Source organism: Rosa rugosa, chromosome 1 (genome assembly GCF_958449725.1).
Source record: "Rosa rugosa chromosome 1, drRosRugo1.1, whole genome shotgun sequence".
NCBI lineage: Eukaryota > Viridiplantae > Streptophyta > Magnoliopsida > Rosales > Rosaceae > Rosa > Rosa rugosa.
Window position 1 is genome coordinate 10,171,959 of NC_084820.1, and position 53,684 is coordinate 10,225,642.

The window sequence follows — 53,684 nt, forward strand, 5'->3', positions numbered from 1 at the left end:
CAAGGGCCATATGATGAGGCCTACCAGGAGTTGAGGATGGTGTTTGATATTAGAAGTGTAAGGGCCCGTTCGGTAGAGAAAATAAGAGCCCTTTTTCATTTTTAAAAACAAAAACAACAAGAACTTGTGTTCGGTAGAATATTTTTGAAAACATTAAAAATGAAAATTGAAAATATTTTCTAACTTTACTCTAACAATCTGAAAACGTCATATTAATGTTTTCAATATTTTCTCACACTTTATTTTCATCTCACAAACCTCCAAACCCTAAACTTCATTTGAATCACCAACAGTCGGAAACTCAAAGATATGACATTGCCTAAACTCTTTTATACTCATCGGGTTCCAGATCCGACAAACTCACCGTCATCAGACTTGTGTCCTCATCGGATTCCAGCCAAACCAATAAAGAACAAATCAAACCAGTTAGTTTTGACATCAATCATTGATTAGACCATCAGATGCATGCTAATTTCTTTGAAAGCATTTAAATCTTTGCTTTTGTCTTTCCAATATTGATCTTAATTAAGCTCTCTCAGGTTATAAGTGGATCTTACATTCTTGGATTTGAACTCATAGTAACTGGGAAGAAGAAGAAAGATAGAATGCACTTGTATAATTAATGGCAGACGAGAATTGAGTTAATTGAATGGGAATTGAAATATTCTGAGATTGATTATGGTCTCAGATTAGCAATTGAAACATGTTGGATGATTATTGGTGCTCTTGGTATAAAAGTCTCTTTGAAGTCTGCATAAGAAACTTGAAAGAATACTGCACATATCTTCTTTGTTTGTGAAGATGCGCTTTGATGTTATGAAAAAAAAAAAAGGTTTTTTAAGATTTAATTACCAAACACTTTTTTGATTTGGAAAATGCATTCTCTATTTCTCTTTTTCATTTTCAAAAAACAATTCTGAAAATATGTTTTTGAAAACATTACCGAACGGGCCCTAAATGTCTTTTTACAAGTTTTGGGTAGTCCACTTTTAGGGGAAGTTCCGCCAAATTTTTGATATAATTTCTTCTAAGGTGAGCCCCGCAGGGCCGCTTCCGATTTCATAGTGAAATCCGGGGCTAGTCCTGTCACAAATGAGGCCTTAGTATTATCCTTCCTCCCTGGGCTGGCCTTGGGGTGGCTTTTAATCCCCTATTTCAAAAAAAAAAAAAAAAAAAAAACAACTTATTATTTTTATTATAGCACTTTTTAGTTTCAAGTTAAGTATTTTACTTGCCATTATTTTTAGTACTATAAACACTTTTTAAAATCTAGTTTATGTTAACGAAAAAAAAAAATTGTTGAAGGATGTCGACATAATGTGTGCCTCTACAAACTAGGGTTTAGAGTTGTAATAGGAATGTGTTCTAGGTATTCAATTGTAATCGGATTCTATTACCTTTTTGGTACCTTGTAACTCCCTATTTAAAGGGCTCCTATTATCAATAGTAAACATAATTGCATTCTCCTACAACACGTTATCAGCACGAGTTCTAACCCTACCTTCAGAAAAAGAAAAAAACCCTTAAAGAAAAACCTTTTTTCTTCTCTGCCGCCAACCCAAAAAAAGAAGAAGAAAAAAACTCCATTCTGGCCTCAGCCATCACCTCACCGGCCTCAGTCTCAGCCTTGCCTCACCTCACCTCTCCAGCAGTACCTGCAAACCCAGCAGCCCAGCCCGGCCGGCCTCCTCCCCAGCGCCCCCGCGCCCAGACGCCCAGCAGCCCAGGCCGCGATTTGCGATCACACCAGCACGTCGAACTGCAGCAGCAGCCCAGGCCTCCGATCTGCAGCACCTCCGATCAGCCTCCCTCTGCACTCCGCAACACCGGCGAACTGCAGGGAGAAGAACCAGAGGAAGAAGGAAGTCGCGAAAGAAAAAAAAAAAAAGGGAGGAAGACCGAAAGAAAAAGAAGAGAAAAAAAAAGAGAAGGGCTGGGCCCGAAAAAAAAAAAAAAAAAAGGGCTGGGCCCGGAAAGAAAAAAAAAAGGAAAGAAAGAAAAGGTAGGGAGAAGGCAGCCCACCAACTGCCAATTTCCGACCAGATTCCAGCGATCTTAATTTAGCTACACGCCTGCATCAACACGCGCGTGTCTTCAAGCCAAGAACAATCACGTAAGTTTTTATAATTAAGGTTGCTGCTTTCTTGTATTTAAATTCCTTTTATTTTCTGCAAATATTGGAATACATGTTGCCAAATGATTTTGATATTTAACAAAGCGGAATTGTGGAGATTCACGCTTAACGAACTAAGAGTGTTCATAATTAAACGAACTAAGAGTGTTCGTGTGAACTAAGAGCGTTCACAATGCTTGGACTAAGAGCGTCCATAAGCATCAAATTGTGACCATATTAAAACATTATTGTTTGGTCTAATCCAAAAGAGATTCTTGGAAATTCATTTCTTGGTAGCATAGCTCGGAAATCTTATTGTTTTAGTTTTCGTGGAAGTTTAACTCCGAAACTAATATATCTTCTCTTCTTATTTTCAGGATGTCGAATGAACCTAGACTCGACTTTCCCATGCTTGACTCAACAGGCTCGGATTACCACAGTTGGGTAACCGATGTTGAGAACCATCTCACTTCAAATGGAATATTACCCATAATCTAGGCACCTAACCCGGATCTTGTGTTCATACGAACACCTACAAAGCATGCTCAAGCAGTTATCTTGATGCGACGCCATATGGACAAGGCACTCAGATTGGAGTATATGTCGATCAAGAATGCAAGAGAGCTATGGGTAGCGCTAGAAGAGCGCTTTGGCAATGTCCAAGATTCCCTCCTCCCTGACTTGAAGGTTCAATGGAACAACCTGCGCTTTGCTGATTTCAAGTTTGTTGCTGAATATAATTCAGAAGCTCTTCGCATACAGTCCATGTTGAGGTTTTGTGGACAACCTGTCATAGAGCAAGAGCTAATTGAGAAGACTCTCTCCACCTTCCCCGTTTCATCCATTGTGATGTCAAAGCAATATCGTACTGAAGTCAATGCTGGACGGATCACGAGGTTTCATCAGCTTATCAATATCATATCTGTAGCTGAGAAACATGATAACATACTCGTGAGAAATTATAATTCAAGGCCCATTGGAACTAAGAGTGTTCATGAGGTGAATTATAATGCACCCAAAGGAGGGCGCAAGGAGCGGAACCCTAAGAATGGGGGATATGAGGGACGTATGGGCCCATATAACCGCCCTAACCAGGAAGGAAACCGCAAGTTTGGTGTGGATACACGTGGTGGTAATGCCACACGTGGGAGAGGAGGTCGTGGTATCCCTAGCCGTAATGGTGGCGCCATGGGTTGTGGTGGTGGCACCAACCCTCCTAGGGAACGCCCGCAACGTGCACAACGTGCACCTCAATTAAAGGGAGGCAACCACAATGATGAGTGTCATCGATGTGGATCAATTGAGCATTGGTTCAAGCAATGCAAGGCAAGCGAGGAACTAGCTTCAAGATACAGGGCATATAGGGACCTGAGGGAGCAAGAAGTGTACCTTGCAGAAGAAGAAGAAGATGGTGGAGATGTCAATCTCACCATAGAGGACTTCAAAGATGAAGATGAATTGCATAGGGATGCAGCAGACTTTGATTAGATTAGTCCTTTTATTTTTCCAAGAACTTTTGTAATGGCAATTTGCCTTAGTCAATAAATGACAATTGTATTAACTCTTTCTTATGTGGCGAACCCAATAAAATGTGATGTCTAGGAAAGTCATTGAGATTATTGGTACTTAAGAGAGCCTCGCTCCACCAACATCTCTCTCTACTTTCCTGGTCATATTTGATTGGAGTTACCAAACGGATAGAGTGACTACAATGTGTCTTAGTTTGATTTTCTTTTGGATTAGATTTTGGAAACTTTGATGTAATCATTGGCTATTAATAAAGTGTCAATTCTTTTACTTAATGTCTTGGACATACCTTAATTCGAACTTTATAAGAGCCAATGGTTTTCATGTGGAAACACATTATGAGAATGGACAAAGTTCCTTTGCATCACCTCTAATGACTACGGACATAAACGAGTATTAGAGAAACTTATGTGTCGCTCTAGTGGGTTGTATGCAACCACTATTTGAGTTATTGAATCCAACCATGTCATGAGAGACGACTTATGGGATTCTGACACATATAGGCTTTGACATGATGATCCGTGTATTAAAGACTTTACACGGATATCCATTTTTCAGAACGAAGAAAAGTAAGAACCAAGAATTGGTTCGAGGAGCTGCACATGCGCCTCATGGCGCCATGATTGTGCAAAGACAGGCCATACATGGCTAGCGCCGCCTACCCCCTGCGGCAAATACATGGCATTGACGCCATAACCTCCTCTCTCTACTTCTCAAGTCTATTATGACATTATGGCTTAATCAAAAGCTTCATTGGTTGATTATAAAGCCCATGTTTCGTTTTGTAAAGCCTGTTACTTAGGATTGAGACCATCCTATGCAAAGGAGATTGAGGAAATAATTCCATTCTTACAAAGAATCTAAGGGAATTCTATGGATTTGATCAACCAACTTGCGGACCATATAGATGTTTTTATGGTGTTGGTTGATACGCAAACACGCTGGTCACGTGTTGTGCCATTATCCACTCGTAATGCTGCTTATACTACACTCCTAGTACATAACATATGGCTACGGGCTCACTACCCAGATCATCCCATTCAGTCAATTTGCCTTGATAATGCTAGAGAGTTTACATCGAAAATTTTTGATGACTATTGCATATCATTGGGTATTGATATCAAGTATCATATTCCCATGTACACATCCAATTGGTCTCGAGGAAAAGCTGCCATTAAATGACTATGATGGTAGCCCGGACATTGGTAATGCGCACCAATATTTCCGCTTGGGTTATGCAATATCGCATGCAGCTATGCTAATTCGTCTACGACTCATAGCAGTCACTCAACTTTTATTTACGTTACAGCTAGTGACTGGGTTCGAGTTTAATATCTCGTTTGAGTGTGCGGTTAATGTGCCAATTGCGTCGCCACAGCGCATCAACATGAGTCATTGCAATGAATGCATATATATATATATATATATATATATATATATATATATATATATATTTGTTGGACATGAGTCTCCAACTATAAGTCCGCTATGTAGAACCCTTGACAGGCGATCTCTATTTCGTTGGATTTGCGAATTGTCACTTTGATGAGACAGTCTTCCCGTCGTTAGGGGGAGATTAGAACGTCAATGTTCAACAGGAACGACAGGAATTGTCGTGGTCTGTCCCCACTATGTCTCATCTTGATCCCCTAAAAGTGACGAGATCACATATACCTGCTGCAAACATGCCTGCAAGGATTGATGTCCCCACAAGAGGACATGGTGCCACCCAGAGAAGATGGGTACTGCACCACTACCATGGATGGTAGTATGGTGACGCCACAAAGGTGGCATAATGGCGTCATAGGCCATGGGTTCCGCTAGAGAGAGTAGGAGACCCATAGGTTCGATGGATTCTCGCCCTAAGAAGAGAGCGAGTTTGGCACAACTTGATCCATTGATCATTGATACTCAAAATCCGTCTCATGAGAATATTTTGGATTGTGGTTATGTCCAAGAGACATCGTTGGGGGACGCCTCAATGTTAGAACCAATTCCTGAGAATATAGAGATCTCTACGAACTACACTAGTGTACATGAGGACGTGGAATTATTGAGACCAATGACATCGAACCTTACTCCGTTGAAGAATGCTAACGTAGAGAAACTTGGCCTAAATGGAAAGATGCGATCCAGGTTGAATTGGATTCACTAACGAAGAGGAAGGATTTCGGGCCTGAGATGCCAACACCTCCTAACATAAAACCTGTTGACATTAATAGGTCTTCGTTAGATAGCGTGACGAGAAAAAGAGATGGTAATCTCACCTTATGGCGCAAGGTTTCTCACAACTCTCTGGAATCGACTACGAGAAGACATATTCTCTCGTAATGGATGTCATTGCACTCCACTACCTTGTCAGTTTGGTAGTTTCCAAATAACTGAACATGCAGCTTACAAATGTGGTCACTACATATCTTTATGGGTATCTAGATACGGAATATAATGAAGGTTCTTGTGAACTTCATTTACCCAAGTCAAGTGGCTCTAGACCACGGAGCATGTTTGCAATGAGGTTGAAACGCTCACTAAAGTGACTACTTGATTGGGAAGGGATATGATGAACTATGCCCACGCGTTTCCATGACAAGTTCTGGATTTGCAATTGTCGCGGTTCATGTTGATAAACATAATTGGAACCCTTGTGAGTTAAGGAAAACCGCTGAACACCTGAAATCCGAGTTTGAGAGGAAGGACCTTGGGAGAACACGGTTTTGTATACCGTGTCAATAGATGCTTAGGCATTTTGATAAAGTCAAAGATGCACTCCCATTGTCGTCCGTAGTCTTGGCCCTCAGAGGGATCCGTTTCGTCCCAGGGATGATGATGAAGACGTGTTAATAACATAAGTGTTTACTTATGTACAATAGGCGCATTATTGTACTTAGCACAATACAAGACCGGACACCTCAATTGTTATGAACTTGTTGGCTAGATATAGCTCCGCGCCAACGCAACACCATTAGATTTGTATAAAGACAATCTTTCGATATTTGAGAGGTACGATTGATATGGGCTTGTTCTATCCCTACAGAGAAAAGAGATAACGGAAGTGTGGGATCGGACCCCACAAGGCAAAATGCCACCTTCCGTGCTCCTCCTCCCTTCCATCAAAATGACAACAGGCACTTCTAAATATTGAAGTGAACCAAATCCGATCTGAGGATAATGTAGCGGACTTATTTACTAAGTCGTTACCAAAATCCACCTTCGAGAAACATGTGAAAAGCATCGGATTAAGAAAGTTATCCGAACTCCCATGATTGTAGCAATCAGGGGGAGATATTGACATCAAGAGGAGGCATGATGTCTACATGTTCGATCTCGAAGAGTGAAGGACGTGTTGTGCTCTTTTTGTCCTTCGACCATGGTTATTTTTGTCCCACTGGGTTTTTGTTACCTGGCAAGGTTTTTAACGAGGCAACAATCAAAGCGTCATCCCCAAGTTTGAGTGGCACAAAGGGGAGTGTTGAAGGATGTCGACATAATGTGTGCCTCTACAAACTAGGGTTTAGAGTTGTAATAGGAATGTGTTCTAGGTATTCAATTGTAATCGGATTCTATTACATTTTTGATACCTTGTAACTCCCTATTTAAAGGGCTCCTATTATCAATAATAAACATAATTGCATTCTCCTACAACAAAAATTAAGTTACCAAACACTCAGCTGCTTTACTAAAACAACCACTTATTCTCATATCACACTATAAACCAATTTAATTATCTTATAAGCACAACCGTACCAAACTGGCAGTTAATATAACCTCTATGATTCTTCAGAGAGTTCAGAAGAATTTGTCAATCTGCTTTAATACTGCAGAGGTGAGGATCCTGTAAGCTGTTTCTGTGGGATGAAAGCTATCCCAGAATATGTACTTGGATGCATCGTTGCAAATAACTGGAGTGTCTTTGTTACACAGAGGCCCGGACTCAACAGTTCCTGTTCCACAGCATCCTTTATCCACCACTTCAAATCCTGAATCAATAAACCATGTCAGCGAACTGCTTTACTACTGTTGAAGATAGAATGAAAATGCAGCTGAGATTACCATATTGAGCAGGGTCTTGGATAATGGACAACAAAGGGTTATATATATCAATGTAAATGAGTTGTGCTTCTGGAAGTCTCATATTGAGGGAGTCTATAAGGGGGGAGAGCTTCGAGTTGAAGAGGATTGCTGCTTGGTTCTCAGTCTCATAGCAGGCTCTCTCTATGCCTCCATCGAGTGTTCTCTGTGCTGGCACACACCCAATTGGCGGCATACTTATTACTCCAATCACTCTTGCTCCCAGTGCATAAAGTTCCTGTAATTTCTCCCGCATTAACTAACATATAGTACAATATTACACTTCAAACCCTTAACTCTCTAAACCAGTTTGACAGTGCTAATATTTTTCAAATAGTACCTGGAGGAAATTTGAAGCTAATTCAAGCAGGAGATCTGTATAAGCTGGAATATCATAGTGAGCGCTCCTCAGTGGTGTAGAAAAATAATTAATTGCAAGGTCATTGGTTCCTATTGAAAGCATGAATAAGCTTTCTGACAGTAGAGTGGCTGTTCTTTCATTCCCAATTGCTGTGTTTATCTTGCTTTTGTATTCTTTGAACAAGTCTAATTGATCTGATAATGACAAGACAGACTGATACAAACAGAATTAATTAAGAGAAACCAAGGATGTATGATATGATACGGTATGATATGTTGTAAATACTAAAAATTATTAGCGTAAAAGAACATATATATTCACACACACGCGCGCGCGCGTATGTATACCTGTAATTTGGGAGTTAGAGGGTCATATCCTGAACCTCCTGAGGCAAAACATACACCAGTAAGTAGGTCTTGAAGCTGCAAATTCGGATCCAGATAAGCCGGCAACATCTTCTTCACTCCTAATTCTTCAGCTGGAAATTAATTTGCTTAAGTAATCAGTATTAAGCAACCAAAATGTAGCAATAATGGTAGTATGACTATATGCAGAACCAAAATAGTAGAAACCACAAAGAATATGTATTCCTAGAGTTTTGATTACCAACGAAGTCTGAGGGGACTCTTCCATTGCTAAACCTTCCTGTAGGCATTCCTCCCATAAAGTCTCTCCCATAAGGTGGGAAATTGCTTTTGCTCATAGAAACGATGTAATCGTTATTGCCAGTATCCAATATTGAATCTCCAAAAGCAAACACCGCTGAAGCTGTTCCATTTTTGGATAGTGTTATAGCAGCGACATTATGGGAGAGCAATATAAATAAGATAATCACAGAAACTCTGAAAGATGAAGATGAAGGAAGAATTTTTGGGGAGAGAAAAGCCATTGTAATATGTGGATACTTTTGCTTCTTCTTCTTCTTCTTCTTCAAGTAATCAACTTTTGGGTCTTTATAAGCATCTCTATAACCGCAGCTTCAGCTCAGTTATTTAGCCTAGAACAATAATGTACTTTGTAGTAGCTGTTCAATATAGTTGGATTTTAATGTACTTTTCTCTGCAATGCATGACGATTCCAATTCTTCTTTGCTACCATAAAACAGTTCACAATAATTACAAAATGCAACTAAAAGAGAAGCATATTAATTGGGCGGGCAGTCAAACTTTAAAAGCAATGCGGTTTATTACCTCCATTATGTAAACATGTATGATGGCCAATGCTTATCCGATAGCCTATTGTGATAGAAATAATTTTGCCTCCAGCGGTATTTCCTTGGTTGCTGTATCTAAACATTTCTTCAACAAGTTTCCAGAAAATGTCCAACGAAAGAAATATACAGACCATGCAATAGTTTAAAACGGTGGTAATTAACTCAGTTACCAAACCTCCCGGAAGCCCTTCTTCCTATGAAATTGAGTTCTACGATAGTATTCATAGGTTGTTTCCAGGATCCACTATTCAATCTCCTAAACAATCAATGCTGGAATTGTTCCGTTTTCGGTAGTTTTATGGTAGCAGCAGCATTATGGTAGATAGATATAACTATAGTGATGAAGAAGGACGAAGCTCTCAGGAAAGAAATCCATTTCATTATGTTGATATTGTTATATACCGTCCTTTAAGCATTTCTATAAGTAAAGCATCTTATTTAGTGGGAACCTAGTTGGATATAGTTTGGTTTAATTTGGCGAAGTTTTGATCTTTGCCAACTCATATTCACAAAAGAAAAGAAAAGAAAAGTCTAGAGTCTAGACCTTTGCCTGCTCCTATGTTCTTTGCTGGTGTGTAGTGCAATGAATTCTGAAAAGTAACTACTACAATAAAACTGTCTGGTGCAAAGCAATTCGTAGGCCTCCAATATTGTTCACGAAAGCATCAAGTAGCACCACATTATATGATTATATTGAATTTTTCAAGCTCGATGGAAGCTGCTCAAGCTTCTCATAATCCACAAAAATTTACAATTTTCAAGATATTGTTAGAAGCAACAAACTTACATGATCATAATACCTCCTTTTCAAGTTTCAACACAGCCATGAAGGCTTCTTGAGGCACATCAACTTTACCGATTGCCTTCATTCTTTTCTTTCCCTCAGCCTGTTTCTTAAGCAATTTCTTTTTCCTTGAAATGTCTCCGCCATAGCATTTGGCTAAAACATCCTTTCTAATTGCCGATAAAGCTTCACTGGCAATCACTTTCGTACCTATGCATGCTTGAATCGGTACTTTAAACATCTGTCTTGGTATAAGCTCCTTCAGCTTTAGTGTCAACGCCCTCCCTACAGCATATGCCTTATCCTTGTGAACAATAGTAGCCAATGGCTCTACAGGATCACCATTAATTTGAATATCTAGTCTTATTAGATCACTTTCTTTGTACCCAAGTAAAGTATACTCCATGCTAGCATAACCCTTACTCCTGGATTTGAGCTGGTCAAAGAAATCACCTACCATCTCAGCTAGGGGTAATTCATAAGTGAGTGATGCCCTATTCTCAGCAATAAACTTCATTTCCTTAAACTCTGCTCTTCTGTCCTGCGCCAACTCCATAAGGGGGCCGATATACTCTTTCGGTGTAAGCATCTCAATCTTCACAATAGGCTCCTCAATCGACTTCCTTTTCCCAGGTTCAGGAAGCAAAGATGGATTCGAGCATTCAACAACTTCCCCATTTACACAGTTCACTTTATACACAACACTAGGTGCAGTAGTAATCAAGCTCAGATTGTACTCTCTCTCCAGCCTTTCCTGCACAATTTCCATGTGCAGAAGCCCCAAGAACCCACATCTAAACCCAAAACCCATAGCACTCGAACTCTCTGGCTCAAACTGCAAAGCAGCATCATTAAGCTGCAGCTTCTCAAGCGCATCCCTCAAGTCTGGAAACTGGTCTGCATCCACCGGGAACATCCCACAGAACACCATTGGAGTAGCCTCCTCATAACCCGGCAATGAACTCTCCGCCTTCCTACCATAATGCGTGATCGTATCCCCAACTCTCGCATCAGCCACCGATCTTATAGAAGCCGAAAGAAACCCCACCTCACCGGCATAAAGCTCCCCAACTTGAAACTGAGTCGGAGACAAAACCCCAAGGTCATCAGCATAGTAGTCCTTCCCACTAGCCATAAAATAAACCCTATCCCCCTTCTTTATCTTCCCATCAATCACCCTAAAATACACAATCACACCCCTATAAGGATCAAAATAACTATCGAAAATCAAAGCCCTCAGCGGCTTGTCAGCAGTGTCAACAGGTGGAGGCACCCTCTCAACAATGGCATCCAAAATCTCACTGATCCCAATCCCTTCCTTAGCAGAACAGAGTATCGCATTACTACAATCCAACCCAATAACCTCCTCAATCTCCTTCATTACAGTATCCGGGTCCGCCCCAGGAAGATCAATCTTATTCAAAACAGGAATAATCTCCAAGTTATTCTCCAATGCAAGATAAACATTCGCCAATGTCTGCGCCTCGACACCCTGCGAAGCATCGACAACTAACAAAGCACCTTCACAGGCAGCCAAAGACCTCGAAACCTCGTAGCTGAAGTCGACATGTCCAGGAGTGTCGATCAAGTTCAGGCAGAAGGGTTCACCGGTTTTGTAACTGTACCTCATCCGAGCTATCTGTAACTTGATGGTGATGCCTCTCTCGCGCTCCAGGTCCATGTTGTCGAGAAACTGCTCCTTCATTTCACGCTTCTGGACTGTTCCGGTGGATTCTAGAAGCTTGTCGGCGAGAGTGGACTTGCCGTGGTCGATGTGGGCGATGATGCAGAAGTTGCGGATGTGGGAGATGGGGACCTTGGAGAGGCGGTCGTGGCCGAGCTGGGAAGTGGGCTGGGGGGGTCCGGCGGCCTGAGAGAGGACGTTGAACTTGGGCTTGGGGCGGAGGTGGGTTTTGTGGAGGAGGGGCTTGGAGGGGGAGAGGGAGAACAAGGGTAAGAAGGCGGTGGTGGGTTGGGAGCGTTGGGGAGTGGTGGTGGCGGTTGTGGAGAGGAGGAAGGCCGGAGAACGGGAACAGAGGTCTGCGGCCATTTTTGGCCGAAAACCAGTTTGGATTGAGTTGTGGGTGGCTTGGGCTACATTGTGTTTTGGATTGAGTTTTTGACTAATACTTTTTTGTGGTCTGAGGAGAGCCGAGAGCCCATGTAAAACAAAAGATGAGCCCGATTAAAAGGGGTCGGATCCTCTCGATTCCGATATTTCATTCTTAAGGCGATGTGGCTTTTTGTGATGTGTACACACTTATTATAGACGTGCTCACACTTATTATAGACGTGCTCATGTACTACTTTTTAAAATAACAAAATTACATATAAGTTATTAACAAAAGATGACTTAACAAATACATCCTTTAAAGATTGAATTAAACATATAATTACTAAATCTCTTCCTTTTACATGTTGCTAAGAGAGAATCTCAGAGCTCTTCATCAAATTTCTTTTTCTTCTTTATTGCTAAACGTGTCCTTGGTTCAGTAGCAGCTTCATTTGTAGTATCAGAAGCAGTAACAGTAGCAGTATCAGGAGCAGGAGCACTAGCAGTAGCAGGAGCAGTTAGATCTATCAATCCATGATGAAATATTTGAAGCCTCCGGTTGAATCTTGGGTTACTAAAATTTAGATACAAGATTCATCATTTCACCGCAACTTAATCATCAACTTACAAAATAATATTGGCTACAACCAATCACAGATAAAAAAAAAAAAAAAAAAAAAAAAAAAAAACAGAATAATAACGCCGGAAAACAACAATCCATATATGACAGAAAAAAAATACCAACTGAATGATAGAAGTTCATGCCCCACACAAAGTAAAACAACATACAAAATAATATTGGCTACAACCAATCCCAGAGATTCCCAACTACAGTAAGTACTAAAAATTATTAAGAGCGGGTAAAGAAAAAAAAATCAACTTCTAACAAAAAGAATAAAAAAAACAAAAACTGGAATACTGAGATCAAATTATATTGGTTCATTTATAGCTCCCTCTCATCATTCACACAATGTTTAACCAATAGAAAAGTGAGCTATATAGAAAATGCAGCACCATAGTTAGGGTGGAGGAGGCCCAGACTCAAAGAGTGGAGGGCAGCAACAACTAAATAGACCACAGTAGCACAGAAATAGGTCACCCTATAAGATGAAATGTTATCAAGTCAGAGGATTCAATTTCATGAAAAATTAGAGAAATTTGGATAAAATTGAGAAATGGGGGCAGTTATATCTTACACTGAAAGGTGTGAGCTGCCCCTTTTCGACGCTTGCAATTTCTTTAACCAATTGGCAGGCTTTTCTCCCATACATCTTCAATCTTCAAAACTCAAAATAAGGCCCTTAAGTATCGGAATAATTTTCCTGCCTTGCAAACCTGCATTCATTGGAACATTTTATCAAACAGGTTATGCGCATAAACTGAAACACCAGAAATACCCAGATCACCAGATGTAACCCATTAATGAGAAACTCACAGAAGGCCGAACTTGAACGCACTGTGGAAGATGATTAATGGGTTTTGGACCGATTACAGATTAGGGATTCACTGAGCACCTAATTTTATAGTTCTGGCGGGAAAGAAAAGGTTTGTTCTTAATCTCGTTTCCTGGTTTCGCAGGTTTTTGGGTATTGGATATTGGGTCAGTGGCAATGCCCGTAAATTGTGATGAAACTCGAGCATTTTGGTCATTTTTCATTAAAATTGGGAGTCAGGTTTGCATCATTTGACCTTTGGGCCTGGGCACATGTACTTATTTGTATAAATATTTTTAAAATTGGATTTTCTGTGTTTACATCTTTGGTCATGTGCTACTATGTAATTTTCTATAGAAAATTATGAGATTGGGATCATATTTATAATATGGGTGTGGATCATGGAATACATTATTTTACATAAATTTTCACACATCCTTTTAGTCACTAGATCTAGCTAAATTCAATGGTCTTGATTAATACCCCACATATATGATGTGGCAAATGAATGACATGGAATTTTTTTTTATTACATCAAAAATCTCAAATAACAATAACTAGTATTTCTGTAACGCCCCGATTTTCAAGCACAATTTAAAAACAAATAACAATGGACGTGATGGTTCAGACATCAATACAAAACACTAGGAAAATTTTTCTTTAAAGAATAGCAAGTAAAGATGTCCTGAACCCACAATGTCAATACAAACCCGATCTTTAGAGTCATGTATTACACTACACCAAGTTTACAAATTAAACTGAAATAACAATTCAATATGTAAACAACCCCACTAACTCACTACACAGCGGAAGACTAACAATTGCACATGACGAATGAACTCCTAAACTCACAACTGCAACGGCAAGGGACCACAGCTCCATCACGTTCATCCTAACCTGCAAGATAGACCCCTACACCATTGAATAGTGCACCGGGTTGAAAATAACAAACCCGGTAAGCTTATGAAAGCTCGTGTGAGTAAACTCAAAACAATAAAGGAGAAACACATGCTTAAACCATCGCAACCTAACAAAATCATTATACAATTATCACAACAAAACATAAAGTTCATATCATAACATGCTCACGTACGTTAACTCAAATCTAAAACCCACATGCTCTAACTCTCAACTGATGCATTTAATTTAACAAAGGCTCAACTAAACAGTCAAACTCAAGTAACGTTCTAAAACATTTCAAGCTCCAATAATCCAAAATCATGCTCCTTTTATCTCAACTGGATAATTGTCACCTCAGTGACCTTCCAAAATCTCCAACAACCACTTCTCGAAAATGTAAAGCACTTATAATTCAAAATCACGTAAAAAGTAATCACTGCATGTGAATTAGTTCAGGAGATCACATCAAAAGCACATCAAGCAAATCATAGTAATCCCTGCATGTCGTTTAGTTCAGGAGATCACATTAAAACAATCAATAGAAGTCATAGTAATCTCTGCATATAGTTTAGTTCAGGAGACTACATTAAAACCAATCAATTCAGAAAACAGTAATCCCTGTGTTTAATTTAGTTCAAGAGATTACGAAAGAAAACAAGCAAGTCAATAATAGAAATAAACAAAAAATCAATTCCATTCATCTATTAATAACACCAAACACCACATCAACAATCTCAACATCAATCACTCAACAATAATCCATAACCTTTTCATAACAATCACCACGACAATTATCATCACTTTGGTACTATAGTATAAATTATCGCCACTTTGGTCACCACTTTGGTACTACAGTATAAACTATCGCCACTTTGGTACTACAGTATAAATTATCGCCACTTTGGTTATCATCCCAATATATAAATAAATTCACTATTCTCAAAACACTATCGAAAACCTTTTCAAAAGAATATTTTCACACCTCAACAATATCACAATTCTTACATATTCCTTTAAAACGGAAATCAAACAACACCGTCACTTCTTTTCTCAAAATCATTTAATTTCTTAAAATCACCTCGCAATCCAATAGTGATCAAGTCACGTAAAACATAAGCTTTTCACCTCACTAAACCATTTCAAATATATTTCCTAATCTACTCAACCGAAAATCATTTGTAACAAATCCTTATTTTTACTTACCCATGAACCGTTGACGATCAAGTTCATATATTTCAAAACAAATATTTATTTTGTGACAGATATGATTTTACAGCTAACAATTTATTCTACTAACTATCACTCAACTAATTATCACCCAAAACAATGTGAGATTTACTCACCTCCAACTCCTGCTGCGTCTTCACACAAACCAAGACAAGCACAAAATCATCCAAACTCCGCTCACACAATTTCATCAATCACCTAATCAAATCAAGGTCACATTCAATACAACACTAAATACACAATCATTTTAAAGTTTGAAACACGTGAACTATAAACCGAAAGATACGTCAATTGAAACTAAACCCCATCGAAGACCACCCAAGTCTCCGGAATAGTCCTATGATCAAAATATCAAAACTACAAGTCAATCGGACGGCCGAATCCTCACGGATCCAAAACCGAAACGAATCGAACACCCTAAAACCCTAAAAATCATAACATGCTCATACGATCTCCAAAAATTACAAACTATATATCGAAATGCTCGTATCGACGAGTAGATCACAATGAGGGACATAAATTGTCCCTAAGGTGGCCGGAAGCAGCTGGAAAACACCACCACAGAGGCGGCACCGCCTCCGGCCAAAAGTCAAAATTTAGCCAAACTTCCTAAACAAAATATCTTCATCTCAACTCCAATTATAACTTTCCCAACTACAACAAAGTCAAAATCAAAGCCATATGGCCGGAATTTACCTCGTAAGGTTTGAAACCCGAAGAACCCTAGAATCCCAATATTTAAAATTTAACCTCCACACTTTGAATCGTTGCAAGCCACCTTGGGAGAAAACATCTACATCCTCTGGGCTCCAAAACCCTCAAGAATCACCGGCTATGGTGGCCGGAATCAGAAGTTCCAATCTGGGTCCAACGCATCGCCGCCGCCAAACTTCTTGGTCTTGCAGCGCCCTCCACAGCTCGTTTCTTGCTCCAATTCTTCCACATACTTCAAGAGGAGGATGAGGTGAAGAGATTATGATAAGAATCGCGGCCTATGGTGGCCGTACGGCGGAGAAATCGGTCGGTGAAGGTGGAAGGCCGATCGGACTCAGGGAGAAAGAAAGCTTTCCGAAAATGGAAAGTTGGTATTTTCTGATTTTTTCAGATTTTTTTCGTATTTAACCAAAATGGAAACTTTTTCCGATGGCCATAACTTCTTCATACGAACTCCGATTTTCGCGTTCCACATATGCACAAACTTGTATCGACGCGCTCTACGACTTTTGTGAATGAAGTTTTCACAAAATCTAAACGTATAAAAAGTCAACCCTTGACCCTACGAAATAAAACGTTTCGAGTAATAATCGTTCCGAAACACTTTCGCTCCACCCTCGAACCACAAAATCGTACCAACAATCAACTTAATAAATTCCAGAAAATCATTAGAAATTAATAATGAATTTCCGGGGTATTACAATTTCCTAAGTCAAACTCATAATCTCTTACTTACAAAGGAAAAACTAATGCCACTAGACCAAACGGTGTTGGACAATGACATGGAATTAAAAATATTTCAAACAGATTATAAATAAACTTAAATAAAAAAAATTTATAAATAAAAGCCAAAACAAAAATCAGGAAATATATATCTACTTCCACATAGGTGGTGTGCAATTTGTAATATTCATTTATCTATGGTAACTCAAAATAAACCTGAATTTATCAAATTAAATTTAAATAGCAAGAGTATTATAAGTTTTGGCAAAGTGGGGAAGACAACCTCTATTAAGAGCAGTATAGATGTCTATGCTACATTTCACTTAAATTTATAAGTATTCACTAAAAAAAAATTGTGCTTGTTCAATTTGAGTTGAAAGCAATAAGGTTAATAATAAGCACAAGACACACGATCAGAAAAAAACATTGAAATAGCCACTTCCCATTACAAATAAAAATGATTAGCTATAGTTTTATTAGTTAAGTTTTAGTAACGGAAGTCTTGTCATTATATATTCTTTCTTGGACAATTCTTAGGTTCACCCCTTGAGTGAATGAGCATATTTACCATCTCTTGCGATTAACGTATAATAACTTTATAATTTTCTAATCCAACAATTCATGTTGTATAACGTAATACAAAGATTAACTCATTAAAAAAATCAATCAAATTGAAGACTTTTTAGTTATTCATTTATATGAAATACATGGACGGTTCATCATAATAGTAGTAAGTGTTGTTAGAACCATCCATTTGTTTGATTCAATTAGATAATTAAACAATTTCTGATTCGATTGATTGATTTTTTACGGAGATGATCTTTAAAGGCTAATTTAAGATATAGACCGTTGGATTATAAATTTATTAAGTAAAAATATATTATCGACAATGGGGGTCAATATGCTCGTTCACCCTAGGGGTGAACCTAAAAATTGTCCTTTCTTGATAAACTCCAATCATGTACAAATTTTTTTTTTTTGTCTTTTAGGTACTTGGAAGCCTTTGGTATTTTTTTTCTTTCCAACGGGTGATAAATTGTTGGCAACTTGCGTGTCAAAGGAAAACTGGATGTGAAACTTATGCTTTTGATTGTAATGATGATCATACATCGAGATATATCAAGTTTTTAAAAGATTCGTGCCCTATAAACCTGCCAAATTCGACAGTCTTTGATTGATCATGACATATTTCTGGATGGTCTCCAATCTGGCATGCTGGAATCAACAAATTTTGTACGAAAGCTTTCGCAATGTTTTGGTGGGGATTGCATGCGGAACCTAAGGTTTGCACATAATTGTTTAAGATTGTTTACCACTTTGTTAGGCTTTTTGTTATTTTGTTACTTATCTTAGTGTTGTTTATGAATGTCTAAGTTATTATAGACTTACAGGAACTTATTTTCACAATGCTGTTTTACTTGGAATTTTGTGTATAATTGGTTTGATGCTTCCATTTCATTTCATTATTTTCGCAGTTCGTTTGGTCGAAATCTCGAGAACAACGCCAATAATGCATGGGAAAACCTCTTCGCCATTTGTATTGTTATATCTGGCATGATACTATTCCTAATATATCTCACCGGAATTATGCAGGTTGGTGCCGAATCTTGATATAAAAATGGGTGCAGCTATTGCCACCATACTAACTACTTTGTTCACTCTATATTCTCTTCTCACTCTACATATATTTTGTTAATTTCAAGTTTACTTTGTTCACTCATTTGCAGTACCCAAAATACCATTTTTCCAATGTAGGGTTTAACTCGAATTCTTTTTCTGTTTGGCTTCCTCTATCATCTCTTTCAATTCCAATGTAATATATACCCTACCAAACAAAACAAAAACCTGTATCTTTCAGTCCTACGATCATAAACGAAGAAACATGAAAACAAATATGCAATTACTTCATGTTTAGACTCCAAATAGAATTTCCAGACTCTATTAGCGTTAATATGATATATTATTTTGATACATAAAAATTGTTAACACAACATGAGAACGATTGAAAATGATGATTGCTAAAAATAAAAGCATTAGAGTTTAACGATGAGCGAGGAGATTAAGAATAAAGTTTGTGTGTTCTGTATGGTGTATTAATAAGAAAAATAAATTGTAATTTTTATTAGGATATTGTCCTTTATTGTAATTTTATATTATGATATTTAGTCTTTTAATAAACCAGAAACTCATAGGGTGAATAAAGTAGTTAGTAGGGTGGCAATAGCTGCAACCTATAAAAATTTATGTTCGAGTTTAAATGTCATTTTGTTCATTTGACTAGTATAATAGATTAATACAGTAGTGTTTATATATGGGAATTTATGTTAATGTTTTATTACATGCTAATCTCTTGCAGTGTTTTAAATATATGAAGCTGGCAGCTGCAAAATATAAAGAGCATGAAAAGGAACTTGCCATAAAAAAAGAGAAACTTGCCATAAAGAAAGAGATGAGCAAGAAGAGACTTCTAGAAATAGCAAATTGGGTACACGAGAATGGCCTCCCCGAGAGTTTGAAGAAGAAGATCATGGCCAATGTAATAGAGAACTTAAGAGCAGATGCAGAAGTAAACATCAAGAATCTCCACTCCATTCTTCGTTTGGAAGATTTAAGAGAAATCAAGCACCATCTCTGCTTGCCTATTCTAAAGAAAGTAAGTTAAATTTCTTTTCCCATAATGCACATTAGCACATACATGGTATTTGGTAAACAATGCCACAAAATATTTACAGACCAAATTTTGGATCTCAAGTATTTTATATCCATTTATATGAAAGAGAAATTGTACAATATGTTAACATATTACATACATACAGTTACCGCTATTATGTGTCTATAAAATCATAAGATTTTCTAGAGCTTTTTTTAAATGATTAGAAGTCTCTATCAACATTTTGTTGGATTTAAATAACTCGACCACTTGACCAAATGCTGCTAGGTGGTTTAGATATTTTTCATGTTATGAGATTCAAACTAGTAAAATTTAATACTAGCATTTAATCTTTTACATACCGGCCACACGGGTTTTTTGTCATTTATTTATCCATATGTTTTATTTTTTGTTATTAATTTTGTTAGATAGAGTTTGTTTGTTTAACTTTTCTAAATGGTAACTCCCCACCTCACTCCACCCTTGATGTTAGTGAGAATTAAATTAGGATTATAACCAAAGGCACCAACTGATAAGATGGTCTTCATAACCAAAGGCACAATGCTTTCCTACACACCGAGGTAACTCGTAATTTGGCCGGTTCTATCAAGGGTCTGAGCAGAGGTGATTTTTGTACGTGGACAAGATATTATTAGATTTTGGGATGAATCCAGAGGAGCTACCACCCCTTGGGATTTGCCGCAGCACAAAAGTGGAAGCATTTATCCTCATGCCCGACGACTTGTATCGTGTACTCTACGAGTGGGTCCAAAGTGGAACCATGCAAGGTACGTCGGAGGAGGGCTCCAAAGTGCCCGACGACACTTCGAGTTTATTCAGACGTGTAAGAGATAAACAGTTCCAGAACCAAGACGGGCAACCCCAAAGCAGATATGGAGTGCGATTCACGGACGACAACGACAACTATGGAGGGCATCGTTCCCAGGGTTACGACTACCCATCTGATTCAACCAGAGGTAGGGGATTGAGATACATTAGTTATAAACTTATAAGGGAAAAATTCACCAATGGTGTCTGGACACTTAGGGGACTTTCAGAATGATACCTGAACTTACAAAGTTATCAATGTGATACCTGGACTCATTTTTTCGTATCAATGTGATACCTACGGCCAATTTCCGTCACGGAGCCGTTACGGAAATTGGCCGTAGGTATCACATTGATACGAAAAAATGAGTCCAGGTATCACATTGATAACTTTGTAAGTTCAGGTATCATTCTGAAAGTCCCCTAAGTGTCCAGACACCGTTGGTGAATTTTTCCCAATTTTGCACGTGCAATGCACGTGAGTCACTTAATGAAGACAAAATGACCGATTTACCCTCAAATTCTTTCTTTTTTTTCTTTTCTTTTTTTTCTTTATTCTTCTTTCTTTCTTTCTTTCTTTCTTTCTTTCTTCTTCTTCTTTTCTGGTTTCTTCTTCCCCTGATTTGAATCATCAAGATTCAAATCATCTTGCTCGTCCGATTCCCACCGCCGATCGCGGATCAAACACCGCCGCTGCGTCTCAATCCACCTTCATGCACCACAGATGTTTCTGGGTCCCCCAACTTCAAATCCTATAGCAAATTGAAATTTTGGATTGAGGCTTCACCGCTCACTCTGAGTTCATCCCCGCTGCCGCCACCAATGACTTGACCACCACCACTCTCGTTCTCTCCTTCGACCCCCTTTTATACACCATTGATCAGAAACTCAGACCCCGCCGGCCCTCCACTCTCAAATCACAGCTCCAATCACACCCCTCCATCCTCTCCTTCTTCCCGACATGCAACACCACCTCCACACCATCCTCACCTGCAACTTCATCGGTTTAGCCGACAACTTCGGCCTCTAGCCCAACTTCGATCAGAGGCAATTTTAGGCAGACAAAGATTAACAACCTCAGCCTCCACACCATCCTCACCTGCAGAAAATTCGAGCTGTTCTTATTCACCAGCTTCGCCACTCCGCTGCTACCCACCATTGTGCCTCACCGATTAGTAAACAAAGGACTCGGAGCCTCCACCATCGAGAAATTGAGGCTCACGTTCTGCGTGTCCTGCGCGGAGGATATCGGCATCGTCGGAGAAAATGTTGTATGAACATAAATTTAGTTTGGGTTCCACGGTGGCAGCTAGTCGAGCTCGTTGATTGTGGCCTTGGCTTTCTTGATTAGCCAATCGACGATCTTGCTAGGATGGTCGTATCCAAGCCGGTCCTGCATGTCGTAGAGTTGAATGGCGGTGTGGGCGACGAGCCTGATGCTGCGATCCCAGGGGCCTTTGGTGGTGCAAACCTTGCTGTGGCTGTCCTTCCGGCCGGTGGCCCTTAGAATGTGGCCTTGAGCCTCCACGATTTCGCTAGCGGTGGAGGAAGAAACAGTCCTTATCCCCAAACCTAATCGAGAAGCAGCGGAGGATGATGTTGTTGTGCGGTGGTGGAGGTTGTTGTGGTCAAGTCATTGGCGACGGCGGCGGGGATGAACTCGGAGTGAGCGGTGAAGCCTCAATGCACAATTTCAATTTGCTATAGGATTTGAAGTTGGGGGAACCAGAAACATCTGTGGTGCATGAAGGTGGATTGAGACACAACGGCGGTGGGAATCGGACGAGCAAGATGATTTGAATCTTGATGATTCAAATCAGGGGAAGAAGAAACCATAAAAGAAGAAGAAGAAAGAAAGAAAGAAAGAAAGAAAGAAAGAAAGAAAGAAAGAAAGAAGAATAAAGAAAAAAAGAAAAGAAAAGAAAGAAAGAATTTGAGGGTAAATCGGTCATTTTGTCTTCATTAAGTGACTCACGTGCATTGCACGTGCAATTGTGCAAAATTGGGAAAAATTCACCAACGGTGTCTGGACACTTAGGGACTTTCAGAATGATACCTGAACTTACAAAGTTATCAATGTGATACCTGGACTCATTTTTTCGTATCAATGTCGTACCTATGACCAATTTCCGTAACGGCTCCGTGACGGAAATTGGCCGTAGGTATCACATTGATACGAAAAAATGAGTCTAGGTATCACATTGATAACTTTGTAAGTTCAGGTATCATTCTGAAAGTCCCTTAAGTGTCCAGACACCGTTGGTGAATTTTTCCCAACTTATAATTCTTATGGAGGGCACATGGGGATAACAGGCCCGGCCCTAATGCTGGGCAGGCTTGCCGACAGCCCAGCAAGGCCGCAGAGCAAGTGGGACACCAAATGTAAAGCTCAATGTCTATTAGTATATATATGTGTGTATGCGCGTCCTTTGCTGTGAGGTTATTTTTGGAATGATAAAGACAAAAATCTGACAAAAAAATGAAAAATGGAAAAGTCAAGGAAAATAATTGTATTCGTTATTTTTTTTGAAATTTTGTATTCGTTATTTAATTAGAATTAAAGTTGAGATTTCTCTCCCATGTATTTTTCTCTTTCTTCGCAACGTCTCTCTTTTCTTCCATAAAACAAGATGACACTTTCTCTTTTCTCAACTTTTCCCTCCACATCTCTCTCGATTTGTCTTCCATCACAACTTGTAAGTTTCTCCAAATTGATCATAGTGGGGTATCTTGTCGTCTCCGCAAGTGGACGTAGCTCAATCGCACCGATTGGATGTAGATGACACTATAAATCTTGGTATTCATTTGTAATTTGTTTATTAGTTGCTTTCTTTAGCATTGTTTGCTAATCAAGAAGTTCATATCGATGTGTTGTTTGTTATGCTTCCGCAAAACAAAATAAGCATTTCTCTTTAGATTACATGGAGAAGAAGAGTCAGGCTTGGATTTTCGAAAGAAACATAGTGGTGCCGTATCTTGTGAAGTTATTCAGGTACACGAGGCATGAAGTCGAGCCATTGGTTTATGTAGTGGCTTAAGTGAGGATAGAACGACATGCATACATATATAGAAGATTTTTACTGAGTAATGAAAATGCAAAATCATGTCAGAATTCTAGAATTGATAAATTGATTGAGGTCATCCACTCCATGAATTGTAAAACAGATCAATAGTAATGAATTTGATCCAATTAATGCAGGACCCATCAAGTTTCTGAAGGAAAGGCCTTCAGAAAGGTTACACGTAATTTTATTCCTTGTTCTTGAAGGAAAAGGCTTCCATTCCCTTTCGAACAAGGAGAGGTTCTATTTCTGAATTTCTGATGATTCAGTCAGGTAAGCATTATCCAACACTAATTGCGTGCAATTATCACAGCCAAGTTAGACAACGAGCTAGCAGATTTCATCAACCTAGCCGATCTCAAGTTATCACGATTCGAATTCCTCATAAAACCGATTCAAACAGTAGCCGATTCAGTCCTCAACACCGCCGACGCAGCCAAATCATACACACAGGAGTGCAAGCAGCTCAAATCCAAGACCCAAAAGCTCAAGAGCCTCCTTCTCGACTAAGCGTGTTCCACACTAGCTAACACCTTCAACCTCTACGATTACCCAACTCACCGCATCATCGACCACACCACAGAAGCCCTGGACAAGATTCTGTACCTGGTCAACAAATGCCAGTTCCCCTGCACCGTAATCCCGGCCTTTGAGTTCCGCAAAATGACGTCACGGTTGCAGAACTGCATGGCCAACATCTCGTGGCTACTGGACATCCACAAGTACAGGTACTTGGGGATGCCTCCTATTGCAGCGCACCAACCGGTTCTGGGACTTATTTGGGAGCAGATTGCTGTTCTTCACACTGGTCAGCCCGAAGATCGGTCCCACACGGCGGCTAAACTGGCTTTGCTTGCAAAGGAGCATTGTCTGTTTAGGAAGCTCATTGTTGAGGAAGGCGGAGTCGGACCCTTGGAGAAAATAAGACAAGAAGGGACAATTGAGGGCCGAGAAAAGGCGGCCGAGGCGCTGCGATGCATCAACGGGGAGGCATTATAGGGAGGGAGAAAGAAGAAGGGAGAAAGAAGAAGTCGAGGTTTGCAACTTGCAACTTGCAACTTGCAGGTTGAGGGCTAATTGTAGTGTAATTATTTTGTTCATGTAAAAAAAAAAAAAAAAGATTAGCGCTTCCCATAGTACATGTTGTTTTCCATTTAACATTTAGTTTAACCAGAACTCATTGGTTGTCAACGTGACAACGTCATAATAAAGTCTTTGTTAAGGTAATAAAGTAGTCAATAAAGTGAAAAATAGATTATTGTTAGAGTAACTGAGGATAAAAGTTGTAACCTCGTGCATGTATGTATTGTGAATTTTTTTCATTTTACCGTAGTTTATAGTTCTTGTCTATTTTCTGTTTAAATGCTGTTAGTATTGCATTTGTTATGAAAAATCCTTGTCATAACCTTTCGTTTTCTCGGTAAGTATTGTCATTGCATCAACATTATGGTAGTAGATGAAACTATAATAATTGACATGTACAGGTGCTAAACTGGTCTTTTTGAAATAATGGAAGCTATCACTTATGATACTTGTCTATCTTCCGTTAGATCAATGTGACTGATGATTGAAAACATTAAATAGGCCTAGCTTCTTGTGTTGGTTGAATGTTGAAACTCAAACGGAGACTAATCTGTATAATAATAATGGACTTGTCAATTTTCTTAGGTGTCACCTTTCATTTCCACTGAACGTAGTGTTATGGCACCAACATTGTAGATGAATGTATCTATGATGATCATTGACAACACGTATGGAGACTAATTCATCACGTCTGTTACGGTCTGTAGATTCATTAGATAATTATGGGGCATGCATAGGACCAACAATATGAGGAACATATACGCCTTACCATTTGTATGATTGTGAAGTTTCTAAGAAAAGTTGTTAGAGGATGGATCGATAATGTAAATCAAGCAAACAATTCTAGCCCAAGCCTTTATCCGGTTCAGTCCGTTGATTGATCAGCCCGCAACCGTGCCGACGGCCGGCAAAGGAAGTAGTGTCACAAATCAAAGGTAGTCCTCGTTTTCCTTACTGATATTGAACCCTTCCATAGAACAGAATGAATACAACTTTTATAATGGTCACTGCATGGAACAATACATGGAAGGGAATTTTCTTAAGTACCTGGATGTTTGCCATACACCCATTTTGTTAAATATTTTGGACAATTGGATTAGTAATATATCTAATGGTCCAAAATATTTAAAATTTGGCAACATGTTTAGTCCTTAGCCAATTACTATTAGTTAAATAGTATTTATTACTAATTAATTTTATCATTAGCCAATTAATGTTTGATTATCAATTAACAATTACACTATTGACAATTACGTTTTTTTCCTTATTAAAAACAAAAGACTTCTAATCTAGGCTCACTGAATTAGTATTAATTAAATAGTCTTTATAACTAATTAATTATAGCATTAGTAGTTTCCTTAACCAAATATAATTCTTTTTACATGCATTTTACGACAACCACAACAATTAATGTAAAAATAGATAATCTTTGTTTTAGATGTAGTAACTACTTCACGTACAACTTGTTATTACTGTTTTTTGAACTAATTTACAAATGTTACCACAATGTGTTATCATATAGGTAAACCATTATATTTTGACTAAAAGCACGTATGTTCTCATTGGTGTAATGAAGTTCTCCCTTGCGTAATTTAAGTAATATCTTGTGTAATTTCCATCGTCGAAGTTGTAATTACTTTCAGTCGAAGCAATTTACCACAAACTACAACAATTGATGTAAAAATGATAATTTTTGTCCTAATTGTAGTAATTACTCCACCTACAACCTATTTACTAGTTTATGGACAATTTAACAAGTATGACAACAAATTTGTTGTCAGAGTGGTAAATTTTTATGTTTTTATCATTAATGAAATGATTACTTCAATGAGTATGCATTTTACCACAATCCACGGCAATTGATGTAAAAATTGTCATTTTTGTTCTATTTGTAGTAATTACTCCACCTAAACTAATGTACTAGTTTGTGGACAATTTAGCAAGTGTGACAACAAATTTGTTGTCAGAGTGGTAAATCTTTATGTGATGTAGGACGAGATTTTAGCCAATTTCAACAAAGAATCTCGAAAAGAAAGAAGCGTCTCTACATTAAGAAGAATGATTTGAATATTGGATATTGGTATTCAAATAGGCTTCTTAATGATGAAATTAATCATAAATTACTCTTTTGGATATATCGGGATTCTCGAACAAAATCTTTTTTTTTTTTTTTTTTTTTTGAGTGGAAGACGTCAATAGAACCAACACACACACCCATGCAGTGTATCCCAGCATAGCTAGACTAATCACTGCACCGCAGACGCACGAACCATTGGGTGTTTTAATTAACCCAGGTCCCTCAAATCTGCTGGCCACGGGATGGAGCTGAGATTCGAACTCGAACAAAATCTTGGTTGGGAGATTGCGTAATATTCTTTAGTATCTAGGATTCTATTTCTGATTTTTATTCTAGTTTTGATTTTTATTTAATGAGGTTTAATTAGGTTTTCTAGTTTTAGTCTATAATAAATTATTCTTTTTGTTTTCTAGTTGTATTAGGTTTATGTTATGTGCCATATATATAAGGCACCTCTTAGATTGTAATTTTGATTCAAGTTATCAATAAAAAAAACCAAATATTAGAGAAATTTCTCTATGTTTCTTACGGTTGTGTCCGTAATTGCTAGTGGATTCTAGCTTATCTCATATGGCTTTCGACGCTTGACGGAGCCCCTTACTATCGTGTTCACGCTTCTCGCATCATTTGGTATCAGAGCGGGTATCGCCCGCTCCTTAGCAGACGACGGTCCAAGGGAGAAGTTCACTACCGCCAACCTCAACGACGCTGGTCGTAGAGTATCTATCAAAGAAAGTTTCGTTGAAGAGGAACATGCCAAGGGATTCGCCCTAGGACAACCTCATCAATCCAAAAAAAAAAAAAAAACATGGAACGTTGGATATTCACAACGCCGGATTACGACGACTTCCGAACTACATGTATCATCAACGACAAGGTATGCTCAGTAATAATTGACAGTGGTCTACGAGAGAACTTTGTAGCAAACAAAGTTGTGGATTATTTTCAATTACCGACAGTGAAGCTGAGTGATCCATACTGGATTCCATTTGGGGAAGATGAATATGCACAAGTAACAGAGGTTTGTAAAGTTCCTGTCTCTATGGGAAAATTTTATAAAGAAGAGATTACTTGTCATGTGATTGACATGGACGACACTAATGTGCTTTTTGGAAGACCATGGCATGAAAGTGTCAATGGTGGTTATTGCAATGACAACACATATTTATGTAGGTGGGATGCGCACAAAATTAAAATCAAGCCTAGAAGGAAGAACATCAAGAATGACCATCCTGAGATGTGTGAAAAGAAACATGAAGAAGCCACTTTGAAGATTGAAGAGAAACTTATTAAAGACAAGGAAGCTGATTCATTCATCACATCGATATCCATGTCATGCATGCTTAATAGTGTTCAAGACCAACCCAAAGAGAAGTCAATGGCCATTCCTTTTCAAGTGGAGGAGCTTAAGTTTCAAGATGCTTATTCTAAACTTGTCTACGGTATTAGATTCATGGTGATACCTTTTAATTTCGAGAATATTGAAGTTGATGGCTTATCATGTTTTATTCCTACTAATGATCGAGCTGCATTCCAGAGGAACTCGAGGTCGAGTTCTTTTCAAGTGGAGGAGACTGATGTAGGACGAGATTTTAGCCAATTTCAACAAAGAATCTCGAAAAGAAAGAAGCGTCTCTACATTAAGAAGAATGATTTGAATATTGGATATTGGTATTCAAATAGGCTTCTTAATGATGAAATTAATCATAAATTACTCTTTTGGATATATCGGGATTCTCGAACAAAATCTTGGTTGGGAGATTGCGTAATATTCTTTAGTATCTAGGATTCTATTTCTGATTTTTATTCTAGTTTTGATTTTTATGTAATGAGGTTTAATTAGGTTTTCTAGTTTTAGTCTATAATAAATTATTCTTTTTGATTTCTAGTTGTATTAGGTTTATGTTATGTGCCCTATATATAAGGCACCTCTTAGATTGTAATTTTGATTCAAGTTATCAATAAAAAAAACCAAATATTAGAGAAATTTCTCTATGTTTCTTACGGTTGTGCCGTAATTGCTAGTGGATTCTAGCTTATCTCATATGGCTTTCGACGCTTGACGGAGCCCCTTACTATCGTGTTCACGCTTCCCGCATCATTATGTTTTTATAATTAATGAAATGATTACTACAATAACTACACATTTTACCACAACCCACAAGAATTGATGTAAAAGTTGTAACGTTTGTTCTATTTGTAGTAATTACTTCAAAAACTATATCATTTACAAGATTATCAACCATTTTACAATTCTGACAACATTTATGTTGTGAACATGGTAAAATTAATATTAGAACAAAAAATATGTAAGTACTCAGTATTGTAAGGAGGTTCTCCGATCCATTTGATAAAAGTTGTCCAACTATGATATTTACATCTTTGACCACTCAATTACAATAACCACTATAAGTGTGGTCATGAGTACGTAGTAATCTTAATTCTACTAGGTGTAATTTATTATTTTGACATTATTTATTACTTGTTTCTGAACAATATTACATATCAAGAAAAAATGTGTTGTTAATATAATAAATTTTATTTTTTAAAATGACACATGTCAACATTTAAGTGGGTAAGTGGGTAACCTGTTAATTAGTTCAATAGGTTTCCACTACATTAATTTATTAAAAAATAAATAAATAAGGGTATGACATACATCAAGTTACCCTAGACGACCCTACATGAAAGTTTCCTACTACAATTTATTGATTCTTCATATATAGAGAACTTTTCAGAAGAATTTTTTAACTTTATTGCCAAGAACTAGAGGGGTAAGAGTCTTGTATGCTTTCTCTGTGGGATGGTAACTGTCCCAGAATATGTATTTTGAGGGATCGCTGCAAGTGCCCGGAGAGTATTTATTACAAAGAATGCTGACCTCAATATTTCCTGTTCCGCAGCATCCTTTATTCACCACTTGAAATCCTGAATCCATACATACATATTGCATAAGTATCTACATATACAGTTAAAGCATTTCGGTTTTGTGAAGTAATAGCATAAAGATGCTACCATATTTTGAAGGGTTTTGGATGAGGGGGAGCAAATTGTTGTAGATATCAAGGTAGACAAGCCTTGCATCTGGAAGCTTCTTATTGAGGGAATCTATTTGGGAAGAGAGCTTGGAATTGAAGAGCCTTGCCGCTTGGTTACCGATCTTTGAACACCCTCTGTCTATGCCTCCACCCAATGTCCTCTGTGACGGCACACACCCAATTGGTGGCAAGCTTAGTACTCCAATCCTTCTTGCTCCTTGTCTATATAGTTCCTGCATGCAGTTCCATTTTTTCTCCACATTAACATAAGGAGCAAATTTAAAGTACATGTGTTCCATGTCACCCAATTAATATAGTATCATGCTACACGTGAGATAGACGTTGTTTTCATTTAAGTGGTCCAAGTTTACCTGATAGAAAATTGAAGCTGAATTGGCCATGAGATCTGTATAGGCCGGAATATCATAGTGAGGTCTCCTCAGTGGTGTAGATAAATACGTATTCGCAATGTCATCGCTTCCTATGCACACTATGTATATGCTTTTCGACACTATGGTAGCTGTTCTTTCCGGCCCAACTGCTGCATTTATCTTGCTTATGTACTCTTTGAACAGGTCTAACTGATCAGATAATGATAACACATTCTGATAGAGAAATAGAGTTAAAGCGGAAGCAATGTAAGAAGAGCAGGAGGGAAGACAGATGTACACCTAACACATTTTACTTACCACTATTTGGGGTGTCAGTGGATCATAGCCTGAACCACCTGAGGCAAAACTTACACCAGTAAGTAGATCTTGAATCTGTAGCTTCGGGTCCAGGTAAGCTGGCAATGTGTTCTTGATTCCAAGTTCTTCAGCTGAAAAAAAAAAATTAATGTTTTTTCAGTTGTTAATTGATTGAGCAAGTAGCTAGAAAAATCCAGTTTCCGCCTTTTTTCTTTTTTTAATTTGTTCTTCTTGTTAACCAAAAGCAACAGTAGTAGTGTGAATTAAGTAATAATGCAGAAACATCTTATAATCTACAAGACTAAAACCTTATTTAGATTTATTACCTATAAAATCCGAGGGGACTTTTCCATTACTAAACCGTCCGGTAGGCTTTTTTCCTATGTAGTCCCGCCCATAAGGTTGGAAATTGCACTTGACTATAGTCTTGACATAGTTGTTGTTGCCAGGATCAACTATCGAATCTCCAAAAACAACAAGTGCAGGAACTGTTTTGTTCTTTGGTAGTATTACAGCAGCATCAGCATTATGGTGGATGAATGCAACTATAATGATTGAAAAAACTTGGAAAAATGAAGACGAATTAGGAAGAAATTCTTGGCGGGATAGAAAATTCATTGTGTTAAATTAGTACTATATTCTCACTGCTTTTCAGGTTTCTGGATCTAGCTTACTAGACATCCATATTTAAATTGATGCGTATCTACTTCACCTAAAAAAGAAGCTAATTAAGAGTTATGTTGGGAATTATTATGGGGCAAATATGATGTACAGTGTATTAGTTGTTAGATAATAGTTTGGTTTATAATTTAATGTAGCTTTTGATCATTGCCAATCGTAAGTTGCATGTACGTTATGTTATGTTCCCCTGTTAATATGATCGATGTGACATATATCAATTTCAATCTGTAGTCCTGGAATACTGGATCTTACTTAGTGACAAAAGAAGATGAACAAAATCAAATAGTACTGCAATATCAAATAGTCTTTGCTTCTTGCATTGCTTCATTTGCTTGTTGCAGATGAACATAATTGCTGATCGAAGCAGGCAAACCCGAAAAACCAGCTTACGGTTTCGATTGGTTTTGAGTTTGTTACTTAAAGTCTTAGTTAAATTGGATTGAATTGCAGTATGGATTTCTGTAGCTGCTTTTGACAATCATTGTTAACAAATCTTGAAACAAGAATTAATGAATCTGCAAATGTCATGGTATTTAATTTCATTTCAATCATTAACTATTCTCTGGGACATTTTGGGGCCAGCTCTAAAATCTGGATAGGGTATAGTAATGGGACATTAAATATCCAACTGCATATTTATGGTCACTGTGGCGGAACTGTGTTTCGGTCCGACGGGGTCCGGACCCCCCAACCTTACTGTCAGATATATATTTATATGTGCATTGCTGTTAACCAATCTAAGGAAAAACCTTCCATTCAGAGGACCCCCCTCCTCCTCCCAAATCCACGTGATAATCAATTCATATATGAAAGTTTAATAAAACAATCACTAACAGTAATATTAATTAAAAATTAGGTTGCTTTTTTTTTTTTTTAAACCAGAGTTATCTATCGATTTGTTTTGAATTTATTGTTTACTTATGAATTATATTGAATATGATTTTTAATTTATTTTCGGTGTAGGTTTTTTTTTTTTTTTTTAATTTATGTCTCGGACCCCCCCCCTCCAATGTTTAAATCCTGATTCCGCCCACTTTCTAACAAATATCAAATTCCATGTTCTTCAGCAGTACCATATATAGTACATCTTGCATCTGTTGATGATATTTCAAGCCAATTATAGTGATCATTCAGGCAAAAAGTATTCTTCTAAGTACGTTTTAATGAAAGTCCTCGCTCTAATATTCAAAATTCTAAGTTTGATTTTTAGGGGAACTTCTGGAGGTGATATAAGGCAGCTAATTTCTGCGTTGGGTTTCAGAGACTGCCTCGATTCTTATTGTTTAGTTCAAACATTGATACTTATAGAGCAACATATTTGTATTTTTAGTGCAACTTTCAGGGTAGATAGATGTAATTAATTTGATCTCTACCTAACGAGGCATGTTTCATGACTTCCAACAAAAAAAAAATGGCATTGTGACATATGAGTGATATGACCTACAAATCATTATTGTTTCACAACATACACCAGCATTTTTAATATAAGGAGTTATACATCGATTTCAATCACTTTCAATGAATAACTACATCAATGGGAATACCAATGGCAGCTAAGACATGGGGACTAACTTGGTTTCAAGTAACTTGAAAAATGAATAGTACAAAATGCATACAATTTTGGTCGAATTTACTGATGGCAAAAACAGAGAAGTTTCTACTAAACTGAGCTCATCTAACTTTAATAGTACACCTTGAGGACAGTAAAAAAAGAAGAAGAAGAAGAGAGAAACACACTAAAACTGGCACTTAATTTATTGAGAGAGACGAGGAGGGTGAGTAGTTTCAGAACAATTTGTGAATTTCCTTATCGAAAGCCATGGGGACAAGGGTCTTGTATGCCTTCTCTGTGGGATGGTAACTGTCCCAGAATATGTATTTCGATGGATCGCGGCAAGTGCCCAGAGAGAAACGAGTACAAAGAATGCTGACCTCTATGTTTCCAGTTCCGCAGCACCCTTTATTCACCACTTCAAATCCTGCACACTCCATAAACCATTGTGTTAAACGAGTAATGAATCTGCATTGTGGCCTTTAGGTTTTACTGTTTTAGGGTCATTATCACAGTGGGCGAGATAGACACATTATTGTATACACTCAAGATTAGATTTAATTTTTCTTTCCTAGCTACAAGGTGTACATTGCATATAATCATGTGCTGATCTCTCTCATAATATCTTCTCCTTGTGTATGGCTAAAGAATATGATCATCCTGTGAATTACTAGCAAGTAAAGTCCGGATAATAGTTGGTGCCTCTAATAATATATTGGTCAAAGATAATGAAAATATATGATGATGATGATGATTGATTACCATATTTAGAAGGATTTTGGATGATGGAAACCAATGGATTATAGATATCAAAGTAGACAAACTTTGCTTCTGGAAGCTTCTTATTGAGGGACTCTATTAGGGAAGAGAGCTTGGAGTTGAAGAGGCTAGCTGCTCGATTGGCTTTGGCTGAACACCCTCTCTTTATGTCTCCACTCAGTGTCCTCTGTGATGGCACACACCCAATTGCTGTTATACCTACTACTCCAATCTTTCTTGCTCCGACTCCATAAAGCCCCTGCAGTCCCAATCACCCACATTAGCACGTAATAAAGCCTATTTCGGCACTTCCATTTTCTTCCCTTGCATATATAGTTGCACGGTATTCTTTTTTCTTTTTTCTTTTTGAAAAAAAATAAAATAAAATTCAATTAATTTCTTTTTTTTGTATGAATTTGAAATTGTGTGACACGATACAAGCAACGAGTTGGATCGGTATAATGTCAATAGGAATATACAATACAAGAGGTCTTTCGACATCCAGTACACACTAGCTAGATGGGTTCATTAATTGGGAGTTCTGAATTAGGTTTTGCAAATTAATACCATTTTGATACATGAGCAAACCACTTCTTTGCTAAAAGACAATAAATTAACTCATCATGTGGGTCTATAATTACCTGAAAGAACTTTGAAGCTGAATTGGCCATGAGATCTGTATAGGCTGGAATATCGTAGTGAGGGCTCCTGAATGGTGTAGAGAGGTAAGTGTTTGCAATGTCATCACTTCCTATGCACACAATGTGTACTCCTTTTGACACTATAATTTCTCTTCTTTCCACCCCAACTGCTGCATCTATTTTGCTTTTGTACTCTTTGAACAACTCTAATTGATCTGATAATGATAACACATTCTGATAGAAAAAGAGTTAAAACGATGCAAGTATATGAAAAACACATGCTAGATTAAGTAAGTGTGGAAGAGTGAGATGTGTACCACTATTTTGGGAGTGAGGGGATCATAACCAGAACCACCAGAGGCAAAACTTACACCAGTAAGTAGGTCTTCAAGCTGCAGGTTCGGATCCAGATAAGCCGGTAAAATCTTCTTGATTCCAAGTTCTTCAGCTGAAAGTTGAGCAAGAATTAGTCTTTCGTTAAACAAGAGCGAATGGTATTATACTACTATAGCAATGCAGTAACATATAAGAACACGAAAAGAGTTCAAGTTAGATTACGTACCTATCAAGTCCGAGGGGACTCTTCCGTTGCTAAACCTTCCGGTAGGCACTCCTCCGGCGTAGTCCCTCCCATAAGGTTCAAAGTTGCATTTTACTATAGTGTTGACTAGGTTGTTGTTTCCGGGATCCACTATTGAATCTCCCCAAACAATCACTGCCGGAAACGTTACATTTTTTGGTAGTGTTAAAGCAGCAGCACTATGGTAGATGATGAATGTAACAATGATGACTGGAAAAAAGAGAGGAAGTTTTTGGGTGAGAAAATTCATCGTATCCAAGTGTACTCACTCTGCTGCTTTCGGTTATGGCAGTGGTCTTTTTAAGCAGCTCCACAATTGACCCTATATTTTCTCTTGGGCTCCATAACTATAATATTGTAGTAGTTGTTAGGTAAATTTGGTTTGGTGTAAATGTAATGATATGCATGTGTTACTTTCAGATGCAGCACGGCAATGCCAAATAGGCAAATAGTCCTACTTGTTTTGGAAGGCAAAATTAATAGGAGTATCTAAACCATGAAACCAGCATAGGGTTTTATTTTGTTTGATTCTCAATCTGTTAATTGGGACTAATAAATGGTTTGCCAGATTTGGAAAATTATGTCCATAACCCAGAAACAAGAAACTACTAGTGTCAGTGGTATATAATTTCTTGCCCAATATATCAATAATTGTCCTCAACCAACCATAAAAATCTACATATAACTTTTTGAGAATAATGTAGCCAACTGCAATTTTTTCTACAACCAGAGTGATATGTCTACATCTATCTATTGATGATATTTCAACCCAATTTTAAGGTAATTGAAGTTAAAACGTAGATTTTTATGGTTGGTTGAGGACAATTAAAAGGATTAAAAGTCTAGGCAAAAAATTATTAGAATGCCTATATGAGAGAAGTCATAGAACACTCTCTTTTTAAAAGCGCCAGAAGAGGTCTCTTATGAACGAGTAGTGTGCTTCCCATTTTGTCTCTCTTCTGTTTTGGGTTTGTTCCACCGTTTCATCTCAGAGAGAGAGAGAGAGAGGAGCGAAGGGATCCGGAACAGAGTCCGTTTATTTTTATCTATTGTCGACTTTTGAAGTGGTGCATTTTGCGTCCACTGTGCTTCCATTGCTGCGGAGTAGAGGATTGCGGCAGAGTCGAGGTTCGAGTAACCCCCTTCCCATACTGTGCCACACTGCCACTGTGTGTGTGTGTAGGGTAGGGGATTTGAATAAAGGAGGAAGCAAAGACTCCAAAAGTTTGTGAACCGCGTCTGCATGTTCTAGTCCTTCCCCCAAGTCTTCGGGATGAAAAAGAAAAAGAGAGTAGATAAATAAAATGAGGAAGTTAAATCAGAAGCTAGAAGAACGCGAGAGACTTCCCCAAGTCTTTGGCCCAGATCAGGAGCCAGTGTCTTTTCAAAATTCCCCAATTTTATCTGAACTTTATTTGCAAATTATGCCTCGAGATTTCGGCTTCGTCCATTCATACCTGCGATTCAAGGGCAATCATAAATTTGAAAATTAGCCATCTCCACGTGAACATGATTCACATTGGCATTGGACTCGACGACTTGCTATTACTGGACCATGATTCACGTTTCTCCATTGACGCCAGTAAGAAGAGAAAATCGTGTCAAAATATGGCCATGCAATGAAGATACGAGTAAAATAAATCAATTTATGCTTCATGTGCAAAGAAGAGTAACGGTTGAAGAAAAATTGGTGTGATTAAGTGATTATTTTGACTGCAGTAGAGTCTTTAATTAGAATTTTTAAAATGCAAACTGTATGAAGACTTTTAAATCAGAAGGTTAGAGCATCTCCAACAATATAAGTTACTTTTTAGTTAAAGTTGTGAAATATAGCTATTAATTTAACAATGTTGCTCCAGCAATAGTAGCTATTTGTAAGTGATAAACTATGTTTTTTCCAATTATAAACTGACATATGGACAAAAGAGGAGAGAGAAATATAACTTTTACTTTAGCTATTCTTAATTGTCTATTTTAGCTAAAATTAAATTTAACTTAGCTATAGCTAGTCTGTTGGAGCTGAATTTTGCTTCAAAACTAGTTATATATAGCTAAAAATCGAATTTAGCTACTATGTTATAACTGTTTATCCAACTTTTCAGATTTCGATTTTTAACGTATAAATCATCTGACCGTTTATTTAAAATTCCTCATTACACTAAGTTGGCAGGATCAATTTGCTATAAAATTGGGCTTTAAGATTGTTTGTTCACATTTCACCCCTACATTAGCTCGTGTAGTTGGAGCCCAAACAAACCAACCCCCGAATGCACAACCACCTCCTCCAAACCCACAAAAGATAAGCCCCAAAAACCTTTCACTAAAAAAAGAAAAAAAACTTAGTATCTGAGTGCCTTCAGACAAAATCGAACGGAAGACCTACGCACCAACGAAGAAACCTAATATATATATATATATATTTTGGCTAATTCTTAAAAACTTCTGTAAATTTCACCAGTAAATTAGCCATTTCAGGCTTCAGGTTCAGAACTCTTATCAAAACACTAGTGTCTTCTTCAGTTCTTCTCCAAGCCGACATGAATTCAGTGACCGCTGCCTGAAAATGTCACCGGAGCTCTTATCAGACTACTCTCTACTACTTCTCAAGTCTTCATCTTCCTGAGAGGAACTCACCCACAAACTAACAAGGTAATCGTTTTTTTTTTCTGGGTTTCTGTCTTTTCTGTTTGTTTATCCAATAGTGGTGAATTTTTATAATTGGAATTTTTTATTGTAAGTGATAGGTTATGTGCCAAATTAAGCCCAAGGGAAGCGAATGAAGTGTGCTCTGATTTCTTCTTTTTTGATATTTTTGGGTTGTTCTTAATTGTGGTTTTGTTCTGTTTCTTTTTTATGTTTTGGGTTCATTTTCATGTCGTGAATGGTTGCTTGGGTTTTGGGGTTTGGATAACAAGGTGGTTGCTTTTCTGGGTTTAAGTGGGGTTTAGTGTTTCTTGGTCAGTTGGGTTTTTCTAAGTTGGTTATGTAATGGGGAATACTGGTAGGACGCTGTAGCTAAGCTCAGTTGAGATGTGAGATTCCAATTTTTAAGAATAAATTTTCGAAAAAGAAAAAAGAAATAGAGGGTGTGAGCAGTGATTTTGGGGATCATGGGTTTGTAGCCGAGTTCAGTAATTTTGTTCGTGCTGCCCAGTCTGAGTTTGTTAATAAATCAATTATGCACTATTAAGTTTTGTGTTAGACATTTGGACAACAAGGCATGTTGGAGTTTTGAATGTATTAGATTGTGCATCTTTTTTGCATAGGCGGTATGATCTTACGATGTAATTTTATGAGTTGATTTTGAAGAACACTTACCTATCTGAAGTAGAATCCCAAGTTTTTACCATGGAAGTAGATAAGAAGCTTTTTAATTTTAGTGTTTTATGGGATTCCTTGGTTAATTCATGGGGTTCTCTCTGCTGTATTTGCAGATTGTAGTTAAGCTCGTTCGATAGTATACATTCCAGTACGAATCTGAACCCGATGGATATTGTTGAATCTATACAAGATCTTCCAGTTCAGGATCCACCAGTGGAGGAGTTCTCCTCTGTTGATTTGACTTGGACCAAATTTGGCAATTCCGAGAATCATGATGATGCAGCCCTCATTCCTTATGACCGAGTAGACGAATTTATAATCGGTGAATGCTCAAATTTAGAGTGTCCAACGCGATTTCATATTGAGAGGGGAAGAAAAAGAAAGAAGGGCATCTTAAAGGAGTACGCTGATGATGAGTATTTGGAATATAAGCTGTGAGTAAATAACTTCTTAAACTTTTCTATCTTATTGCTCTTACATTTTCTGCTCTGAGGGACAACAGACTTCTTTTCAATATTATTTTAACTCTGCTTTGATAGTTTGAAACCTTTGAGTTTTTTGGCAACTCTGAAGCGTGATTCAAGATTTCATTCTTAATAAAGTTCTGAAAAAAATTATTTGTGTGCCTGTGTGTTTGTTTTGCTGTTTAAATACTCAAGCTTCTGATGACAGCATTGGTATTTAGTATCCTAAAGTTAATACTTAATACTGAGATATGGAATTGTTATAAACAACAGCTTAGACCTGTTTATGGTAGAGAATCAGTCACAAATATAATACTGTAGTTTAGCTAACAAATAATTCATAAGTGGAATGACTGTTCAGATGGACATGGAATGATCTATTTCTAGCTTTAAGATTTCATCGTTGCTGCTGTTTCATTAACTTGTGCACCTACAGTTATGAAGTTGATTTTTCTTTCTCCTTGAAGGTATTGGTGTTCTTTTGGTCCTGAAAATTATGGGGAAGGTGGGGGTATTTTACCTAGCAGAAGATATCGACTCAACACCCGCAATCGCGCTGCTAGACCTCAATCTATGCGGGGCTGTACATGCAATTTTGTGGTGAAGCGTCTCTATGCACGTCCATCACTTGCACTACTTATCTATCATCAGAGGCGTCATGTGAACAAATGTGGTTTTGTTTGCCATGGCCCACTTGATGGAGATGCCATTGGTCCCAGAGCCAAGACAGTTCCATATATCTGTAATGAGATTCAACAACAAACAATGTCTATGATCTATCTGGGTGTTCCTGAAGAGAATATACTAGAAAAACACATTGAGGGGATTGAGCGATATTGTGCTTCAAATGCAAAAGTCAATAGCCTTGCTTCCCAGTATGTCCACAAACTTGGGATGATTATCCAAAGGTCTACCCATGAATTGGATCTTGATGATCAAGCCAGCATCCGCATGTGGGTTGAGCGCAATAAGAAATCCATATTCATTCATCAGGATACTTCAGAAACTGATCCTTTCATTCTGGGGATTCAGACGGAGTGGCAACTGCAACAATTGATACGTTTTGGCCATCGCAGTCTCATTGCAATTGATTCAACATTTGGCATAAAGAGACTTAAGGTAACACATCCATTATGCTGCTTGATTTGTTCCATATGCTGTTTCATAAACCAATTTTGTTCTAGGCTTTTTAGGATCCGCTGCCAGAAGTAATTGTCATAATGAACAAGTCAAACTCTTGTGTGTCTATCTTGGTGTAATTCTAACTTTTGTGCCGTCAGATTTTCAATAGTTACTGAGTCATGAATGTACAAGTCAGAGTTTTTATATCTATAGATCAAAGGATCTGCACTGAAATAATGGATATTTAACATGCGTGTTTGAAATGGCAGTATCCTTTGTGCACACTTCTTGTCTTTGATTCAAGACAACATGCACTCCCTGTTGCATGGATCATCACACGCAGCTTTTCAAAGCCAGATGTGTCTAAATGGATGACAGCTCTACTTGGTCGAGCTCGTAGTGTTGAGCCTGGATGGAGGGCCAGTGGGTTTTTAATTGATGATGCAGCAGCTGAGACTGATCCCATCAGGCAAGATGCCCCTCTATAATTCTGAGTGCATAAATTTTCTAGCTGCAGAATATAGTGCAATCTCATAGCTAGATTTCTGGTATTTCAGGGATATTTTTGGTTGTCCTGTCCTATTTTCCCTCTGGCGTGTTCGAAGATCATGGCTGAGGAATATTGTAAAGAAATGCAATAACATTGAAGTTCAACGGGAACTTTTTAAACGTCTGGGTAATATTGTGCATGGCATTTGGGGTGCAAGTGATACAGCGGTTGCCTTAGAACAACTTACCCAGGATTTTGTTGATCAGACTGCTTTTATGGAATATTTTAAAAGTCATTGGGTGCCTAAGATTGGTAAGATGTCTCTCTCTCTCTCTGGTGCACATACTTGTCATTTGTCAACATCATGTCGAATCTTCTTAAAATTATGTATTAACTTATCATTAATTTTTCTTGGTAACAGAAATGTGGCTTTCAACAATGAGAAGTCTTCCGCTTGCAAGTCAGGAGGCATCTGGTGCTATTGAAGCATATCACGTGAAGTTGAAAGTGAAATTGTTTGATGATTCACATCTTGGAGCACTCCAAAGAGTTGATTGGTTAGTGCACAAACTGACAACTGAGCTGCACTCAGGCTACTGGCTTGACCGATATGCTGATGAATGTGATTCTTTTCAAAACGTCAAGGAAGAATATATTGCTTCTACATCTTGGCACAGGGCACTGCAAATTCCTGATTCTGCTGTTACCTTGGATGATAAAAACCGTCTCTTTGCCAAGGTTTCAAGCCAGAAAGACAGTAGCATTGTACATCTAGTGTGGAATCCCGGATCAGAATTTTCCTTTTGTGACTGTGTGTGGTCGATGCAAGGAAACATTTGCAAGCATGTCATCAAAGTCAATATGATCTGTGAAAGTCATCAAGGTTATCAACCTTCCATGTCTTTCCAGTCATTCAAAGAGTTGCTCGTCAGCCTATCAAAGAAACCAATGGAGGATGCAATTTCACAAGATCTATCAATGGTCTCTGCTGTGGTTCTTCGTCTCGCTTAGATTGATAGTGAGGGAGGTTGTTGATCGGCATAGACAGGTCTCAATTTTCGTTTGTTTCCAGCTTGGAGGCATAAAAGGTAACTGCTTGATGTTAATTTTTGGGTTAATTTTGTTGGGTACGGTTTTTTGGGATTATTCGATTAAGGGTTTTGTGTAAAATTTCATCAGCATGAGCTTTGTTTCTCAGATTGTATCTGAATTGCAAAGCTCTGATTTTTGGTGTGGATGGAGGATTTTAATTAGGTGTGTTCTTCGTTCTTTCTTTTGTTAAAGGATCACCGAATTTCATATATATATATATAGATATGTATTCTGATGATCAAGCTGTTTGGTGTATTGACTCCAGCCGAGCTCTTTCTTTCTGTTCTTACCAATTGATGCCCGAGTATATAAAGCAAAACGTGTAATCTGCTGTGTTCGGGAAGCCTCCATCAACATCCGGAATCACTGTTAGTAACCTCAGAGTCGGCAATCATGCAGAATCACCAACAGTGAGGACTCGATAAGAGTTCGACTTTGTAAGATCAACATCAATATCGTCGTTATCCATCTTTTCTTCACATACCCAAACTGATTTTGTTTGATTTTCATGATATAATCGTCTTTCTGAAAACGATTGATGTTAGATTGGTTTTCTGTCATTTGCAGTCTCTGTAAAAGTTCAAGGAGTGAGATACAAAAGAGCAAAGGACAAATCAATTTACGTTTGTTTTGGAGAAGGTACATGTCGATATTATAACATTGATTAGAACAAAACTTGGAGTCAAAAGCTTTGCTTGAGTTAATATACTGAGAGGTCCAAATGTTTTATGAAGTATAATCGTTTTGCCTGTGGGGTTCAGCGTTTTGGGATTATTCGATTAAGCGTTGTATAGAAAATTTCATCGTCCTGACTCTTGAGTTTTTGATAGTTTATTCTAATAGATTGCTATTTAAAGTGGTCTGTGCTTTGGGTTCATCTGTTTCTTTTGCATTGCCTTTGTTATAGATTTTGTGTTCATGTAGAGTATACATCGAACAGTGCTTGCAACACAATCTGTATGCCTACTATATTTTCTTTTTCTTTTTTTGAGGTTCTACTTATCGTTTATAAGCTCAAATGGTTTTTTTTTATTATTAATTAGTAATTTCTTTATTCAGGGCACGATTTGCTGCACGAATGAGATTCAGAGAAAATTCTTGACTGCCAATTCTAATCCCCTTAACAGAGGTAAACTTTTAAACCTTTTTTCCTTTTGGGAATTTGATTAAAGTTTGTTCCTTTTGCTTTGTGTGATTGAAACTTGGTTTGTTATCGATGGTTTTGTGGTTTTGTGGTTTTGAATCGGTGGTTTTTGTTGTGGTTGGGTTTCAATTGATTTGGGTTTTCATGTTTTAGGGTATTGATTTGGGTTTCGACGTTTTTGTTGAGGTTTTGATTTTCGGTGATTACAGAGGTTTGGGTGTTTTCTTTGTCTTTGAGTGGTAATGACTGTTTTGTTTTTACTCTCTAGGTTTTTTGCAAAGGAGTATGTGGATTGTTCTTTTGCCGCTGTTCCTGGTTTTGTTAATTGCTGTTAGTTGGTTGTCCTGTCGTGGTTCAGGTATCTAACTTTTGCCTTTAGATTATTGAATGTTCAGGTATTTTTGTGATTACTCGGCAGGGGGTATATTTGATAGAGGGTATGCAATGTTATGGTTGATTGTATAGAGATGGTTTGTTTGGCCGTTGTTGTATTTGGATGATAGAATTTGTTTCGGTTATGGTGGTTTATATAGTTGTAATAGATGGTTTGTTTGGTTTTGTTCAGCAGATATTGGGAACAGTGTGCGATCAAATTTTGGAAGTGCTTTGAATTCAGGTATGTAAAGAGTTATGCTCAGTGTTATTGAATCAGTTTATTTACAGAATTCCAACTATTGATCTTTATGTTGATAAATGTTAGTTTTATCATCTTTCTAAAAACAATTGATCTGAAATTTGTTTTTTTTTTTTTCTGTGATTTGCAGTCTCTATAAAAGGTCAAGCACTAAGATACGAATGAGAAGACAACAAATCAGTTTGGGTTCGTTCTGGAAAAGGTACATGGCAATATTTTGATTTATAAGATTGATCTAACAAGTTCAGTGGTTTTAAAATTCAAGTCGGTTAAAGGATTGCAAGCCTGAAAATGTAATTTAGGATAGGAACCTTTCGTTTAAGCCTGAAAATGTAATGTTGGATAGGAACCTTTCATTTAAGGAAACGTTGGGGACAGAAGATTGTAGAGGTAAAAATCTGTTGAAGCTTAAACCAATGCTGACTTTTGCTCTGTCTCAACCGGATTTTATGTTTTTGCCTAGACTGGTTAAGGAGCTTGATGATGCAGCAGTCAAAGTTCAGAAAGTTTTGTATATCAAACTCGAAGAAACCTTGCAGATCGTGCAGTGGTGGCTGAGGAGGTATGGTAATTATTTTGTTACATGCTTAGTATGCTTCAATTTCAGTTTGTTTTGATACAAAATGGTTTGGTTAATTTGGTTATTTTCAAATGGTTTAAGTTCTCCAGCTGGGACTAAGGAGCTATGGTAATTACTAAGCACTTGATTATTATTTCTCACCATTGAAATTGTACTTGAATTTGGTTTTGTTTTATTGTCATTTTTTTAAAAATTTTTAAATTTTATTTTATTTTATTTTTTATGGAAATGGTTTGATTGATTTGGCTATTTTCAAATGCTTCAGATGGAAACCTTTTAGATTCTGCAGCTCTCAAGCAGAGTTCTGTGTCATTCTTCGATGTTGAGAAGCCGGAAACCGCCTCTTTGTGGTAGGCAAGGGCTAGGACTAGGCTGCGAAGGTTTGTTCTTTTTCTTATACATACTACTTGATGAGAAAGCACAAAAGTTAGCTCTTCAACATTGGCTTGAAGCTGTAAGTTCACACTTCATAATCCCTCAAGAGAATAAGGCTAGATATTTCTTTTGAAAACTTATATTCCTTGCAATGTAAAATATGCATGATCTAATGTTAAGCCGTTTATTTCTTGATGTCCTATACAGATTGATCCACGCCATCGGTATAGACACAATTTACACATGTACTACGATTTGTGGTTTGAAAGTCAGAGCAGCCAGCCTTTCTTCTACTGGTAAGTGATTGACCTTAATGTTCATTTATTTTCACCATATAATGAACAAATATGTTGGTGAAACTTTTTCTGATGATCGATGTGATATTTGAGACTTATTCGTATAATCCAGGCTGAATGTTCGAGATGGCAAGGAAACAAATCTTGAGCTATGCTCGAGGACAGTTCTACAGAGTCAATGCATCAAGTACCTTGGACCGGTTAGTTCCAAACCTTCTCCTAACTCCATTTACCTTCATCATATTTGCTGCATAATCAAATTTATACATATATCTGATTGTGGTATCTTTGTGTTTGAATGTTTCAGAAAGAAAGAAAAGCCTATGAAGTAGTAGTCAAAGATGGCAACTTAAGCTCATACTAATTGATTTCTGAAATTCTGCAATCTATCAAAACAAAAACCTCTGTTCTTTCTTCCTTTTGTTAATTAAACATCATAAGAGTAAAATTCTGGATATTACTCTCTGCTCAGTTTCTCCAGAGTTTGGCAATTAGCACAACTTTTTTGTTTTCTGGAATAGAGGCTGTATCAGTTTTACCTACATTGTTTGTTTCTTTGTTTTGTGTGTTTTACTGGTTGTTTGTTAAAAAGTTGTTGGGCTACTGTCATGTATGCTAGGGACACTTAACCACAGCTTTGTACTGTTATAAGTTCCTTAACCAAATCAAATGAGAGACAGATGGTGGGGCACTTTAAAGCACCAAAAAAATTGATCCGATTAAGGACAGCCTCTATAAGATCTTAAGGCACAGCCTCTATAAAATGAGAGACAGATTGTAAGGCTGCTATAAGTTCCTTAATTGAATCAATTTTTTTGTACTTTAAACACTCATTCCATGGTTGTGGTTTTTGTTTAGAAAGTCATTGACTGGAAAAGTCAAAGGACAAGCCATTTCTATGGAGAGCTCTAAGAGGAGTTTCCACAGTAATATGCCCAAATGTATGCAATATCTACACCTGGAACTTACTGACTTAATTTTTGTCTTCCTATATTATCACGTAAAACATGCTCCATACATTATACATAGATCCCAATTCACCAACTTTATATTGCTCTTACTTTTGATATTCTTATATTATAATTTTGCTGTGAGCATGATATTGTAATCTATATCTACTGTTGCAAAGCCATTTAGTTTCTTAGTTGTCGCAATTTTCTTGACATCATACTTATTTTTGAAACTGAAACTTTAAAAATGTCTTTTGAATGTTATTTCTTTTGTCAGGATGGTTTCTCATCTAATGTTGGGACCTTGAAATGGGTAAACCATGTCATTCTCTTATCTCAGGTGCCTCTCTCTCTTCCTCTCAGTGTTAGAAACATCACCACTGTAAGAAAGGAATCTTTTTTTTACTATGATTAATAAGACTAGCAGTTAAATGTTTACAAAGGTGCTGGTGGCATTCAAGCTCTCATGAAAAGCAATGAAAGAAAATTAGCCGAAGAAGATGGGTCAATACTGATGGCCTCTGAAATCCCTTACACCATCATCAGGGCTGGTTTGTTACAAAAACTCTCCACGTGAAATTCAAGGCTTTTAACTTTAAAAAGATCAGTTGATACCAAAGTTTTCTCCTTTTTTTTTTCCTTGCAGCCATTAGAGAACTAACCGAATATATGTGGATCAATTATGCATAGTTTCTTCATGTCCTTTGTGAAATTCAAATCAGTTTGCTCTCTTTACATTGCTGTAATCTAATATACATGGGGAAAAAATATGTACTGTTCACATTTTGTAAAGGAGGCCTGAATTTTTTAGCAATTGTAAGCAATCCTAGACGATGTCTGAATAGATCATTATGTAAAGTTCACTCATATGATACAAAAGTGCATTGGTCGTAGGAGATTCTAGGTGTGTTGCAATGGCTCTTTTTTCAAATGAAAGAGAAACAGTCCACAAACAAGTAGCTGCTGAAACATCCCATGCAGAATGCATACTTGGTCATATTCCCAAATTTTGGATTCTTATGATATGTTTGATAGATTTGCTTATATTTACCATGTGATCATTGGTTTCTTATGAATTACTACAGTTTTTTTTTTCTATTGGTTTAGGTTGATCTTTATTTCAGCAAGAGTTTATATGTAACTAAGTGAATCACTCTCTTCAGATGCTAGGCATGAATTTCAAATATTTAAATCATGGTGGTTCTGTGGCAGGTTGAAACTGAATTTGAACAACAATGGGAGATGGTAAGGCGGAAGAATGGAAAAATGCGATTCACAATGGTGAACATGTTTGGGGTTAGCAGACTGTTGTTCATGTTCACTATTTTAGCACAGTAGAAGATAAAAAGCTAAAAGAGTTAATGGTGATATTGGAAACTTAAAGTAAGTTAGTAACTACTTTTAAAAGCTTAAAATCAGTAACAGGTCTGAAGGTGATGAGATAATTGATTCCCTTGAACCAGAGATAGCTCATTCTTCACCAATATGTTGGTCCAAATTTGCTTATGGGATTCAAAAGTCTACAGTTTGTTACCAAATGTTTTAATTTTTACAGCTTACTCTTTTTGATGCAAATGTTCCAAACTGATAGCATCCGCTTATCACAACCTAAAAACTTGCAGTAGTTTTCTTTTCTATTTGATCTTCAGCTTAGAAAAAAAATTTGCTTACAGGGAACTACAATCAATAAATTTTTAGCAGAAAATGCAACTTCAGAATTCTACAAAGGGATGCTTTTATTCATTCTAAACTCCTTATCTGATGTTTATACTTCTTTACTGCTTTAAACTCACAGCAGCATTGTTTTTTCTTTCATGTTCACCTTTAAAAAATAATTTGTTGAGAGTTTAAAATTTCTTCCATGTGCTAACTTTCAATAATTTGATGTGCATTTATGCTTTCTATTTTGTATTTTGTGAATGAGTTAATAACAATAACATGTTATAATTGAAATCATGCTCTGTTTTAACGTGATATGTCATCATGTGTGCTCAAGCTGTTCTAACCATAATGACCTTAAGAGATTGATTGTAGTATCTTGATATCAGGGTCGAGTGAGAAATTGGTTTTAGATAAAGAGAACAGAAGCCAATGCGACAGGAATAACTGGGGGAACCCATTCAAAGTAAGCTTTGTGGTTCGAGTTTGGGTTGCTCTGTATTTTCTTGCTTCTTATATTAAGCTAGCGTTTAATTTGAGTACATGTACGAAAATCTTTGAATTCTATTGTGATTCATATACCAACTGAGAGCTCGACTTCTGTCTTAGCAGTTTTTCTAACCACTTCTTGATGTGCATTGTTATATCAGGCATCTGAAGCATGGATAGAGTGCCTATTGAAAAAATGAAAAGCTTTTCATCAGCAAAGGTGATATGGCAATAACAGCTTGGACTGAGGACCAGCAGCATGAGATGAATATCCATTTAGATCGTGTATCATTATGCAACATCCATCAAACACTTCTCATTATTGTATTCTGTTTATTCCTTCATTAAACTATGTATACCAAGTTTGATTTCTCCATCAGATCAGTAATAAGTTCAAACCAAACAAAATCTGTAAATTTCAACAAAGATAATTGGTATTTCAACTATGTAATGTAACAAGATCAATCATAATCTCCACCATGTAACAATAAGTCCCGGGCACCTTGTCTAGTCAAAATGAAGCAAATGTGATAAAGCTAGAAGCCCCAGAAAGAACGTGTGCTTTCTACACTCTTCCACATAGGAAACTAACACGTGTCAGCCATCTATAGCTACACATACTCTGAGTTTGGCCGCCCATGCATATACTGTCGGTCTATATCTTGCAGCCAAATCTCGCTTTTTTGGGGAGTATCTCAAGCTTGCCAATGGGTTTTCTCAGTAAAGTCTCCGAGCTCCGTGCTAGGGCTCGGAGTCATAAAAAGCTCAAGAAGAACAAGCAGCTACAGGTATGTAATATGACACTTCTGAGTGTTCATTTCAGCTTAATTAGCATTGGTAGCAGACGCGTGAACGATTGTTAACTGTTGATTGATTAAACAACTGCGAGTGATATCGTGATGATTTTCTTTTGGCTATCAGACTGTGGAGATAAAAGTGAAGATGGACTGCGAAGGTTGCGAGAGAAGAGTGAAGAAATCAGTGGAAGGCATGAAAGGAGTCAATAGTGTTGAAGTGGATCCTAAGCAAAGCAAGCTCACTGTTATTGGCTATGTGGACCCCAACAAGGTGTTGCATCGTGTCAGGCATCGAACGGGGAAGAAGGCGGATCTGTGGCCGTATGTACCATACGACGTCGTCGAGCATCCATGGGCTCCCGGGGCTTATGATAGGAAGGCACCACCTGGGTACGTGAGGAACGTGCTGAATGACCCTGACCCTCAGGCTTCTGCTCTCGCACGTGCCAACTCCACCGAAGTGAAGTATACGACGGCGTTTAGTGACGAAAATCCAAATGCTTGTGTGGTTATGTAGTCATGGTATAATCTTTTTCTTTTTAGTTTTTACCTTCTCGCATTTGTAAATTTTTGGTTGTTGACCAAAGTAAATAGTTGACACTGTAAAAATTGCTTTGTGTAAGTTTGTAACCATGAGTGTGGAAGGGTGAAAATTCTGACTTTTGTTGAGCTTTATGTTAAAAGAAAATTATTTTAGGTACTCAACTGTTTTTAAATTGTTATGTTTTAGGTACTCAACTATTTTTAAATTGGAGTGTAATGACGCTTTCTCTTTACAAATAGATTTATAAATTGAAAGGCATTTGAGTACAACGTTTTAGGTACTAAACTGTTTTTAAAACCGTAGTGTAGTGATGTTTTCTCTTCACTAATAACTAGCTCTTTAACACGTGCTCCGCACATGTCAATTGACTTTTATTTTTTTATTTTTTTAAATGAAAAATGTTACAGCAAATTTTGAGGAAGTTTCTTCTTTTTTTATAAGAGGTATTGCAATTTTTTCAAATATGATATACTCTATTGACTGTTTTATCCTCATATAGAAATAATTTATTTATTAATATTTATATTATGTGAGGGCATATATGATACTTCATTCATTCAAGAATTAACTTAATTATATAAGAAGATATAAGATTTAAATCGAGAGGCAATCAAGTACAACTGAATAAACAAATTAACTGAGTAGGTAAATATGACTATAATTTTGTTTTAACCGTAAGTCCTCAAGAGTTTGGGTGGGCTGAATCTATATAGCCCAATTGATCCCTAGTGCGGCGTAAGCAAGCTCCAGCCTGGACACAGTGCTTTCAACTTTTCGCACATGCCGTACAAATTACGGAGTCCTCCGTCTGTCCTCACCACCAAAACGCGTCGTTTTGCCTAAACGTGTTGGTTGCCAAAGCAAGACCTACCGCTCCTCTATAAATACCCCACTTCAGCCCTTGAGAACTCCATTTTGGATCTGGGGCCTCTCTTTCTCTCTCTCTCGTCCCCAATCGCGATCCGCCCAAACCCTAATCCCAGATTCTTTGCCGTTCCCTCCCTTCCTCTCTGCGCGGGAGATTTACAAGGATCAAAAACCCTAGCCGCAGTTTTGTTGCGATTTAGATCGAGCTAGGGTTTTGAGAAATTAGGTTTTCTCAGAGATCCGAAACTAGATTTTGGGGCTTTTCGAGTTTGAAAGCTTGCGAGAAATGTCTCGGTGTTTTCCTTACCCTCCTCCCGGGTATGTGAAGAAGGGGATCTGCGATGAGGCTTTGATCGAACCGATTAAGGTATTGTTGAGCATCGTTGCTTTCTGGGTCTTTTGACTTTGTGCTCGACGTACTGTGTTCGATTCGGTTCGTTGTTAGATGTATTTCGTTATTGATTTGTGTAATAATCGAAACCCAGAAAGAAAAGAGGGAGAAAGAACAATCCGCATAAACTGTGTGGTGGGAATCTGAAATCGATAACTAGTCTTGACTCCTCTTAATGGAACCAAGTTAGGGCATGTATAATTTGACTTCCTGGGTATTTAGTTGGATTGACCCGGTTTTTTGATTTGGGGTTCTTGACTAGCCTAAGAACTAACCTTGTTACTTTAGGTATTGAACTCCTCTGTAGTTTTTAGCAATCGGTACTTGGGAGTAATTAGGTCCTTCCCTGTTGTATTGTGTTTGCGTTGGGAGTTTTGCCGAGAACATTCCGTATGTGTATAATCAAATTAGAAGCCCAGTTCTAACAATTGCAAACATCCCTTGCTAATGGTTAAGCTGTTCTGCTTATGTGTAGTTAAACTTTCCTGATTTTGACCACTCCTATTGTTTTGACCTCTCAAACCGCTAGCAATTGATTTTGGTAAGTTCATATGATATGTGTGAGAGTTGATGGTCGCCTATAGTACAAAGTGGGGATTAAGCTACCAATCTGGTTTCAGTTTACTTTTGCATTTCAAGAAGCACCAGGGTGTTTTGCTCATTGTTAGAACCATGGTGTGATGAGACTTTTCTTTTTCTCAATCCAAATAATAGAATTGGATTTATTTGTGAGAGTTCTTTTTTTTATTTCTTTTAAAAAAAAGAATCCTTTTAATGACCTATTTTTTTTGTTTCTTTTAAAACATTTACAAACAATTTTGTTTTTTCTTTTAAAATTCTTAGAATTAGAAAAGTAGCATAATATTCTCACACTGCCTACATGTGAACTCCTTTGATTTGCTGAGATTGAGCTTGCACTGTATTGGATTAGGCGGTGAACCTTTAACCTAAGTGTGCGTTTGTTGAAATGTTGAATATTGACGTGGGAGAATTTTTGATACCTACTTGTTTGTATAGTGTTTTGTTTAGGGTAGTCTTTTCAAGCTTGTTTTAAAATGCCTTGGTGGTGGAAATGGTAGACACGCAAGACTCTAAATTGTCTTGTGCTTAAGTGCATGGAGGTTCGAGTCCTCTTCAAGGCAAATGAGAGTTCTTGTAGTTTTTGGTAGGAGTAGCATATCACTTTCTGATGTAGGAAACCTTTAATATTCACCTGTTTGTTGAAACTGAGAAAAAGTAGTGATACATATAGATGAGGCATGATATTGCAACTTTTCATGATTAAGAGAATGGTCAATTGAATGAATCAATGCCATCTTAGGATGTCGTCTTGTTATCTGAGAATTTGTGCTTGAATGTCTTTCCTCTATGGTTTGTTTTGCTTGCTTGTTATGCAGACACTTTTGAACTATTCAGAAATTGATGTTACTCTGTATTTTTACAGCTCCAAGGAGAAGCTGAGAAGGCCAAGAAAGAAAAGAAGAGAGAGAAAAAACGAGAGAAGAAAGAAAAGAAGGCTAGAGAAAATGGGGAGGTTGAAGACAAGAAGCACCATCACAAAAAAGGGAACAAAGATGAAAGGCAACAAGAAGATGAGAAAGTCAGGGAACATGGCAAGAAGAGAGAACGTGAAGAAGCTGAAATTCTGGACATGAGTACCCTAACGGAAGAGCATCCAGTTGGTTCCCAGAATTCTTCTGACAGTACCGTTAACAGCAATAACAGCAACAAAAGGCAGAAGCAGAACTTGTCTCCTGAGTGCAGGCAAAATACCGGTGAGTGTATATATGTTACTTCCTTAGCTGGGAGAAAGCTGTTTGCCTGTTGTGTTTGATAAGAGTCACATGGGCACTGATATTGTTCATTCAATATGTTATTAAAGGGAGTATTCTTCGTATCCGGTTGCCTCTCCAAAGGCACAAAGATCAAGAAGTGCTACCGAGAGAGGACTTGCCTTCCCGGTTGCCTCCCCAAAGGCACAAAGATCAAGAAGTGCTACCGAGAGAGGACTTGCCTTCCCGGTTGCCTCCCCACAGGAACAATGCTCCAGAGGAACAGCCTTTTCGGTTGCCTCTCCAAAGGACCAATGCTCCAGAAGTTTCTCCCAGAGAGAAACTGCCTAGCCGGTTGCCTCTTCAAAGAAACAAAGATTCAGCATTGTTACCCAAAGAGGAACAGCCTTGCAGGTTGCCTCTACAAAGGAACAAACATCTGGAAGTGTTGCCCAAAGAGGAACAACCCTGCAGGTTGCCTCTACAAAGGAACAAACATCTGGAAGTGTTGCCCAAAGAGGAACAACCCTGCAGGTTGCCTCTTAAGACACAGAAAGAACCACCAGTGCTAACTCGAGAGAAACAGCCTTCTCTTAAAAGGCAAAAGGATCAAGATGTTCTACCCAAAGAGAAAAAGACTTGCCTGGTGTCTCTCCAAAGGACCAAGGATTCAGAAGTATTACCCAGGGAGAAACAACAGCCTAGCCAGCTGCCTCTCCAAGCGAACAAAGATCAAAAAATAGTACCCAGGGAGAAACAGCTTAGCCAGTTGCCTCTCCAAAGGAACAAGGATCCAGCAGTGCTATCTAGAGAGGAACAGCCCAGCCAGTTGCTTCTCCAAAAGCAGAAAGTTCCACAAGTGCTGCTCAGAGAAGAACAGCCGTGTTCTGTCTCTGGAAGGACTGGTGATGCCTCTGTTCAAGGTAGGTGTGAACCTGCTCCTGTACTTGGAAGGGATGTGGGAGAAAAACCCTGTTCTACTTCTGGAATTGAGGGCAAAGAAGACCGAAAAAGCAAGCGAAGAGCATCACAATACATAGAGCTATTTGAGAAATGGGTTGAGCCTCCTCTTTTATTAAGTTTACCACCCACAGATATTGATGATGATCAGGGATGGTTGCTTAAGACGAATAAGAACCCAAACTGTGGGGTTGAGAAATGTGTTGCTGCCAGTGACAGCTTGAGCTGTGGAGACTCGGTGTCTTGGCCACATGCTCGCCTCTTGCCTGAGGTTGATATATATGCTTTGCCATATACCGTACCATTTTAAACTTCTGTTGGAAATTTGAAGAGACACAAGTGAGGAGCTGAGAGCTGCCAGTGACCTTTGTGCTTCATATATTCTTTTTCTTTGGGAGTGTGGAGAGGTTGTTACCGCTCTTGTGCTGTTTTAAGGCCTTCAACGCCTGGAGCAAACTCTTGGTTGGGTTGGAAAAATAGCAACTGTAGAGCTTTTTGAGGAATGAAAGTTTCTTGTAGAGTAGATGAAATTTATTGATGTATTGAGAACATTTTCGATTCTTTTATCAGATACAATATCACTCAGTTTTGTCCTTTGCCTATTCTTGTCTCGTATTCTCCTCAATTTCTTCTTGTTAATTTTTAACGAACATCGTGTTCTACGCACTATGCGGTTTGGGGGGGTTTGAAGTTGCCCAAAGTTGCAGAGGTTTCTCCTGGTTTATATAGAAAAGAAGACCTGTTGTTCTACTGAAAACAAATGAACAATAAGTTGTCTTTGGTTGTCAGACGTATGTCATTACCACCACTACCACACCATGGGGACACTAAACTTGGCCGGCTCGTTTCCACTGCATCAGTACATTTGACCACGTCTCCACTCCACAATTTGACGATTGTCATTGTCTCTCTTCTTTGCCACCATTTACGCCTCTTATATCACTAAGAAACATCACCCGTCTATTGCACCACCTATTACGA

General features: G+C 37.9%; 5 protein-coding genes, 1 long non-coding RNA gene and 1 pseudogene across 42 annotated transcripts; 3 read left to right on the plus strand and 4 right to left on the minus strand.

Annotated features, from left to right (window-relative positions):
• Positions 1–7,286: 7,286 nt before the first annotated feature.
• LOC133716273 (GDSL esterase/lipase At3g14820-like) lies at positions 7,287–9,808 on the minus strand. The gene is made up of 5 exons (XM_062142985.1): positions 8,676–9,808; positions 8,417–8,547; positions 8,049–8,282; positions 7,691–7,946; positions 7,287–7,617 (listed from the first exon to the last, which is right to left on the minus strand). Exons 1-5 carry the CDS (start codon positions 8,956–8,958, stop codon positions 7,427–7,429), a joined length of 1,095 nt encoding a protein of 364 aa, XP_061998969.1. The 5' UTR covers positions 8,959–9,808; the 3' UTR covers positions 7,287–7,426.
• Positions 9,809–9,952: 144 nt separating this feature from the next.
• Positions 9,953–12,219, minus strand: LOC133716265 (translation factor GUF1 homolog, chloroplastic). Its single transcript, XM_062142978.1, has one exon. It carries the CDS (start codon positions 12,114–12,116, stop codon positions 10,074–10,076), a length of 2,043 nt encoding a protein of 680 aa, XP_061998962.1. The 5' UTR covers positions 12,117–12,219; the 3' UTR covers positions 9,953–10,073.
• Positions 12,220–12,912: 693 nt separating this feature from the next.
• Positions 12,913–13,756, minus strand: LOC133711414 (uncharacterized). The gene is made up of 3 exons (XR_009847074.1): positions 13,555–13,756; positions 13,316–13,454; positions 12,913–13,219 (listed from the first exon to the last, which is right to left on the minus strand). It is a non-coding gene; the product is annotated as an uncharacterized LOC133711414 (long non-coding RNA).
• A 15,380-nt stretch (positions 13,757–29,136) lies between these two features.
• LOC133716280 (uncharacterized) lies at positions 29,137–35,094 on the minus strand (annotated as a pseudogene).
• Positions 35,095–37,081: 1,987 nt separating this feature from the next.
• On the plus strand, positions 37,082–47,751 carry LOC133716289 (uncharacterized). 35 transcript variants are annotated; one of them, XM_062143083.1, is made up of 23 exons: positions 37,083–37,405; positions 38,191–38,511; positions 39,009–39,660; positions 39,933–40,132; positions 40,221–40,465; positions 40,575–41,241; positions 41,352–41,407; positions 41,511–41,682; positions 41,813–41,884; positions 42,305–42,374; positions 42,658–42,747; positions 42,958–43,005; positions 43,154–43,225; positions 43,487–43,585; positions 43,869–43,983; positions 44,186–44,274; positions 44,387–44,474; positions 44,894–45,051; positions 45,133–45,215; positions 45,502–45,564; positions 45,652–45,775; positions 46,437–47,349; positions 47,534–47,751. In XM_062143083.1, exons 2-6 carry the CDS (start codon positions 38,243–38,245, stop codon positions 41,162–41,164), a joined length of 1,956 nt encoding a protein of 651 aa, XP_061999067.1. In that variant the 5' UTR covers positions 37,083–37,405; positions 38,191–38,242; the 3' UTR covers positions 41,165–41,241; positions 41,352–41,407; positions 41,511–41,682; positions 41,813–41,884; positions 42,305–42,374; positions 42,658–42,747; positions 42,958–43,005; positions 43,154–43,225; positions 43,487–43,585; positions 43,869–43,983; positions 44,186–44,274; positions 44,387–44,474; positions 44,894–45,051; positions 45,133–45,215; positions 45,502–45,564; positions 45,652–45,775; positions 46,437–47,349; positions 47,534–47,751. The 35 variants fall into 35 exon arrangements, with proteins under 35 accessions (XP_061998994.1, XP_061999067.1, XP_061999074.1 ...); XM_062143090.1 differs by lacking the exons at positions 44,894–45,051; positions 45,133–45,215 and adding an exon at positions 45,871–46,217 and having other exon boundaries at positions 46,437–46,520; positions 47,273–47,349; XM_062143068.1 differs by lacking the exons at positions 44,894–45,051; positions 45,133–45,215 and adding an exon at positions 43,685–43,711 and having other exon boundaries at positions 43,869–44,057.
• Positions 47,752–47,969: 218 nt separating this feature from the next.
• LOC133716451 (heavy metal-associated isoprenylated plant protein 27-like) lies at positions 47,970–48,877 on the plus strand. Its single transcript, XM_062143163.1, has 2 exons — positions 47,970–48,160; positions 48,294–48,877. The coding sequence occupies exons 1-2, from the start codon at positions 48,011–48,013 to the stop codon at positions 48,684–48,686; spliced, it is 543 nt and encodes a 180-aa protein (XP_061999147.1). The 5' UTR covers positions 47,970–48,010; the 3' UTR covers positions 48,687–48,877.
• A 738-nt stretch (positions 48,878–49,615) lies between these two features.
• Positions 49,616–53,305, plus strand: LOC133716458 (uncharacterized). 3 transcript variants are annotated; one of them, XM_062143174.1, is made up of 4 exons: positions 49,616–49,947; positions 51,416–51,746; positions 51,854–51,887; positions 51,948–53,305. In XM_062143174.1, the coding sequence occupies exons 1-4, from the start codon at positions 49,867–49,869 to the stop codon at positions 53,011–53,013; spliced, it is 1,512 nt and encodes a 503-aa protein (XP_061999158.1). In that variant the 5' UTR covers positions 49,616–49,866; the 3' UTR covers positions 53,014–53,305. The 3 variants fall into 3 exon arrangements, with proteins under 3 accessions (XP_061999158.1, XP_061999155.1, XP_061999163.1); XM_062143171.1 differs by having other exon boundaries at positions 51,854–53,305; XM_062143179.1 differs by lacking the exon at positions 49,616–49,947 and adding an exon at positions 49,958–50,512 and having other exon boundaries at positions 51,854–53,305.
• Positions 53,306–53,684: the final 379 nt, after the last annotated feature.

Excerpts from the sequence above, each read along its gene's own strand:
- LOC133716273 (XM_062142985.1), bottom strand. The coding sequence starts at position 8,958 with ATGGCTTTTCTCTCCCCAAAAATTCTTCCTTCATCTTCATCTTTCAGA. Across the intron at positions 8,283-8,416 it reads CTCTAACTCCCAAATTACAG|TCTGTCTTGTCATTATCAGA; the intron begins GTATACATACGC and ends TGTTTGTATCAG. Across the intron at positions 7,947-8,048 it reads TAGCTTCAAATTTCCTCCAG|GAACTTTATGCACTGGGAGC; the intron begins GTACTATTTGAA and ends GAGAAATTACAG.
- LOC133716265 (XM_062142978.1), bottom strand. The coding sequence starts at position 12,116 with ATGGCCGCAGACCTCTGTTCCCGTTCTCCGGCCTTCCTCCTCTCCACA.
- LOC133716289 (XM_062143010.1), top strand. The coding sequence starts at position 38,243 with ATGGATATTGTTGAATCTATACAAGATCTTCCAGTTCAGGATCCACCA. Across the intron at positions 38,512-39,008 it reads GAGTATTTGGAATATAAGCT|GTATTGGTGTTCTTTTGGTC; the intron begins GTGAGTAAATAA and ends TTCTCCTTGAAG. Across the intron at positions 40,466-40,574 it reads TCATTGGGTGCCTAAGATTG|AAATGTGGCTTTCAACAATG; the intron begins GTAAGATGTCTC and ends TCTTGGTAACAG.
- LOC133716451 (XM_062143163.1), top strand. The coding sequence starts at position 48,011 with ATGCATATACTGTCGGTCTATATCTTGCAGCCAAATCTCGCTTTTTTG. Across the intron at positions 48,161-48,293 it reads AGAAGAACAAGCAGCTACAG|ACTGTGGAGATAAAAGTGAA; the intron begins GTATGTAATATG and ends TTTGGCTATCAG.
- LOC133716458 (XM_062143171.1), top strand. The coding sequence starts at position 49,867 with ATGTCTCGGTGTTTTCCTTACCCTCCTCCCGGGTATGTGAAGAAGGGG. Across the intron at positions 49,948-51,415 it reads CTTTGATCGAACCGATTAAG|CTCCAAGGAGAAGCTGAGAA; the intron begins GTATTGTTGAGC and ends GTATTTTTACAG. Across the intron at positions 51,747-51,853 it reads TGAGTGCAGGCAAAATACCG|GGAGTATTCTTCGTATCCGG; the intron begins GTGAGTGTATAT and ends ATGTTATTAAAG.